The 72,089-nt window shown below is 36.7% G+C and overlaps 3 protein-coding genes and 1 long non-coding RNA gene across 6 annotated transcripts in view; 3 read left to right on the top strand and 1 right to left on the bottom strand.

Moving 5' to 3' along the window:
- LOC110739232 (probable E3 ubiquitin-protein ligase BAH1-like 1) overlaps nt 1–3,608 on the top strand; it is a 6,206-nt gene extending 2,598 nt beyond the window's left edge. The window contains exons 4-6 of one of the 2 annotated variants that reach the window (XM_021919688.1): nt 937–1,074; nt 1,471–1,529; nt 1,746–3,608. In XM_021919688.1, coding sequence (XP_021775380.1) covers nt 937–1,074; nt 1,471–1,529; nt 1,746–1,851 — 303 coding nt within the window. In that variant the 3' untranslated portion in view covers nt 1,852–3,608. The remainder of the gene's footprint in view (nt 1–936; nt 1,075–1,470; nt 1,530–1,745) is intronic. The other variant, XM_021919689.1, reaches the window with a different exon arrangement.
- Nucleotides 3,609–26,985: 23,377 nt separating this feature from the next.
- LOC110739230 (nucleolar protein 16-like) lies at nt 26,986–30,910 on the top strand. Its single transcript, XM_021919687.1, has 3 exons — nt 26,986–27,499; nt 30,386–30,507; nt 30,594–30,910. The coding sequence occupies exons 1-3, from the start codon at nt 27,151–27,153 to the stop codon at nt 30,714–30,716; spliced, it is 594 nt and encodes a 197-aa protein (XP_021775379.1). The 5' UTR covers nt 26,986–27,150; the 3' UTR covers nt 30,717–30,910.
- A 3,987-nt stretch (nt 30,911–34,897) lies between these two features.
- On the top strand, nt 34,898–47,775 carry LOC110739229. 2 transcript variants are annotated; one of them, XR_002514756.1, is made up of 4 exons: nt 34,898–35,333; nt 36,169–36,231; nt 46,519–46,581; nt 47,675–47,775. It is a non-coding gene; the product is annotated as an uncharacterized LOC110739229 (long non-coding RNA). The 2 variants fall into 2 exon arrangements; XR_002514757.1 differs by lacking the exons at nt 46,519–46,581; nt 47,675–47,775 and adding an exon at nt 37,947–38,726 and having other exon boundaries at nt 34,903–35,333.
- Nucleotides 47,776–52,207: 4,432 nt separating this feature from the next.
- LOC110739228 (uncharacterized WD repeat-containing protein C17D11.16-like) lies at nt 52,208–61,684 on the bottom strand. Its single transcript, XM_021919686.1, has 16 exons — nt 61,524–61,684; nt 61,054–61,182; nt 60,128–60,324; nt 59,871–59,950; nt 59,695–59,790; nt 59,239–59,359; nt 58,731–58,789; nt 58,568–58,642; nt 56,211–56,278; nt 56,012–56,108; nt 54,257–54,331; nt 53,271–53,369; nt 53,034–53,177; nt 52,860–52,952; nt 52,567–52,644; nt 52,208–52,472 (listed from the first exon to the last, which is right to left on the bottom strand). The coding sequence occupies exons 2-16, from the start codon at nt 61,170–61,172 to the stop codon at nt 52,404–52,406; spliced, it is 1,470 nt and encodes a 489-aa protein (XP_021775378.1). The 5' UTR covers nt 61,173–61,182; nt 61,524–61,684; the 3' UTR covers nt 52,208–52,403.
- Between the last annotated feature and the right edge of the window lie 10,405 nt (nt 61,685–72,089).

Raw genomic sequence — 72,089 nt, 5'->3', positions numbered from 1 at the left:
CTTTATACTCCCTTCATTCTCTTGTAATTGCTCCATTTGACTTTCATGTTTGCCAATACACAATTTTGATTGTTCACTGCATAATTACATATGAGTTGAAAAAAATCATTGAAGTTAATATTATACTTCGTATTATACTTCCTCTGATTGCAAAATTTGCAACACTTCTCATTTCACAATTGCCAATATATTAATTTATTTGCTAATATTTAAATTACAAATATGTAAAAATTATAAAAATGTGATATAATGAAAGTATAAATTGAGATGAGTCTAACAAGATCCCATGACTATATTTTTCCTTACTTATGAATCATCAAAGTTAGTCAAAGTGGAGTATATGAATAGCTTAAAAGTTAAAGCGTTGCAAGTAAAAAAACAGTAGAAGTGTGATTCAAAAAGCATAAAAAATAAAGCTCAAAAGACAGCTATTTTTTTTTTTCCTGAAAGACCCCCTTGTAGTAGGCTAGACCAAACAACAATATGGAGGATATTCATCAGCATTAGAGCTCATCAACAACTGTTATGGTTTTACTAAATAAGATATCGATTGATAAAAAAGTTCTGTGTTTGCTACTTTTATATCTATCGTATATGTTGTATGGTTTTTTTATTAATTGTTAAAGAAAGTAATTATTAAAAGATAATGTTAGCCAATTTTACTTCATATTAGTTACACCATTTTTAAGTTACCCATTTTAAATTAGTTATCTTTTTTTTTTTTTCTACATTAGGTTTACTTTATATCCTAAAACAAATTCATGTGAGGGTTAGTTTGTGTACGATTGTGGCTTGCGACTTTGATCAATATGATAATTCTATCTTGTGTGTATTATCATCAATATTATCTGTATGGGCTGGAACTTCTCGAATTGTTTAGTACATAGCTGATCTGGGAAATTGACATTGTGGTTTATCTCTTCTAATATTATACAGGATACAGTGTTTGACCCTGTTGCTCTTACCTGTGGCCATATATTCTGCTATATGTGTGCCTGCAATGCTGCATCTGTGACTATAGTTGATGGCCTGCAGGCCACATCTCCAAAGGAGAAGTGTCCATTGTGCCGAGAGGTAATCATGCCCTTACTGAATTATTTATGTTATCTCGTTCAATCTTTGCCTTAATCATGAATGCCCTTTACATGCTTGATAGACTGATGATTGTATTTTGACATTAATTTTTAAAAAAAGTAAAAAATTGGCATTGTGGAATAATAAAATAGAGGCTGTTTCCTTTTATCTACACATGCTAGACAATTCCTTTTTCAATGTCATTAGTTTATTGTCCCTTGAACTTTCAATATTATAATCTTTTGTTTCTATCAGACGGCCTCAGATCACCTTCAGACATATATTCATTAGCTGCTGTGAAATGGCAACGACATGTCATCATTTGTTCCCTGTGTATATTTATACATAGAACAACTCACCTGGATGTTTACTTAACTCATTTGCCATTAATTTCAGCCTGGGGTGTACGAGGGCGCTCTGCACTTGGAGGAGCTTAATATTTTATTGAGCCGAAGGTATTTTCCATTTATTAAATTTTTTGTAATTCCCCCCCCCCCCCCCACCTTCTTTTTATCTCTTTGAGGCTCCACTAATGCCAAGTGAGATGGGGGAAAATAATATGATGTCGAGTCCTTTTTTTTTTTTTTTTAATCACCCCCCCCCCCCTCCTTTTTTACTCATGTTGCAATTACTAACATATTGTGAGTCCTTTATCCATCACTTGTGTATAGGTGCCATGAGTACTGGGAAGAGAGACTTCAGTCAGAAAGGTTGGAGAGGATAAAGCAAGCAAAAGAACATTGGCAATTTCAGTGCCGAGCTTTCATGGGTGTTTGAACTTAATTGCAGGTGCTGATTCCATCAGCCTTGTTAGGTGATCGACCTTTTGGATTTAGCTTCTTGGATTTGCTTTAATTTGATTGTTGAAAGCCTTGGGCCTTTACCCTGGTGCATATTTTCCAGTTTTTGTGCAGTAATAGCTTTGTTGTCTGTAAAATAAAAACTTTTTAACCAATAAGGTACTTCGTTGAGTGGTCAGACAGAAATCTCTGGTTGGACTGTAGAGTGCTTTACCCTTTAGGTGTTCGGAAAAGAATCCATTTCTCTGGTTGGATTTTTTAGTGCTTTAGGAATGTTGAGTGGATCATAAGCGTGTAAACTTAAACCCGATAAAAATTAGCATGGGAATGGGACTATGAATGACTATTATTCTCTTTTATTCCTTTAAGTGAACTTGAATGTTAGTGGGAAATATTTGTCTACCAATTACCTCAGCAACCAGTAGCCTTAAACCAAGAATTTATTATAGGTGATAGCAAGTCTTCCTGGGAGGAGTTTACAGTAGTTTTGTTTGGTTGGCACAAATTTAGACTCAATCTCAAACTAAGTTCGAGCTTGTCAAGCTCATATATTATAGGTTTGGCTCAATTCATGTACCTTATGCTGAAGATAGACAAATCAGAACATGATGCCCAGTTTAGACCTTGTAATACTTCTTAGTCATTGAAGTACTTACTGGGGTAGTTTCTTTCAGTCACGGATGATTTGGTGAGCCAGTCATAAATGATTATTGTTTTTTGGCTCACGAAACGCCAAAGAAGAAGAAAGCTAGCATGGAGCTTTATAGATGATAATATGCCTTTTACTGAGACAGTTTCTTTCAGTCACGCATGGATGATTTGTGCTAGTCATAAATGATAATATGCCTTTTTAACCATGGAGTTTTATAAATGATAATTGTTTGGTGGCTCATGAAATGCTGAAGAAGAAGAAAGCTAGCATGTTATCAACAATCTTTGATGTAGACCTGAATAAAAGCCTATGAGCTTTGTTGAGAAAGTTCTCAAGAGCAGCGGGGTTTAAACATCCGGTTGCAGTTTTGCAGTTGGAAGGCTTTCTGTGGAACATGCTATGTTCGAGGAACTTAAAGAATACGAAAATGGCCATAAACTTCAAAGAAGCGTGAAGATACACTTCACTGTCAGCATATAATTAAATCTTTCTCTGTAAAGTATGCATGGGCTGAGCAATTGTGATAATAAGTAGAATGTGTCGTCAATGTAAAGGGGTTGAAGAAAAGAATAGAAATTGGTTGATCTAAGGTGACAGTGTATATACCCTAGGGCGAGAACCTAGGGTATATATGGTTCATTGGGAGGTAATTCAGATTGCAGGCCTAATCTCACCAAGTAGGACTTGGGATAGTTCAAAAGAACTGACGGACTTAAAGGAGAGAAACAAATGAGATACTCCGTATTAGCTGAAGAATATAGGACTGAAAGTTAAACGAGGTTGAAGAGGAAATGAAAGCTGCATGCTGTTGTATTTTATTGAAGGGTACTTGGAGGAAGCAAACGTAGTGGCAGACGAAACAGACAACATATATGCTACCTTGACACTTCAAGCAGAAGCATATGCGGTCAGCATGTTTGTACGATGATAGCACAGATGGAGGCGCCATGGGATGATAGCATTAAAGGAGGCAAATACTTGGCCATGGTTATATTCAAATGATGTCAAAAGTCTAGCAAACAAGGATATTTTAAGAAACTATTTTAATGTACTCCATTTCAAGACGTGCTTTATTTTTCGTCCCTTAATGTTTATTCAGTTTCTCCTTCCTCCACATCACTTTTTTCTCTGTTTTTTCTTTTCAAGATCCATCCAACTTTTGAGGAAAAATAAAATTTTCTCACCACTTCCTCTCATACATTTTGACATACATACGATGATACGAACATACCTACTTACCATATTTCTCTTTCTATTCACTTTTCCCCTTTCTCTTTTTATTGTCTCATTTAGAATCTTTAATTTTTATAATTTTTTTTTAATACTCATTTGGAACTTTAGGAAATTTAATATCCTCTCAATTAATTAAGGGAAAAAAAAATATCATCATGTTGGATTTTGTTTGATTCAATTTAATATATATATTTTTTAAAAATCAAATTTTAATATTTTTCTATAATACATATATGAGAATATCAATGTTTGGATGAGTGTAGTAAAAGGAAACATGTGATTTACAAGCTTATTGTTTCGGGGTTTTTGGAGTCCCTCGGGAGAGTTACAATTCCAAGAATGTGCGTCGACCGTCTGTACCTGCAAAATCACGGAAACTCCGGTTGGGTGGAGTTTCGCCTTCGACGATCAAATTAGAACGTGTCCGGATGTATAAAAATGCGGAATGTAAAGGTTTTTCTCTCGGATTCCTAGAGAATTCTGTAATTAATATTGCTCGAGTTTTGTGTGTATATTTATGAATGTGCAATAAATGAGGATTTTCCTCTATTTATAGTGAGAGGAGATCAGTTCTCCTTTCATAGGTTAGAGAGCCACGTGTCACCAGAGGGTTGGTTCTCTCATAACCTCTCTGATGATGACACGTGTCAGCACGTGATTGGGCCACGTGGACAGGGTATTTTTACCCTAAACATTTGCCCCTCACAGGTGTCATGCTCTAAGAAGGTGACGTTTCGCCTTTTTTTTTTTTTTTTTTTTTTTTTGAATTCAAATTTGAATTTGAATTGGGAAGGTGACAATTCGTCTCCTTCTGGGGTTCTCTATAAGTAGAGATCCCCCCCCCTCATTTTCAACACTTTGCCATTTTTTGAGAAATTTTCTTGAGAAAGAGAGAAAGCTCTGATACCGGCTGCTATTTCTTGCACAACCATCTTTCTTTTCTTCACTCAACCGGCTTCCGTCTGAGTGCTCTTTATTTAAAACTTATTAAAACCGCCTGAGGGTCTTTTGTCATCCTCCTAGCTTTCAATACACCCACAGTCGGTCAACCGTCCGGGGGTCTTTGGATTGGTTCCCTTTGCTTTCAATACACCCATAACCGGTCAACCGTCTGGGGTATCATCAAGCAACACTTCAGAGGAAGCAACAATTTTCAATTGCTCTTGAAGAGGGTACATCCGGGCAACCGTCTGGGTATTAGCAAGCAACACAGAGATTTCCGGCTGCTGATCCGGATAGCCTACTTCCTCCACACTCCAAGCATTTTCAAGGTACCGTCTCTACCCCTTGCAACTTTTTTGAGTTTTTCCGGTTGTATAGCTTGTAAAGAATAATGGACTCACCCAACACACACACGGCACGGCCTAGGACAGTTGTCAGCCGGTCACCGGATACGGCCGGGTCCAGGGTTGTGGATGCCGTCTAGGGGTGTTTGGACCACCCTTACTCTTCTGCGAATCCGACCGTCTCTGTTCATGTGCAGGACAGAATGGCTCGGACGAGACTGACGACTGTAGACCCCGAATACCAGTCAGACGGCTCAGCCGAAGCTCCGGCTGACATTGTACATTATGACCATCCGGGTGTACCTAGCACGCCCAGTGATAATATATTGGAAGAGTCCGAGGATATAGGCGGTGAAGTGACCGTCCAATAATCAGACTCTTCAGAGTCTACCATGGAACCGGATTCCCCCCAAGAGGATGTGGAGGCGTATAAATGGCCCTCCATCAATAATCCAACAGAGGCGCACATGACTGTCAGGGATGTAGTCACTCTAAACGCCACCTTACCCGGATTTTTACAGAAGCGCCCGGTTGGGCAAGGATGGGAAATTGTGGTGCCACCTGTAGAGGCAACGTTGTCTGGGATGACGACCTTGATCATGCCGACGACTATTTTGGCTGTTATGAGGCGGAATTCAAAGCCAGCCTCCGGTTCCCCCTCCGTAATACAATAAAAGCCATTCTAAGAGGCTACGATCTTGGCGTTTGGTAGTTAACACCCAATTCTTGGGTGAATATATTAGGATACATTGCCACCTGCGAGATGCAGGACATATGAACTACCTCAGCCGTGCCCCAGGCGGCTGGAATGCGTGGTATACATTGACCACGCATCCGGAATACATGATGACGCTTGATAAACCGTCAAAATGGAGCAGTTAGAAGAGCAAGTTTTACTTGGTTTCTTCCCCATCGTTGCGCCTAAACCACCGGCTGTGTTACTACAATAAGCACCCGACTCTCCTTGGAAAGAAATGCGCCCTTCCTAGAGTACCGGAGGAGGCTTGGGCGCAAATAATGGAGACGGGGCTCTTCAAGAAGACCTCCCTGTCTTTGGATGATGGGACTGAAGTCATTGTCCCCAAGAACTAGGTCCCTCATCCGGACTGGCTAAAGGACGAGGCGTTCCTTTCCGCTTGTGGCCATAGCACAATGTTTAGCAGACGTATGTTGACTGATAACCGACACTTTATGCCGTCTGTATCATTCTTGAATGGCATTTGACTTTTTGATTTTCTTCTTTACAGAGAAAGGATTAGAGATGGTGCCTCCAGAGAAGACGTCTGCTAAGTCTGCTGCTCAGATCCGGAAGGATCAATTAGAGAAGAAGAGAGCCCAACTGGCGGCCAAAGATGATGGGGTAAGCTCCGGCTGATATTACCGTCTGTATAGTTTGAAGTCAATTCTGATATTAACCGGCTGTTTTGTTTTCTTTTTTAGACGGGGAGCAAGAACGTTCCTCGCTCTCTAACAAAGATGTTAAAAAGACCGGGCGAGGAGCCCTCCCAGCCTGCTTCCAGATCCAGAAGGCTTCCGGCTGCCCTTCCCTCTTCTGGAAGGCCGCCTGTGCCTGACAGGCCCACATCAGCAGGCAAGAGCCTGAAGGACCTTGGCCTAACAACAGGACCGGATGAGGTTGAGACGAGGGAGCCTGAAACTCCCTCGAGCCAGCTGCTTGCTATAGCGACCGGTTCCAATGCGGCTGGGGGTGGGATGACCCCTCAGCCTGAAAATGAAGGTATGACACTCACCTTTGATCCCCCTTGGCCGCTTGGGCCTATGCGAGTCAAGTCCCAAGCTACCCAATCAGGGGATTCTTCAGGCAGTCAGCAGAATGTAGGTGCCGCCTATGCTCAATACTTAACAAATAAATCTGTTGATGTAGATGCCTCTTCTCGTTGGCCTGACCTCCAACAGTATGCTAAGAGGATGCTGAGGACCCTCACCCGGTCCGAAAAAGAGGCGGTGTCGGGTGTGCACCAGGTCAACATTGACCGCATCAACTCGCTACTTACTGAGGTAATTGGCCGGTTGGGGTGTTTTTGTACAATTTACTTTTTTTCCAGTTGTACCATTAATGAGACTAACCCTTTTTCCGGCTGACCTTGTAGGTGATGCTAAGGGTAGACGACCTCAAGGCTCCTTTGAGGAAGAAGCAAGAGGAGGTAAGAGACGCCAATAGTCGGGCGGCTGACCTTATTGATATATTACTCAATACAACACCCTAATGTATGAAATTCAAACTAAAAGCCGGGAGATGAAACAGGAGGAGAAAAACAAGGAGATCACGGCTGCTGCTGAAACGGCCAACAAGAAGGCGGCTGATTTCGAGCTGCAAGTGAACAACCTCAAGCTTATGTCAAAGCATTGGGGGAGGCCGATAAGGAGAACACCCAGCTGCGGGCAGACATCTCCCGGTTGAAGAACGAGTTGGCCCAGATGCAGGCGGATCACAAAGCTAAGCTGGAAGCTGAGCGGGACCGGCTCGTTGGTGAGAATGAGCGGGACTGCGAGGCCCGCATGAAAATGGCCTAGACCCTCATCCACCCGGACACCGAATGGGAGTTTTTCGAGCTGAGGTACAAGTACGCCACCGAGGTGTACGACGCTCAAACCCTTGGGCTTGAGAAGCCGGCTCCCTTCGAGGAATGGGCTGGGATTGTCGAGGAAGAAAAGGAGGAGCAGGCGGAAGAACAGGCGCCGAGTGAGGCTAATGAAGCTCAACCCCAGCAAACTCAAGATGCTCCTCCATCCGGCCAAGGCCAGACGTCTCAGCCTCGCCAGCAGCAGTGACTTGGTTTTCTTTTTCTATCTCCAGCCTGCGAGCCGAATATTTCATGTACTTCTTTTCCCCGGACGTAGTTTCGGCTGACAATGATTTGATTAATATAATTTTCCGACTGAGTCGGTTTTGCCTTTGATATAATTTGCTTCAATTGTGATTCAATTTTTTACACTTTCAAATATGCTCGTACAAATCTTTATCTTTTTGCGAAGTGACTCAGCACATGCGATATATCGGATGCCTTGGCTTTACCTGCCCCTGGACGGTTGCTTGCTTAATTAGCAGGCAGCCGTCCAATCAAGCATCCAGACGGATAGATAGACGGTCATTGACCATATTTAAAGAAGTTATTCTCTAAGTTGGATTAGCAGACGGGGCCAGCTAGGGCCAACCTAGATTATTCGTTTAACCGGGCGCGAGTTACCCTTTGGGTAACCTGCCATCGCCGTTTGTTAGGATGTAGGCGGCCATTGGCCGAGCGTATGCATCATAACCAGGTTATGAATTAACTGCCAAGGTTTTGACCTTGCTTAATTTGGGTTTTGTAACCGGCTGTAGTGCCTTTGGGCAAAGACCGGTTATATTTGACAAGGATATCAGTTACCGTTTTTGTTGCTTTGAAGCAAAGACCGGTTGTATCTAGGTTTCAATTGATTATTCAAACGACCGTGAGTTATCTTTAACCTAGACAGTCAGTTAAAGCCGCTTGAGTTATGATTTATAGAACAATGTACCACCCAAATGAGAGATGCTCTCTTCGACAAATTCACCCAAATGGGCGTCGCCAGTTGCCTGTTCATGTTGGAGTAGGCGGTTTTGAAAACTATCCGGCCATTGGCCTTATAAACAGCTTCTAAGTTTGATACTTAGCCTATATCTACTCAGTTTAGAGCAGAAGTTTGCCCGGTTGTGCATTGCACAGACGGGACTTTGTACAAGAGAACAATGAAAATAAAGCATTATTTCATTAATATACTCTATTTACAAAGATTTACAAGTCTTTATTTGTAGTACTTTTTCAAGTTATCTACATTCCAAGTTCTGGCTAGCTGCCTGCCGTCTGGAGTTTCCAGGCGGTAGGTGGCGCCTCTAACTTTTTCAAATGCTAGATGCATGGCCTCCAAATTAGCCTCTTCATCATAGAGCATGATTCGAAGTGTTGGCTCATAATGCTCAATAGGGAGGACGGCTTCAGTGCCATATGTCATGAGAAACGGGGTTTCACCGGTTGCCCCTTTTTCGGTTGTTCTGATGGCCCATAGGACATGAGGCAACTCATCTGCCCATAGACCGCCAGCTCTTTCAATTTTCTTTTTAATGCCGTCTGAGATGAGCTTGTTGAAGGCTTCAACTTGGCCGTTTACTTGGGGACGGCCGAATGATGCAAAACAATGTGAGATCCCTTGATCTCCCAACCAGCTCTTGAGGGTAGGCGTTTCAAACTGAGGGCCATTGTCAAAGACCATAGACATAGGTACTCCAAGCCGGGTGATGATGTTTCTCCAAATGAAGGAGATGTCATCCTTTGTCTTAATGCCCTTAACCGCCTCTACCTCAACCCATTTGGTGAAGTAATCTACAGCAACCAGGATGTACCTCCGTCCGCCTGTGGCAGGCGTATATGGACCCAGGATGTCCATGCCCCATTTTGCAAATGGAACCGGGCTGTAGATAGCCGTCAAATCAGTGGCCGAACGGTGTATGAGTTTGCCAAATCTTTGATACTTATCACACGTCTTCACCATTTTCATGGCGTCTGCCTCCAGAGTGGGCCAAAAGTAGCCTTGCCGCCTGGCCCTTTTTGCTAGAGTTCTGTCGCCTATATGTGATGCACAAAAGCCCGAGTGTAGATCCTCTAGAACTTCTTTCCCCTTTCAGGGATAACACATTTCAACAGCGGCTGGAGGTAACCCTTCCCGAAGAGTTCTCCATTATGGATCTCAAAGCTTGTGACTTGCTTCTTCAATGCAGCCGCTTCTGAAGGTGCATCCGGCAGAGTGTCGTCTGCTAGATAAGCCCGGATGGCATCCATCCAAGACGAGCTTCGGTCAAGAACTCCAATGGGATCATGTTCAATGCTTCTTTTTTCCATGACTTCCCAAAAGACTGACCTAGGCGTATCACAAGAGGCGGATGATGCCAACTTAGATAGTGCATCCGCCTGATTATTTTCTGACCTGGGAACCTGATTTAGATGAAATTCGTCAAGTATCCCGACCTCATCTTTGACCGCCTGCGGGTATTTGATCATAGCCAGATGGGTGGCCTCGTAGTCACCATGGTATTGGCTAACGAACAACTGAGAATCAGAGCAGGCGTCAACTTTCCTTGCCCCTGCCGCCTTACACATGCGGATACCGGCTAGCAGGGCCTCATACTCCGCCTCATTATTCGAGGCTAGAAACTTGAACCGTAGTGCGTATTCATATTGGTCCCCTTCTGGAGACTTGCAAATTACGCTTGCACTACAGCCGTTCATAGTAGAGCTCCCGTCTACATATAACTTCCAAACCTGATTAACATTTTCCGGCTGAGCCGGCCTTGTCATTTCGACAATGAAGTCAGCGAACGCCTGACCTTTCATTGCCTTTCTTGGCTCGAAAGCTATTTCCAGACTTTGCATTTCAATAGCCCATTTGAGCATTCTGCCGGATGACTCCAAAGTTGTCATTGGCCGCTTGAGGGGTTGGTCTGTGTAAACCACCACCAGATGTGCCAAGAACTATGGTTTCAATTTCTTGATTGCCATGAAAAGAGCAAGGCCAAAATTTTCAACCAAGGGATACCGTAGCTTAGCATTCCGAAGTACATGGCTAATGAAATAGACCGGGAGCTGTATGCCTTCTCTCTCAGCTAGGAGAACAGCATTGAGGGCATGATCTGAGATGGCCAAATACATATAGAGAACCTCTCTTTCTAGAGGGCTAACCAGCCGTGGCAATGAGTGGAGGTGCTCTTTCAATTTCTGGAATGTCGCCTCAGCATTTTCCCCCCATTCGAATCTAGTCTTCTTTTTGATTGCCTGGAAGAAGTAGAGACACTTGTCACCTGACCGGCTAAGGAATCTCCCCAATGCTGCTAGACAACCGGTAAGTTTTTGAACTTCCTTGACAGTGCGGGGTGACTTCATGTCAATTATCGCCTGTACCTTTTCTAGGTTGGCCTCTATCCCCCTTTGATCAATCAAAAATCCGATAAACTTCCCAGACTCAACTCCAAAGACACACTTCTTAGGATTAAGCATGACCTTGTGCCGCCTGAGGGTGGTGAAGGTTTCTCTGAGGTCAGCAAGGTGATCCGTCTGTAGCTTAGATTTGACTATCATGTCATCAATGTACGCCTACACATTCCTCCAAATTTGATTAATGAAGACTGTATTAATCATTCGTTGGAAGGTAGCAGGCACATTCTTCAGCCCAAACGGCATCCCCGTATAACAGAATAACCCCTGATCAGTGACGAATGTCGTCTTTGGATCCACAAGGGTATTTGGTGGAAACCTGAGTAGGCGTCCATAAAGCTCATCAAGGCATGACCGGTTGTAGAGTTGACCAGATTGTCGATCTTTGGAAGTGGATAGCTATCCTTTGGACATGCCATGTTCAGATCTGTGTAATTAACACACATCCGCTAGGTACCATTCGGCTTTTTAACAAGGACAACGTTTGCTACCCAATCCCAGTAGTAGCATTACCGAATGAACTAGGCATCCATCAGCTTCTTGACCTTGGCGGTTGCCGCCTGAGATCTTTCCTCGCCGTGATTCCTTTTCTTTTGCCTAACCGACTTTTGTTTTGGATCCACGGCGAGTTTGTGGACAGCAAGATCCAGGCTGACGCCTGGCATCTCTTCCACTTCAAAGGCAAAAATGTCTTTGGATTCTTTCAACAGTTGGCAAATCTGTGCCCAACTTAGCAAAAGTAACCGTCCCCACTTTAACGGTTCTTTCCTGACGGCTATCATCTAGAACAGTGTCAATATTTTCACCAGCCGGCTGGGGACGGAGATCATCTGACCGTTCCCCGATCAGTGATTGCTATTGCTTCTCTGATGGCCACCAGGTGGTCCGCCTTCCTCTTTTTGCGGCTTCTTTGGGAGCAGGTGCGGCTTCCTTGAAGTCATCAAGGTCAATAGGTTCCTCGCCTTGGCCGGCTGCGGCCACAGTAGGCTTGACGTCTGAGAGATAGAACTCCCTTGTCGTCTTCTGATCCCCATTCAGAGAACCCAATGACCCATCATCCCTCTCAAATTTGATCAGCATGAGGGATGGGATGATGACTGCCTTAGACTCGTTGAGGGTTGGACGACCCAAAATCAGATTATAGGCGGTTAATTCCTCGACCACCAAGAACTTGACGACCATGTGCCGTCCCTCCACCTTTTCTCCTAGTCGGATGGGTAGGTTAATCCTCCCTATCGGATGCATTACCCCTCCCCCAAAACCGGCTAAGGGGTGAGAGACTTTGTGCATGCTGCTAGGCTTGTACTTAAGCTTCGCCAAGCACCGATAGCTGATAAGGTCAGACGAGCTCCCGATATCAATGAGGATCCGGCCCACTCGTTGGTTAGCAACCTTGCACCTGATGACTATGGGGTCATCATGAGGCCGCCTGACCTTGCCCCGGTCCTTCTCAGAGATGATGACCTCAAGGAAGGTGTCTTTCGACGCCTGGCCCTCATCCACTAAGTTGACCTCCAGCTTTCTGATGTTGTCCTTGGTGCCCCGGATAGTAGGACCCCCTTCCGTGAAATCGCCTGCTATAGTAAAGATTTGCTCTTCATCAGTGTTAGAGCTTATATCAAGGTTGTCAGGCTTCTTGGGCGGCTGACCACTGTTTGTTCTGGGTTTACCCTTAGACTTCAGAATATAGGATTCAAAGCCCCCTCACCAGCAAGACGGTCCAGTAACCGCCTGAGGCTATAGCAGCCATTGGTGTCATGGCCTATATCCTCATGGAAATGACAGTACTTGCTCTTGTCCCGGCTTTTGATGGGACTTTTCATTGCAGCCGGTTTCTCAATGGTCAACCGGTCTTTTATCTCCATGAGGATGGAGGAGCTGTCCTTGTTGAACTCGTACTTGAGGACGTACGACTTCTTTCTTTTTCTTCTGGGACGGCTGACTAGAATTGTCCGCCACCCAGACTTCTTTTCTTTTCTTGCTCACTTCTTTTTTGGCCGGCTGAGCTAACCGACTCTCTTTTTTTTCGGACTTTTTAGGGTTCGACGACTGCTTGATGGCACAAAGCTCCGTCGCCTGTATATAGGCTTCGGCTTCCATCAGAGCTTTTTGGAGGGTAGCCACCCTCTTTCTGACTAAGTCAAATTTGAAAGTCAACCCGTCTTTCAGACCCTTGAAGAAGTCTGTGTAGGCTACTTCGTTAGATAGCCCCTGAATCTGAATTCTCATCAGATTGAACCGCCTGACATAGGACCTTAGCCCTTCTCTATCTCCCTGCTGAATAGCCCCCAAAACAAGATTTGTCTTTTTGGCTGGGATGTTCATAGAGAAGTTGGACGCGAACAAGTATGCAAGCATCTTAAAGTTATTGATGCAACCGGCTGGCAGATTGCCAAACCATCATTGGGCTATGCCCTTTAACGTCGCCGGGAAGCATCGACACCAGGCGGCGTCATCCAACTCCTGTAAGTACATGAGGTTGGTGTAAGCCATTAGGTGGTCTTCCGGGTTGGTGGTACCGTCATAGGTACCAACCAACACGTTCTTAACCTTGGCCGGCTGAGCCGCCTCGGTTATCTCCCTGGAGAACGCCGACGGCTGTTCCCCATGGTTTAGCAGCCGGAGCTGCCAGTCCATGGGCTGGACATTTTGTGCCGCCTGACCCCCAAAAAGGGTTGACTGCATGTATGGTGATCCATACGGCATGTATGGTTGTTGGGGCACATACGGAGCCGGCTGGATAATCTAAGGGCCAGTACGTGCGGACATGCCGCGTGACTAACTCTCTCGGTTTGTTTCCGAATACTTCAATGAAGTATTCTGGAAACTGTCTGGGTAAGTCGACGTTGAGACCGTACTCAGACAATTGCTGACTTCTCTTCTACTGGATTAATATCCGGGCATCTGAGTAAGTCCTTTTTGATCCATCCGGCTGAACTTGCCGGATGGCCTTCCTTTTTCCTGATTCAGGGAAACGAAGTTTTGAAAGGTCGATCACGGGCCCATCCGCCCCCTTTGGTTTAGGCCTTTAGGGTGAGGAGTAGGCACACGATCCTTAACGTGCTTCTTCCCTAAGGGAGAAGGTTTCTTGGCCGACTGACCCTTGTTGGTGCTAGTTGACTTGTTTATCAGGTCCTTGATCTCCCCTTTGAAACTCGTCACGAATTTCACGAGTTCGTTTCTAGTAACGGGAGCAGCACCCTCCGCCGCCTGGGGTAGCCCAGCCGGCTTGACGGTTGGGTTGCTAGGACCAGCTTTGTCTTCGCCCCGTTCCCTTGTTTCCTTGGAACGGGTGCGTCTTGTTCTGAATGACCCGTCTGGGGCCACATAGGTGTCGACCTCAAGGTCGTCACCACTGTCTTGGTCCGTGTGGACCTCAACTTCGGCCGTAGGCCGTTTGCCTTCAGCAGGCGGTACAGACTCTGATGTCATCTCAGAAGTACTCTCCCCACAGACAGCGCCAAATGTTTCGGGGTTTTTGGAGTCCCTCGGGAGAGTTACAATTCCAAGAATGCGTGTTGACCGTCTGTACTTGCAAAACCACGGAAACTACGGTTGGGTGGAGTTTCGCCTCCGACGATCAAGTTAGAACGTGTCCGGATGTATAAAAGTGCGGAATATAAAGGTTTTTCTCTCGGATTCCTAGAGAATTCTGCAATTAATATTGCTCGGGTTTTGTGTGTATATTTATGAATGTGCAATAAATGAGGATTTTCCTCTATTTATAGTAAGAGGAGATCAATTCTCCTTTTATGGGTTAGAGAGCCACGTGTCACCAGAGGGTTGGTTCTCTCAGAACCTCTATTATGATGACACGTGTCAGCACGTGATTGGGCCACGTGGACAGGGTATTTTTACCCTAAACACTTATATGTTGTCAAAATGAAGTTATTTACAACATCATTGTGATTTGGTGGCGCTTCCCAAGGCGATGATAAGACAACCCCAATGTATGATTGGGGTCATCCATCACCCCGTTAGGCAGACTACTAATGAAAGTGGACAACGCCATCTCCCTATTTCTGTACGTAATCCCATCCCAAGTTAATAAAAGTTTTACTCAAAAAGTCAACATCTGGAGCTGTCAGTTTCTGACCCGACCCCTTAAACTCAACTATTTCGAACCGATCTGAAAAGGAACTGAACCGTTAAAAACCCGTTTTTAGAAAACTGAAGACTGTTCCGACCTAATTTTTTCTAACTCGAAACTGAACCGAACCAAATTTGTGCGAACCATTACTAGCCCTACCCATTATCAAGCCAAACCGTTACAACCCGAAACTGAAAACAACCCGAATTGGTTACTCCCTCCGTGTTTTAATAAGTGTTATACTTACCAAATGCGGTCGTGTTAAATTAAATAAGTGTTACACTTCCTTTTTTGGCAAAAAGCTACATTTTAATATTATATCTCTCTCCTCTCATGGTCTCCACCTAAACCCACTACTACTTTTTTTTTTAATTCTTTTTCTCCTCTCACACTCATTACTTTTCAATAAATTATTAACCCCACTATCTTTCTTTACAATTTTTTAATACTCTAACTACCCAACTTACCTCTTATTTTATTTAAGTCAATTAAAGTGTCTAAAACTATGTGCCGGTCAAAGTGTAACACATATTAAAACAAGGAGGGAGCACGTCTGAACCCGATAGTAACCCGACCCATTTTATACCGAAAACCGTTTAAACCTGCCAAAAATCCGATAAACATGAACCAGTCCAACTCGTAACCCGTTGTGACCGAACCATTTATAACTCGTAACCCGTTATGACTGAACCGTTTCCAACCCGTAACCTGTTGAGACCGAACTATTTACGACCCGTAACCCGTTGAGACTGAATTGTTTACAACCGGTAACCCGTTATGACTGAGTCGTTTATGTTTATGATCTGATTCGTTTCAACCCATTACTCGATAAACCCAACTTATTTATGATTTAACTTGATTATAGCATGACCCGTTCCTACCCATTATCTGACTAATTCGACTCCATAATGATCCGACTCGATTTCAACCCAATATGATTTGGACTGAAACCCACTTCAAATTGGGTAAACCCATTTTCAAACCGACCAAGTTCAATCCAAACCGATTATGACCTGAGCCGATAATGACCGGACCCCCGATTTCACCCGATCTGTTTTGAACCAAAACCCATTTTCAAATCGACCCGGTTTAACCCAAACTAGTTATGACCCGAACCGATTATAACCCGACCCGATTAGAACCCGAACTGTTTTGAACCGAAACCCACTTTAAATTGGCTAAACCTGTTTTCAAACCGATCCGATTCAACCCAAACTAATTATGACCCGAACCAACTACAACCCGACCCAATTAGGACCCGACCCGAATAGAAACCGCAATAAAAAAAAAAAACCAAACCGAACTGACCCGGTGATTTTCAAAATTGACCCAAATCGACTCGATAATCATTTCAACCCGTTATAACCCAAAACTGATAAACTCAACCCAAATCCGAACTGTTTACCTAAATTGACACCCTTATCAACCTCCAATCATATAGTGTGTTTGAATGGACATGAACAATGACAAACAATCGTTATCCACAAAAGGGGAAGGGCTTCTCATACTAGAGGTTTTCATCACAAACTATTATGCACAATCTCAAACACATTATAAGATATCATCATTAGGGTATCATATTTGATCTCTTATATAGAAAATTAGGCAACATGAAAGAAGGCACAATAAAGGCACATATAAACATTGAGGCAACAAGAAAGAAGGGAAAACTGAGGCATCACATGAACATCTAGGCAACATAAAAGAAGGCAACATTGAGGCATGCACCATAAACATAGAGTCAACATGAAAAAATTGCACATATGAACATTGAGGCAACATGACCTTTGGGAAATTAAGGCAAAAATCAAAGTAGGCAACAACGGGGGAGCAATACAAATTAATCAACACCATCACAAAAAAAAAAAAAAAAAAAAAAAAAATTAGTTCAAGGGACAGTTTTGTATCACAATAATCACTTACATATCCTTCCACATCAACAACATCACCATCACGTTCTCAAGCATCAACACCAACACATTTGATGAATGTCTTTGAAATAATTTTTTTACATATTTGTCTACGACCTGTTTTGATTTACTAAAGTGAACTGATTGGAGCTGAATTGAAATAAAGTGAATTGTTTATAAGAGAAGGAAATTAGGAGTTGAACTGAATTGAAATTAAGCTGAAGAGAATAGGCTCTACATTATATTGGATTGATTAATGAATGGTTGAAGTTAGTAAATTTCTTAACTTTTTTCTATTTTATTTTTCCTATGTATCAAAGTTCTTTTTTTTAAGGCCAAATTAGAATATAACTCCCAAAAAAACCCCCGATTTTGATAATAACACCACAAAAAAAAAGTTTTATTATAACACCACCAAAAATCCTAAAATTTTGGTTTCACCACCCACTAACGGATTTTTGGATGGAAACCGTTAGTGGGATCCTTGTGGACACGTGTCAATTAGGTATTGGTTTAAAAAAAATTAAATAAAAAAAAAAAAGAAAACACCCTAACCCAGCCACTAGCCTTCCCGGCAGCCCAATCCTAGCCGCCGGACGCCAATCCTCAGCGGTCGGCACCCTTTGTCCCTCCAAAACCAGCGAAATCAGGCCAACCACCACCCTCATAACTGGCGACAACCATCCTAGTCCTATCAACCGCCGTGAAAACGAAATCCACCGCATAATTAGCCACCACTTTGGTTTCTGGGTACGAGTTTGGGTTTGGGTATGGGTGTGGGTTGGGGTTTCGGCGATTTGGCTACGGTTTTGAGTAGGGGAGAGGCGTTCGACGAAAGTGGTGGGTGTGATGTTGTTGTTTCGGCTGGCTTAGCTTGGGGTTACGGTGATTCGGCGACGGTGTGGGCTGGGGTTTCGACTGGTTTAGGTTGGGGTAACAGTGTTCGGCGAAGGTGTGGGCTGGGGTTTCGGCTGGTTTAGGTTTGGGTAACGGTGTTCGGCGAAGGTGTGGGTTGGGGTCACGGTGGTTCGGCGACAGTTTCGGAGCTTCGTCGACGATTTCAGGGGCTGGGTATGGGTGGGATCGGCACCGGTGGTGGAGGTGGCTGGCTGGGTTAGGGGGTAAGTTTTTTTTTTAAACCAATAAACAACTGACACGTGTACATGGCGGGCCCCACTAACGGTTTCCATCCAAAAATCCGTTAGTGGGTGGTGAAACCAAAATTTTGGGATTTTAGGTGGTGTTATAATAAAACTTTTCTTTTTTAGTGGTGTTATTATCAAAATTGGGGGTTTTTTTGGGTGTTATTTTCTAATTTGGCCTTTTTTAATTATATTTTGTTAAGTATTTTGTTGTTTTTTTTTTTTTGTTGGAATTTTCTTTTTTATGTTACTATTTTGATTATTAGAATGGATTTTTTTAACCTTATGGGTTGAATATTGATAGAAGTTCAACAGTGATTTATGTGATTATCATAATGGAATAATTTCCTACTTTTTCTTTATTAGTGTAACTGAATGTAACGTTTTCCTTTTAATTTTCAATTGTGATTTAAGTGAATAACATAATGGAATTCATTATTATTATTTTATTTTTATTTTTTTTCCTTATGGGTATTATTGATTTTAAACGATTTCCTTTTAAGTTGGCTCACATGGCAGCTAACGTGGCACGGTGAGAGGTAAGTATAAGCGGTTTGATTATCTCTTAGTAACTTACACTTTTAAATCATGATATAGATTAGTGTGTGGCTCAAATGATACGTTGGATTATTACTTTTGATAATATTTTTTGTCTAGTAAGAATTAATTAACATAATGCGTAACTGTATGATTTGAAAAAAGAAATTAAGAGTTGGTGAATGAAAGAAAAGCTTCAAATAATATAATTTCTACTTTAAATTAATTCCTACTAGGAATTGAATTCAAGTAGGAAATGTCTATAATGCTCTCTTGTTACTACCATAAAAATGTAGGAAGTTTAAATCTTTCAGACTTAATTATCAAATTATTTTATGATTAAATAATGGTGTTATAATGGATTGGTGGTTAAGCTCTCATCTTTCATTTCAAAATTCGTGTACTCAATACTTGCTGATGCCAGTTATTTTTAAATTAAGAGGATAATATAGAAATGGAACGTTTGGTTGTGAGTAGAGTGCCACACTGCCAAGTAGCACATAAGCGTGCTTTTTTGTTTTTGCTCTTTTTTCTGGATTTATTCCTCCCTTGGATCAAAAAAAAAAAAGTAGCACATAAGTGTTATTAGGAACACTTTTTAATATCTTAGTATAAATATGTTTTTATCCATTCTCAACGTGCTTCTTAAATTATCAATATCCCTACTATATATTACCAAAATTATACTTGTATAAAAAGTTACTTTAAACTAAAGATCTAGATGTTTCTAATTGGACTCCACACGACTTTGTGTTTTCTTGCACATTAATGGTAATTTGTGGTCAAGTTTTAAGCATGTTAACCGAATTCACAGTAAAAAGGTACATCTTTCATTAACATGGGTTATTTTAGAATTTTTGTGTGGAAAAAATAATAGAACAATTAATACACGTTAAGTTAGTAGGAGAGAAAATGGTAAAAATAAAACAAACAAATTAGCGCCGAGTGATTGAGCTAGGCTGATAGGCAAAATAATCTAAATGATCCGATTTAATATGGTCTGAATTTAGGATATCCTAATCGATTAAGCTTCTTAATGAAGCATAAAACTCTAAATCCTACATTTAAAAAAATAGGAAAAATATATGGCTTGTGTAAAAAAACACAAGCTAGTAATTGGTACTTTCTACTCCACAATTCCCTTCATTTTTAAATCCTTTAGTATCTTTTGTTGCGGAGTGCTTTCTAAGACTTGGTACTTTTTAGATTTGTTTATTGTAGAATGTAGATACATCTTGGAGTTCATCGGCTTACCGCTCACAAAGCATGAAAATGAGCCTTGGAGCAAAAAATTGGAAAAAATCATGAACAATTCCCACTTGCTATTTTTTACTCGTGATCAATGTTATGTAGTTTGGTTTATAATTCGTCTCTTAGAACAATATACTTCCAACAATGGCCGCCAACAATTAAGATTGTAGCTATGAGTTGCCACAATAATATCCCAAATTACATCAATTGTAAGCTACAATTCGCAACCTCCATAAACACAATGTAACTTTAGTATATACCACTTGTCAATCACCAATTTCTTCTTCTTCTGTTTTTTGTTTTTTTTTTTTTTTTTGCTACGCGATTGATGCCTGTTGTTGCTTAATAAATATAAATATTGCAAGCAAGTCCAAAAAGGAACAGGTGTGGGCCATGTGGTTGCTCGCCTGATCTGTACTTTTGTTATGATTAATATGAGAAGATATTATGTGAGATTGGACTCGCAAAATAGTGCAGTTTTTAACATTAAATACAATATCCACACTTTAAAATCTAATAGCAATATTTAAATATCTGATATATCAGATATAGAATCATTTAAATCAAATTTTAAAATATTTGTATTAGATTTTGGAGCATTTGTCACATATAAAAGTACTTGTATCAAATATTGCTTTGTATATCTTATATTTATATTCTTGGCCTAAGCAACACTCGGATATTCACTGAAAAAATATTTTTATAAATTACTCTAAGTTAGTATTTGTTAATAGGTTTTGTATACATTAAAATATCTCTATGCATTATCAAATTATTATAGATGAGACACATTAATGTAGAGTATCCCTTATTTTAGTTGAAAAATGAACAATTCATTTTATAGATTAAAGAATGAAGATTCAAGGGAATATCAAAGTTTTTTTTAATCTTAATATATAATTAAAACTTTTTTAGTTTGGTGATTTTCTATTTGCAATAACAAATTTCAGTTGAGTTGATTTAGAAATTTGAAGGGTTAAAAATAACTAATTTACTATGACTCTAAGTTGTTTGTTATTTTTAATCTTTTTTAACAGTTTCTCATTTTTCTTATTTATTTATAAAGCAAAGAAAAAAAAAATTTATTTATTCAAAATTGTTGGCATTGCCCGAGCATGCTCGGATGTGTATTCACAAATATTCTTTTTTTTACAAACTACTGTAGATTTGTATTTACTATTTTTTTTATCATGTTTTTGTAAGGAAAGGAAACTATTTAAAGAGAAAAAAAAAATTGGCGGGAAATTTTTTGTTGTGGGTGCGACAAGTGTACTTTTGGGATAATCCTGGGATTAATTTAGTATATACGAAGTAATATATATATATATATATATATATATATATATATATCCCTCCCTCCCCCCAGTGTAGTCAGCAACAAAGTTGCATAAAGAAGAACCCAATATTAAATTACTTGATGAAATTGACGCATTAAAAGCTCAAAAAATTACATTAAAGCTTGAATTTCTATCTTTCTTCCTAAATTCCATCTATGGAACAGGATTTTGTAGTGTCGAAATTGAAGAGAGAGAATGTTCGAATTGCAGAAAGATTATAGCTCTAAAACTCAATAACTCATTAATGGAAAACAACAAATTATCCAAACAATAGGAGCAATTGAAGAAGGATCATGGCGAATTCCTATTCACCAACAAATAAAATAATAATGGAGAATGATTGCTTAGCGTGTATTCATGGCTCTTGGCCGCAATATATATAAACATGTACAAGATAAATATGTTAAGAATATTAAGCTATTATCACAACTTAACTTAATTCTATCTTTTGCCAACTAATAATATCCTAAGCAAATCAAATCAAATCATCATCGTATATTAAATCTTCATCATATATCCGTAACACCCCCCCTCAAGTTGGAGCATGGTGAGGATCAAGAATGTCCAACTTGGACAATAGAAAATCAAACTGTCGTTTGCCAAGCGCCTTTGTAAAAATGTCAGCCAACTGTGAATCTGTAGGAACATAAGATGGAGCAATAATATCCTCCGTAATCGCATCGCGCACAAAATGACAGTCTACTTCAATGAGCTTAGTCCTTTCATGAAACACAGGATTTTTAGCAATATGTAGAGCGGACTGACTATCACAAAACAATGGAATAGCCTTTGGATGTTGTACACCCAAACTCAATAGCAAACCTTTTAACCATTTTAGCTCACAAGTTATGGCTGCCATAGAACGGTACTCTGCCTCTGCTGATGATGTCGAAACCGTAGGTTGCTTCTTTGTCTTCCAAGATACTGGAGATTGGCCTAAAAACACTAACCAACCTATCAATGATCTCCGAGTAATTGGACAAGCCGCCCAATCTGAATCACACCATCCTTGTAGCGTCAAATCACTATCTGCCCATAGCAAAATCCCTTGCCCGGGTGTACCTTTCAAGTATCGAACCACACATAAGGCAGCATCCTAATTCTCCGTCCGAGGTGCCTGCATGAACTGCGACAATATGTGCACCGAATAAGCTAGGTTCGTTCGTGTCATAGCAAGATAGACCAACCGACCAATAAGACGGCGATATGTTTCCGGATCTGCAAGTAAATCACCATTCGCATGACCTAATCTGTGATATTTCTCTATCGGAAAGCCATTAGGCTTTGCACCTATCAAGCCAACCTCAAAAATAATGTCTAGCGTATATTTGCGCTGACACAAAAATAATCTCCTCGTACTTCGTGCGACCTCAATGCCAAGAAAATATTTCAGGGGCCCTAGATCTTTCATTTTAAAACAATCACCCAAATAAGCTTTAAAAGCTAATAACGCAGCGGAATCATTGCTAGAAATAATCAAATAATCAACATAGACTAAAACATTAATCTGAACATGCCCCTTAGTGAATGTGAATAAAGAATAATCAGAGTAGGGTTGAAGAAACCCATACCCTTTTAGAGCAGTAATAAGCTTAGCAAACCAACAACGCGAAGCTTGCTTCAAACCATATAGTGACTTCCGCAATCTGCAAACCAATTTCGGATTGGATTTTTCAAACCCCGGGGGCAATTTCATGTACACTTCTTCTTGAAGATCACCATGTAAGAAAGCATTGTGCGCATCCATTTAATGAAGTTCCCAATTCTTCCAGGCAGCAATAACTAGGAAAGCTCGGATAGTTGTCATCTTTGTAACCGGAGCAAAAGTCTCATTGTAATCAATGCCCTCCGTTTGATGGTTGCCAAAGATCACCAATCTCGACTTTAATCGTTCTATATCACCATTTGACAAGTATTTGGTCTTATAGACCCATTGACTACCAAGAGCACGTTTCCCGGGTGGCAACTCCTCCATCCAAGTCCCATTATTTTCTAAGGCTTGGATTTCTTCTTGTATTGATTTTCTCCATCCTTCATGTCTCGTTGCCTCCTTAAAAGATTTCGGATCATCACCCGAAATTATAGCTGCCAAAAATTTACGGTAATTGACAGAAAAATTATCACATTTAATGTAGTGTGCTATAGGATACGGGGTACCTGAGGATCGCTTTGGAAAAAGAGTAGACATTGATGGAGATGGACTTTTTGCTATCAATGTATGAGTCACAGAATCTCGTAGTTTTACTGACGGGATTTTCTCGCGAAAACCACGACCCGATGGTTGTTAACTATGCTCACTGTGCTACTGACTGTGTTGCTGCTGACTGTGCTGTTGTTGCTGACTGTGCAGCTGCTGACTATGCTGCTGTTGTTGACTGTGATGCTGCTGACTGTGTTGCTGCTTACAATGCTGCTAGTCACGCTGCAAGTCAATGCACTCCGCACCCCCCCTACGGTCTGTTGTTGTGTGCCGCGGGGTGGTTGCGGAGCCCCCTACTTGGCTGTGGGCGAACTTCCCTTGAATGGTTTGCCCCGGCAGGGCAGTGGGTCTGCTGCTTGGCCTTGGGTGGGCTGGGCAGCGGTGTTTTCTCCCTCATTCACCTGCACACCCACCTCTTCTTCTTCATTGTTGCCCATAACCTTGTCTTCCTCATATTGATGCTCATAGTATTCATCAAAATCCGGATCAACCGAAACATCATCACCCATAGAAACAATATTTCTCGGGTCAATGTTCACCTCTTTCGTATCAACAAATGGAAAAACGCCCTCAAAAAATTCCACATCCCTAGAGACAAAGAATTCCTTTTTATCAAGATCGTACAATCTCCATCCTTTCTTTCCGAAAGGATACCCCAAAAATACACATTTCGACTTCGAATTTCAAATTTATCACCCTTAGTTTTCTGATTATGAGCAAAACACAAACAACCAAAAGTCTGAATAGCATTATATGATGGAGGATAGCCAAATAGAATCTCAAAAGGAGTTTTGTTATCTAACAAAGGAGTCAGAGTGCGATTTTGCTTGAAATCGCAAAGCCCTAGCAACATTTAAAATATGCTTATGCTTCCGTTCAACCCAACCATTTTGTTTAGGAGTCCCAACACAAGAAGTATAAAACAAAACTCCAGTAGTAGCAAAATAATCACGCAAGCAATTAAATTCAGTCCCATTATCACTTTGAACAATTTTAATAGTCTGAGAAAATTGACGATCAACTATTGCAATGAAATTCATAAACACACGGAAAACCTCCATTATATCATCCAACAAATAAATCCATACAGCACGGGAATAGTCATCTACTATAGTTAAAAAATAACGAGCTCCACAAGAAGAAGCATGTCTATATGAGCCCCACAAATCACAATGTATATTTTCAAATATGCGACTCGCTTTATTATCACTAGAAGGAAATTTTTCCCTGGGATGTTGAGCCCGAAAACAAACTTCATAATTTTTATCTAAGCTACCCGTGAGGCTATCAAGGGGAAGTAATTTCACTACCTTCTACTACCTTCTCCGAAGGATGACCAAGTCGTTTGTGCCATAACTCCAACTGTGACTTTACCCAATTCACCGAAACATGTTGCACAGAATCACCTCCGAAATAGAAAAGTCCATCTCGTTTAGCTCCCGTTCCAATTAGCGTCCCCTTTTGGTCCTGTATAGCACACATAGATGAATTAAATTTAACAATACAATGCAAATCATCATTTAATTGAGAAACTGAAATCAAATTACAACTCAATTTGGGAACATATAGGACATGTTTAAGCACAATTGAGTGCGATAAACGAACTGAACCCTCTTTTTCTGCAAGAACGGTCTCACCATTTGGTAGACCAACCGGACAATCAAATATAGGCGTTGTATCAAACAACCAAGTGTCGATACCTGTGACATGGTGCGTGGCACCCGTATCAACTATCCAAAAATTAGTATTGAATTTACCATTCATCCATTTAATTATCTGACACCGTAGTGTTACCAATCATAGGTGCAATAATCTTCGATTTATTTGCTATGAAAATTTGAGAAACAGGCGACGATGATGATGTGCCGCCTGTCATAGGTTAGGTTAAAAAAATAACCTGCTCCGATACCCTCATTTTTGAGAAACAGGCGACGATGATGATGTACTCTACAAGCGAATGATTGCTTAGCTTGTATTCATGGCTCTTGGCTGCAATATATATAAACATGTACAAGATAAATATGTCAAGAATATTAAGTTAATATCACAACTTAACTTAATTCTATCTTTTGCCAACTAATAATACCCTAAGCAAATCAAATCAAATCATCATCATATATTAAATCTTCATCATATATCTGTAACAGAAAATGAGCACCAAGCCCAGCCCCTAGGTAAAGGATCGAGTGTGAAGAGCTAGTTGAGAAACTAATTACGATAAATAAGAAAATTTAGAGGTTAAAGCTCAAATTTGAGATTTAAAAAGGGTTTTATCAAGCGAGGTTAAGGTTCTGAAAAAGCGAATCAAAAATGTGAGATTTAAGGATGAATAGGATGAGAATTGAAGACAAATTGGTTGATTGTAGGTTGCAATGATCTTCTTGTTAATGATGATGATGAGACGACAGAAAAAATACTGTGTGGGTTGACTCACCGTGAGTCCAACTCACACAATACTAGTAATTTTTCAATTAAGATTTGAGAGCCTTAAAAATATGAGATTCAAATTCAATACCAAAGTTATATATATCAAATGTTTTGTACGGAAGTTATTGCAACATTGTATCTTGTGGACCATTACATAACAATCTCTCCACAATGTACATACTTAGCTTATTCTTATGTATCGGAGATTTTTTCATCTCCTTTGTCCCATACATTTTCCAAAAATTTAAAATTTTACTTCATATACATTAATTAATCCATTAATTTCAATCAAATATCCAACAATATTAAGTTTTATCCAACAATATTAAGTTTCTAACAAAATATTAAGTACATGCTTGAAAATTTCTAACATTGGATATTTATTAAGGGAAAAAAAATAGTTTTTAGTTGGTTAAGTCTTGGGGTGATACCCATATTCCGAGATTGATTCTCATCTACATATTTGTGTAATTAGATTAAGAAAACGTAACAAATACTTCATAATACTTTAGTGTCAAGACATGCTCATGTGTCCACTTCCTCCGATATTTGCATCCCTTTAATTTATGCACTATTCACTTACTGTCTTTGACTTAATTTTCTTACTATTGTAAAATGAATATATGTAATTGTGTAATGTATCTCGGATTAGTTACATTTACAATGTCTATTTTCAAATTTTAAATTTTTACAACTTTTATTACGGGCCTTTTTAGTTGAGCCTTATTTGGATGGAAAAAAAAGGAAAGGAAATGAATTTAATCATATTCCCATGTTTGGTTGAATAAATGACATGAGAATCCAAAGGAAAGGATGGAAAGTGGGAGGAAAGTCCTTTTACAAATTTTTAGTTTTCCTTTCCTCCCAAAGTTGGAGGAATTCGACTGGAAAGAGAAAATTAAAAGTAATACATATAAATTTCCTTTTTCTTCCTTTTATTTCCTTCCTTCCTTTCCTTTCTAAAATCATCTTCCTTTTCCTTCTTTTTCTTTCTCTTTCCTTCCTTTCCTTTCTCTTCTTTACATTTACTAACCAAACAAAGCCGTACAAATAATAGTAATAAACAATTAAAATTACTAATGGTCTGTGTCAAAAAAAAAAAAAAAAAAAAAAAAAATCAAAGTTATATCTCGATAAATCCTTGATGTAATTTAGGTTTAGTTGCCCTATAACCCTCGCTTAAACCCTCAATCCCTCATCTCCCTTCATAGCAACACAACCTCCAAACCTCAAAGAACCACAAAAATGGGGGGATCAAGAAGAAAATACAAAAAATCAAGAATTCATAAGGTGAAAGTAGGACTTCCAAAGAAGAACCCTAAAATCGTTAAACCAGCCTTCAATCTCCCCCCTAAACTTCGTGCTTTGATCGATCCACTAGGCACTAAATGGGACGAAAAGGGCAGTGTTATCAGCAATTACAAGCAATTTGGGGTTGTTTCTAACCCTAATCTTCTCAGTGTTCGTTCTCGTACTTCACATATTATCGAGAGTGATTCTCTTCAGGTTCCTCCTCCTCGTCCTGATCATCCTGCTGATGCTAAAGTTGATGAATTTGAGCCTATTGATTCTGGAAGTGACCTTGAAGAAGACGGTTAGTTCTTTAATTTTTCTGGGTATTTTTTAATTTTTTGGGTTTGATTTTATTTATTTGTTCTAATTTTTGGCATAATTTTCAAAGCTCATTGTTGTGTTGTTGGTTGAAATTTAAGTGTTAATTGTTCAATGATTATTGGTTTCTGTTTGTTTGATTATAAGGTTAATTATAGTGTGTAGATTTGGTTGCTTCTCGTTGTTTGGTTTATTTGAGAAACAGGAATGAGGAATGATGAATGAGAAGAGTTTATGTATGAGGGGTTTGGCTCAAATTGTTAGTGTTATCATGTTATTCATGATTTGGCCTTTTCGGGCTTTTCGGCCGGTTTGTTATTTTAGGTCTTTCGGCAATTTCACGGCGAGTTCTAGCCTTAAGAAAAAAGTTCTGCTTATACAGTTTAGATGGTTGGAGGAGGAGGGGGGGTGTTTGTGGTGTAGTAAGTATGGATCCTCAGAATGCTTCTTGTTGAGCTTGAGGGAGGTCTTTGGTTAATTAGTTGGGTTTTTGTAGAGTTTCATTGTTGGAAACTTTGTTGATTGATTCAACTTGAGCCCCATTAAAGTATATTGAGGACGGTATTGACCGCTAAGATGCTTGTTGTTACAGAATCTGCATTCAGACAATTTTAGTGGCTAGTAATATGAGCAAGGGAAAGCAAGCTGATAAGACTTGATAATATTCCATTCCGTTTAATTGTCTACATTCTGTAACTGTTTTGTGAGTTTGTTTGAAGAGTTACATGAAGTTTGATGACTCAAGGATTGACTGGGGATTTCATTTAATCATCAGCTGTCTTGTTAGAGTGATTTAAGAGATCAAGGAGAGATGTGGGGGGGGGGGGGGGATGAGCTTTTATTTTGGCTGCTTTTGGTTTTCGACTTAGATAGAGGATTCTGTATGTCTTTTAAAAATATATGGAAATTCTAATTAAATGGTATTACACTTACTTGGACTAGCTTCTCATCCCTAAAGATGATTGAGAATTTGGATGTAAAGATGCTTCATCTACCAATTACCTGATGTTCTGTGTACTTGCCTCTTTTTGTACAATGTCTTTGAGAATCTGAGATGGTTGATCTACCTGATACAACAGAAGGCAATGGATACTAGTATTTTTTTTATACAATCTGAAGAATGATGAATTATTATGCTAGGGCCTGGGGGGTGGAAGGTACTTTGAAGGAGATTTATATGCATCTAAATATCCAAACGTTGTATGCTCTATACACTAGGAGAGACATAGGGATAAATTTGAGATATTGTCACGTAGAGAACTCAAACAGCTTTTAGCCGTGTAAGCTGCGACACTACAGTGTATATGGAAATATGGAATTGATTCTATATTTCTATGTCCTTTCCGTTACCATAAATATGATTCTTTTTGTTGCCCTTGAATTAAGGAGGCAGACACTTGTGAGTCAAAACACTTTTTTACTTCTTTTATTCAATAACATGTATCATGTATTGCTAAAATTTCTCGTGCATTCAACATAAGTTGCTGCAGCAAATGTAGACCATGTTATCCATTTTTAGTTTTTCTTAATTAGTCTTTTGCATATTATGATGTTTTCTGCTTTCCTAAGACAAGCTTTTATAATTCGTAAGCATCCTCAGATGCATAATTTGTTTGTTTCCAGTCCCCTCCACTAATGAAAGGTGGTAAAATTCTCTTTCTTAGGCCACAACTAATAGAGATTAGTCATTTGGCAATGACAAGCAAATTTGCTTAACTGTTTTCTACTGCACCAGATTCATATGTAATAGGGATTGAAGTGTTCAGTTGTAAATTTGACATCTGGCTGAATAGTCTCTCATGCACATTGGTTTTGATACTGTGTACATGATGTTGATATGTACGTAAAATTCTATGAGATAGTTAGCTGAGCTAATCATTTCTTGAAGACTGCTTGAGGCAGAAACATATACTGGAATCTTTATTTAGAAAATCAGTCACTGTTAAGAGCTTAGGGGCCTCATCTCTTGTTGAACTTTTATGCTACTATTTCTAATCCAAATGGCAGCAGTTTGGATGGCCATTTGTGGACTGTATCAGACTGTCATTAAAAAAAAAAAATAATAAATAAATAAAATAAAATAAAATAAAAAGAAAGAAAAAAAACCATGCATCCTTGACATCTAACAAAACATGCACTAGGGGCAGTTTATCACTATTGTAAGAATAGGCTTGGTTGGATTTCCCTGTTTATATTAGAATGAGTCGCAGCAGCTTTAGAGGTGTTCGCCTATTGAATGCATACCTTTACACTAATCCAATAACATTTTACCTAATAACATATGTTTCCACTATAGTATTAATAACTAGTAATGTAAAAGTCAATGTATAAAATATAAAGGAAACAGAGGAGTATATCATTAAGTTTAAGAGGAATAGATTGGTAGGTTTAAGGCAAGGTTGGGTCTTGCTAGATTTACAATTGCTTGTAGCCTTTGGGATGCTAAATGATGAGGACACCCTGTTTCAGGCGCTTTCAGCTCTGAAATGATTGTTCTAAATCTTATCCTTTTGAGGCAACTGTACCTGCATGATGCATAGGCACTGCGGTATTTTTAATTTTTTGCTGATATGCCTGGTTCTTATGGCATTATAGTATTATGTTTGTAATTACGAGAAGCCTCCCCTACAAATCTACTACCTCCTTCCCTCCTGTTGACTGATAATGAGTAACTGGATTTAACTTTGTTTCCCTCAATAATCCTGATGGGTTGTCCTTTAATACTAGCTTCCATAGAATGCAAGTCTGCTAAACACTGGGCAAGCATGTTATTTTGCAGCATGTATTCTATTTGCAGTATTATTGATTTGTGGTTGAGAAAATCACTCACCATCAGCACATAATGTAGTACAATCTTTTTTGTATATAGATTTGAAATCAGCGCTTGGGAAGAAAAGAAGGGATGGTAAAAAAGTACCATCACAGCCATTGACGACTATGCAGCGTGCTCATCTTCTTCCTTTAATTGAGAAGTATGGAGATGATTATGAGGTATGCATGTGTGCTTGCTTTTGTACCATTTCTAATGCCTGCCATCCATTCTTCTCTGTTCTCACAAACTTGTTTTTCTTTGACAGAGGATGTTTAGGGATACAAAGCTGAATAACATGCAGCATTCAATTGCCACACTGAGGAACTTGTGCCAAAGATATTATCAGTGGAAAGACACAAATCCATTGATAACGGGCAAGCTTGCTTGAAATATGTTAGGTAGATGGAAGCACCCTAAGCCCCTGACTCAGCTCCAACTTCATGCATTGTATGATGAGATGATATTAGAGGATTAAATGTTTTTATTTTTTTTTTATTTTTACCCTTTACAATTATACTTACTCTGTTTTTCTTTACTTGCAATACTTATCTTTTCACGCTTGTCGATGCATTATTTTAATTGTTAATATCTTTAATTACCATAATTTAAAAATTATAAACATTGGATATCAATATAGTAGAAATCGAGACGAATATAATAAGATCCCACGTGAATATTTTTTTACTTAAATTTAAATCATCAAAGCTAGTCAAAGTGAAGAAGTGAATAGTGTAAAAGTCAAACTGTTGAAAGTATAAAAAAAAAACGAAAGAAGTATTAATTTTAATGACCGCAAAGAAATTGTCCTAATGTTACGTGTGATATGTGGCATTTTTTAGTCTTGGTGGATGCTGGTTAGGGATGTTAATGGGGCGAGTCAGGGTGGATGTTGGCTTTTCCATTCCCACCTAAAATTTTCATCCCCATCCCCGCGGCGGGTCCAAAATTCATCTCCGCCCCACCCCTACTTGGATATCAACCTCCACCTAATCCCCACCCAATACCCACATAATCCCCGCTTCACATATACACAATCCTATATAATTAATAGCATACATATTTATTTTTTTTTAAAAAAAAAATCAATGTCAATATTACACATCTTTTTGTTTTAATATTAGTGTATTACAAAGTATTATATTATATATTTTACAGAATTTTTTTTTTTATAAAATAGTATAAAAGTATATAATTTTGTTTTTAAAATTATATAGATGTGGGTATGGGGTGGGGATGAGGCGCCGAGGCAGGTACGAAGTGGGGTGGTTGGGGCGGGGCGGGTATGAAGTGGGACGGGGCGGGGATGGGGCGGGTACAACCTAAAATCCACCCCCGCCCTATCACCCATGACGGGTATGGTTTTCATCCCCATCCCTGCCCCACCACCCACCAAAGCGATGGGGTGGGATGAGACGGGTCTCCTACTTGATCCTCTCCACTGACATCTCTATTATTGGTTTTGTCATCATGTTTGATGCAAACCATGTCATTTGGCTACCATTCTTGGTTCCCAGCTCTTGGTCTATATTTTGAGATTTCATGTGTTGTACTTGAATCAGTTTTACGGGTTTCATGGAAACATTGGAGACTTTTATAAGTCTATCTCATGTTGAATTTCTAGGATATGAAGTATGAGTTCATTATTTTTAGTAATGCATAGAAACAAGTTTGCGACTATATACCCACACCGACTTGTCTTTTTATTTTATTTTATTTTTGTCGCAGCACTTGTGTATTAAAAACCAAAACAATTGCCCTAGTAATTGTGATTTTCAACCCAAACCATATAGACCTCTTATTTATTGGTTAACACAAACTATTGGGTGCGGCAATCCGCACCCTATAGTTCGTGCGGTGGCGACAGCGACTCTTAACTGGTGGTTCTGGGAAGCGGCGGCGGCGATCCTAGTATTAAACCTCAACATTAAAATACGCATACTTAACCCTAACATCAAGTAAACAAACCTACGCAACTTACAATCAACCAATTCAAACGCCAACAAAAACAAAAAAAAAAAAACCGAAAAAAATTGCAAGCAAATAAGAGTTTAATACCATTGCGAAGACCGATGCTAGCTTTGTTGTAGGTGGTTGTTGTGGGGATGCGGGTTTTGGTGGCTGGAAATTCAGGGGCTACTCTGCTTGTGGTTGGTGGCGATTGGTGATTGTAGTAGGGATGCGGGTTTCGGGTTGTGGTTGGAGATGTGGCTTACTGTTGGTTCTAGGCGGATAATTGCGATGGTGGTGGGTTCGGTGGGTGGGTTCGGTGGTTGGTGGGATCGGTGGGGTGGCGTGGGATTTGTGGCTGATTTGAGAAAGAAAGAGAAGAAGCTACGGTGGGTGGGTTCGGTGGTTGGTGGGTGCGGTGGGGTGGGGTGGCGTGGGATTTGTGATTGATTTGAGAAGTTGGAGAAGAAAGGAGGTGATCTGAGCAAATCAAATGAACCGAAACAAGAGAAAGAAAGAGAGGAAGAGAGGGAAAGAGGAGAGAGAGAAGGAAATGAAAGTATGTTGTATGTTGTTAATCATATTAGCCAATAAAGGATGCATATCAGCCATTAAAATGAACATATCAGTCAATTGATGTCTGATATCAGTCAACATTAGGGATACTAATAAAAACGTATCAGCCAACAAAAGGAATATATTAGCCAACAATAGATACATATTAGCCAACAAGAGAAATAGATCAGCCAACAAAAGGTACTTATCAGCTAACAGAAGGAACATATCAGCCAACAAAAGGATGAAATCAGCAAACAAAAACAACAGGTAAGCCAACAAAATAAACATATCAGCCAACAAAATGAAACATATAAGCCAACAATTAAAATATACATATCAGCCAACAAAATAAATATATCAGCCAACTAAACAAACATATCAGCCAAATGATGTCTGATAACAACCAATAAAAGAAACATATCAAAAATTATAAAAAAAAAATAAAAAAAAATAAAAAAAAAAAACATATCAGCCAACAAAAGGAATATATTAGCCAACACAAAAATCATATCAGCCAACAAATAAAATATATCAGCCAACAAGTGAAATAATATCAGCCAAGTCTGCCGCACGCAAATTTTCGTGCAGCAGTCCGCACCCAATACTTTCTCATTGGTTAAATATTCTAGTGTTCTAGTTTCAACTCCTTAATGCCTCAAGGCGGGTTTCATTCATTCATCAAGGTGCAATATTAGAGTTTTGCATTCAACCATTAATGATGCATATAAAAACTAAATGGATTTCCTTACACGGTATTGTATAAATTTGTGTATTTATGGTAAAAAAATATGAATTGATTGGTATTATAAATGTTTATTTATTATTCGTATTTAAATTTTTAGTTTCTCATGTTTAATGTTTTCCATGAATATTGTCCTAAGTTCCTAACCATCTATGACCCCACAAGAACAAGGTTGAGGTATTTCTTACCAGAATTCTACATCAGCAAGGCTGCAAGGGAAAAGCTACCATGAGTGAAAAAAACTTTTTATTCCTATTTTCGAAGTATAAATGTTTTTTTTTTTTTTTTTTTGCCTGCTTCCTTGAGTGTAGATGTTTGGCCATTCTCTATTTTGGAGAGACTCCCTATGGTGGCCATTGGTTGTAAATATAGTTGTTTGTTCTCTCCAAGGGTCATTGTGTATCAAGTGCATAAAAAGGCTCTCAAGTTTTGCCTTAAAATTGGTTAGTTCGTACAGATTTGTTTGGGATTGTAATGGTTAACAAAATTTTAAATGGGTTCAAATGAATCACATGGAATTCATCCTTGTGAATACTGAGTACAAATATACTAGATTGTTTTTTTAAAAAATATATGATAAAATAGCACAAAAATGAACAATGGATCTAGGCGTGTACGAAGAACACTTTCCTAAAAACGTTATTTGCCCCTCCGTGCTATCAAGGCTTTGAATATGTTTTTGGGATACAAAAAATCCTACCCTCAAGAGTGTTTAGCACTAACGATCTTGAGTCACTAATGTTATGGAGATGTGTACAGAATAAGATGAAAAGGGGGAGAAGAAAACTGATATATATATATATATGTTCCACAAATATTGTAACAAGGATGAAATTACGCATCCCAAAACACATTTTTTATGCTAAATATCTATAATTATATAAGAGTAAAAATTATAAAAAGTTGATATTGTGAAAGTATTTTACGAGACGAATCTAACAAAACCCCACATGATTATATTTTATTTTACGTATAAATCATAATATGTGGTCAAACAAGCATGATGAATAGTATAAAAGTCCAGTTGTTGCAATATTACTAGAACGGAGAAAATATATATATATATATATATATATATATATATATATATATATATATATATATATATATATATATATATATATATATAACTTAGCCCACTTACACAAAACGACACTTAGGCCCATCTCATAACTCTACTAAAATGTTTGTAATATAAACAACTCACAACCTTCTTATGCTTTCTATAATCCCCCATATTTTTGAGTAAATTATAATTATATTTATTTATTACGTATACGAATATTTTATTTCGATTTTATTATATAAATTATTTTATAGGAAATTAATTTGAACATTATTAAATTAATAAGCACTATTTTAATTAAAAATTCTCTTCTTACCTACTAACCATATTTTGACAATGGTGTTATAATAATAGTAGCCCAATTTCAAGTGATCTAAGCCTAGCACTTTTTAATCATCCAATTGTGGCCCAAATAGATGTCTTAATTCCATTAGGATTAAGAACCCTTTTAGCCCATTGTTATTTAAAAAGCCTTGTACCTTATTTCCCCTTCTTTTACTCACGCATAAACCTTTCTCCTCCCAAAATATTGCTGCTACTACTCCCCTGTTTCACGCACTCAACCAGAAAAAAAAAATAAAAAAAAATAAGAAAAAAAAATCTCTTCGTTGCTATGCTGCTACCGCCGACGACAGGCCACCACCGGCGCCCACCGCTGCTCCAGCGACCACCGCAGTTCCCCACGACCACCAGTTCGCCCCCCTCTCTCTCCTTTATTTCTTTTTATCTCTTTTGTTAATTTAATTCAAGTTTTAATCTTTATTAAATTTGGTTTTAAATTGTTATTATTATGATTTGTTTATGCATATGAGTTGCAAAAGATTATAAATTTTTGAATTTTACCATGTTTGATTTGATGACAAAAATTTCAGATTTAGTTTAATTGAGAATTAACGGTTTAAAATTTTGATTTTTCATGGTTTTAGGGTTTAAAACGTGTTAATTAAGTTATCTAATTATATTATGTGTAAATTATGTTTAAATTCGATTATCTTGATTATAAATTAATTTTCAGATTTGAATTATGTTTATTTTAGGGTTTAAGTTGTGAAATTTGAAGGTTTGATTAAGTTTTTATGAAACTAATTGAATTCTAATTATATATTTCAAGTTTAGATTGTTGTATTCATACATTCTATTATTAAATTAAATTTTCAGATTTTTAGTCTTGGTTTTAAGGGTTTTAAATCATGGTTTTACGATGGATTTTTAGGTTTTTAACAGACTAACCTACTACATAGTGATTATTTCAAGTAGAGATGTCTATGAGGTTTTTTAATTTTATAATCTTAAACTAAATTTTCAGATTATATTCCTTACTTTAAAGTTGCTGGAATTTCATGTTATAAGCTATATTTTCATGATTTTAACATATAAATTTATAGTTGAACTATTAAAGTATTAATTTTGACTATTGTACATAATTTAAAGGCATTATTTCAATGGTTTAAGGGATTTTAAAGTAGTTTGGTATTGTTGTAAATTATATAGCTTGTGTATTGATTGAATTATTGTTGTTTACTTTAGGAGAGGACTTCGTAGAGGGCGATTTCTAGTTCCTAAAGTGGCCAACCAACTCGTTTACTCAAGGTACATACAAGGATACGAAAAACCTTGACTTTAGGAGCATGTTTAAGGACTTGGAAAATTTAGAATCATGTTAGGAAACTTGTGGATCGGATTGGTTGAAATTGTATGGTAGTGAGTTTGATTGGTGATTAATGTATGATTGGTTTTGATTCATGTATGAGAAATGCGTATTGATTTATCTTGTAAGTATTATTTATGCATTAACTTGCAAGATGAGCTAAGAGGCAAAGGTACATAAATATGTGGAATGAATTATCTTATTACTCGTTCATGTTTATGAAATGGAATGAGTAAAGGTAGAATTAAAGTCTTGTAAGACGAGTTTGAGGAATTGAGGTGCCTTATGCACTTAAGGTATTTTTACACCGAGGTAGTTAAAGGATTCAATAATAAAATTTGCTGTCACTAATAAATCGAGAATTGAATTGGAAATTTGAATTGCTTGAATGATTAATGTTTGATTGGTTGTATTGTTTTGCATTTGAGACATCACCAAGTTTAAACATGTAAATCACATAAAGTGCAAGATGGATGAGCAATAAAACTCTGCATCTGTGCACATCTAGAGTAATGACAAACAGGGGTTGGGGTACACGGGGTATTTATCCATGCACTTTTCTAGAGGTCGTCTGATCTACGAGTCTCTTGTTTTCAAACACTTTTTAAAACTATAAGGAGTCAGATGAGATCTCTTACTAGCTAGGGGTTTTTCTTTCATTGATGTTCCGAATTGGAGCATAGGGAGACAATCTTGTCTATTGCTTAATCCAATAAAAAAAATGACATGAAATAATCAGAGCTAATTAGAGAAGTCTTAATAATATTAACAGTTGAGTCATGTGCTTGAGTCAATTATTAAATTGTTGTGTGTTGATTTTCATTAGTAGGATATTAGGAATTCTTTGTTATTCTTCGTAGCTTGTATGTACTCAGCGTTGCTGATTGCGTGCTTTTGTGTGTCTTTGCTTGGTCATGGCCTTCGCCTTTCAATGACCCTGTAATGATCCAATTTTTACACTTGTAATATTGGGGAGCAGATTAATCACAGGTGTTTACATAGTCTAGACTTGCATCAAGGTGGTGGGATTTTGAGTGGAGTGTTGGTTATTGTTCATAGTTTATTTCATTTCATAAGTTTGAATTTATTTCAACTCTAGTTTGATTTATTTACTACTTTTTTTGGGTTTTGAATAAGGGCCTTAATGGTTCCAACTTGTAAGACTTAATTTGGTTTTGTTCATTGGTTTTGAAACTTAATTATAACTGAGTTGGTTTTTCCGCTGCTAAATTCTAAATTAGCCTTAACGTTTGAACATGTGGCGGTAGCACGTCAGTAATTCTCTTGGATTTTATTAAAGATATTTATAGGTTTAAAGAGAGAATTATTAGGGTGTTACAAAATGGTATCTGGGAGCTTAGGTTAGATTTAATTACCACTAAAGCCAATTGGTATGTCTTAGGTGCCTAACTAATTGATTAAGGATTATTTCGAATTCAAAAGTTGAAAATGATTTCTAAAACTTACGGTGTTTGAAATAATCGTTTTAAATGTTTATAAAATAACTTTGAAGTTTGAATTATTTGGTGAGATTTGGGTAGAATTAGAAAGGGCATGCATGCATACTAAATAAGTTGTATGATTGTGTTCTGACTGAATTTCTTTACGATGTGCTTGTGCCAATTCTTTAAATGTTTGTTATGCTGGGATCGCGTAGAGAGATGGACAAAAATCCAGTGAAGGTGACTAAACATAATCAGAAAATAGAAAACGATGACAGCGACTCTTGGGATGAGTGGACTTTACATCCAAATCAAAATGATGAAAGTGAGAAAACATACCAGGACTAGTACGAAGATAGAACAGCTAAGAAAAAGGACAAAAAGAAGACCTTTCGGAGAATTCTTAACCATATATCAGATGACAAGGAGGACGTAGAACCGCCAAAACCACAAGTTGGGAAGAGGATTACTAGAAATCCAAACCCATTCTACAAGGCTGTTATTGTAGATTTTGAAGATGATAATGACTCTAACTTTGACATTATTACTTATGAAGAGGAGAAAGACAATAACTTAAATGTCGTCCCTTGAAGTTTATGCTTACTACCATAGAAATAGCATTAGTAGTTTCTTATTCGTTAATAGTGATTATTAGGATTTTTATGGAATAAGTTATTTATTTTAATAAGTGGCTGAGAGCTACAAACTATCATGTGGGATTAGTACTTTCATTTGAATTATAATAAGAGTTGTTATTTTATTTTAAGGATTCTGTTTCTGATTATATTTTTGAATCAAGATCAATATAAGTTTTTGTGGCTACTTATAATTTTGAGTCAAACTCCCTTGTTTATGCTTAAGCTGAGTAAGAGTGGCCAGGATGGGAATTATTTTCTTAACTTTATTTAATCCTGCGTGTAGATTGTGCTTTTAATCGTTTGATTTTGCTTGGGACAAGGGGGTGCAAAGACTAAAGTACCCTTTTGAACCAATTTAAGTGATAAAATGTAGCATTGTGATTGAATGAGTATATGTGAATGGTATTTGAATTTTGTTTAAACTGGAGTGCATGTCTATTTCCTTTTCAGGCGTAGAACTAGAATGACAAACAATGCTGCCTTAGCTGAAGCCATCCGTATGTTGGCTGAGAACCTGAATCAGAATCGGGGAGACCAACCCGATCCCCAAGCTGAAATGTACAAGAAGTTAGCTCAAGTTAGGCCACCAGTTTTCAAGGGAGGTGTTGATCCTACTTTCTCATAAAACTGGATTAGAGAGTCCGATAAGCTGTTTGTGGCACTGAATTGTCCTGAGGGTATGAAAGTTGACCAAGCTGCTATGTACCTTAAGGATGAGGCTGACCTCTGGTGGAGAGATAATGTTGAAGCTGTTAGAGTCAAACCAAATTTTGGGTGGGAAATGTTTAAGACTGCATTGAGAGACAAGTTTTACCCCCCATTTCTGAAAAGCAGAAGGCTCAGGAGTTTATAAACTTAGAGATGGGCCGAATGTCAATTTCAAAGTACTACAATAAGTTTATGACCCGTGCTAGGTTTGCTCTTGAGGTTGTCATGACTGAAGAACTGAAGGCTCAGAGGTTTGAACAGGGATTGACCAAACACTTACAGAAAGACCTAGCTGGGAAAGTTTTTAAGACCCTAGATAAGGTATATGAGAGAGCTGCACACACGTACCATCTGAACTCTAGGGATGTGGGTGAGAGTGCTAAGGCTAGGGAGAAAAGAAAGGACTTTGAGAATTCTGAAAACCAAGGTAACTTTAAGAGGTTTAGGAATGGGAACTCATTTGAGAAGGTGTAGGCGTCATTCGAAGCGCGCCTACGTAAGCATGTTGTGAATATATTTGGCACCTCATAGGAAGTGGGGGGACAAGGAAAGTAGGGAGCCGCCAACAAGTTTTTAAGGAACTTGTAAACCGATCACGGATCATTTAAGGCCAACCGCGAATAAAGAACAACGATAGGCAACAACGATTGACCCGTGAAGGTTACACCCCTTTCATAATCCATGAGATTACTAACTCCATATGGTTCGGAACCACGAAAGGAGGATCGGGGATGATGGTACGAAGTGAGTCATGGAGTCACGTTCGCCCGTATTGGCCTCTACTCGATTCTTATTGTGAAAAGTGATTCCTATGATTTCAAAGGCATGCAAACAAAGATTCAATTTGCTCCAAACTATTATTAGGCTAAATTGGTTGAATGTTAATGCAACATATAATTCTAAAATATTAGTAATCACTTGATTAAACAACAAGATTAAAAAGGAACCTAAACCGGTCGTCCAAATTATCTTATTAGGCGTTATATTCAATTACATGTTCCCTTTAACATGCAATATGGTGATCATCAAATATAATAAAATTAACATCAACATTGGAAGCAATTTAACCATAAATCCAACAATTAATATATGACAAACAAAATAAAAAACGTTAGAAAAATAATAGGAACAAAAGGAACATAATTCCTTACTTTGATTGCGTTTGCTTGCAACTATAAAACAATAAACGCGTTAGTAACTTCAAGGAAAATTAATAAACAATAATGGAGATTAAATTAAATTAAACTAGAATTGATTTGGGGCCAAACCCTCAAACAATTCTACCTTTCACGCCTTGGTTTAAGTGTGGAACTACGGGTAAATTACGGACTCCTTGGAGTGCTTGGGGAAGGAATGGTGTAATTAGGAGAATAGGGAAGACTAGTGTTTAGGCTAGAGAATAAGAGTGAGAAGAGAGAATGATTTTTGGTGCCTTAGAGAGGAAGAGAGAATTATTTGATGCCCCGAAACTGAGAAATCAGCTTCGTATTTATAGAGAAAATATGAGAGGTGAGGTACGGAACCCTAGAATTGAAGCGCCGCATAGAAATAAACCCTAAAAATTGCCGTGACGCGGCGACTTTTTCGTGTCGCAGCTTTTGTGTTTTCTAGAATTCCGTCCAGATCCATTTTTATATTTTACTTAAGCATTAAGTACGGGATAATTATGCGCCGTTTCAGCTATTCCAAGTTTAATTAGGTTTAGGGTTTTATTATTTATTAATCAGGCTTAATTAATAAATAAAACGAAATGAATTATAAAGGATTTGGGCTAACATGTGGATTGGAATGAGCTTGACTAAATATTTTGATTGATTTGTGGACTAAATATGTAAGTTGTGTTTGACTGAATATGGGTTTTAAGCACTCCCGAGGTTAAATACTCGACTCGACCAATAATGGCGGTGAAAGGTTGTTCATCATCGGGTTTGGTTTTAGGGAGACATTTTTAGGTGTCTACAGAAGGGTAACCAAAATGTTAGCAATTCTTCTAATGCTAACAATGGGGAGAGGAAGTTCCATTGCAAAAGGTGTAGGAGGAACCACCCTAGGAGAGACTGTGATGGGAATTTAGGGCTTGTCGGTTCTGTAATAAGAAAGGGCATAGGGAATATGAGTGTTACACCAAGCTGAACCAACAGGGAAATGGTGGGAATGGTGGGAATACACAACAAAGGCCTAACAATTCCACAACCAGGGAGGTAAGGGCAATGGTTAGAATGGAAATTTCGGGAATGGTGACAGCAATAGCAATAACAGATCTGCAATAGCAACAACAACTCAGGCAACGACAACAATGGTCACAAAGGAAGAAGTAACACTCCCGGGCGCTTTTCTGTAATGAGCAAGGGAGAGGCTGAAAGGTCCTCAGATGTAGTCACTGATACCTTTTCTATTCATTCTGTCTCTGTCAAAACCTTGTTTGATTGTGGAGCAGCTTACTCGTTCATTTCTACTTCCGTTGTGCACAAACTAAACTTAACTGAGTCGAGTCATGTCGATGTGTTAGTCAGTCTACCTACGGGCAAAATTGTTCATTGTAATAGATTATTTAAAGGCTTGCCTTTTGAAAATAGGAGAAGCTATCTTTCCATCGAATCTTATAGAGTTTAATCTGGGGGACTTAGATGTTATTCTGGGGATGAATTGGCTAAGTTTATACAAGGCCAAGATAGACTGTGAGATACAGAGAGTGCACCTGAGTGATCCTTTGAGTAAGACGGTGTCCTATAGACGTTTTGGAAAGCCTAAGGGTTTTGGGATCATTTCTGCTTTGAAGGTTAAGAAGTTGGTAAATAAAGGGTGTCCATTGTACTTTTGTTGTGTCCAAGATTTGAGTATGAGTGAGAGTAGACGGATTGAGGATGTTCCCATTGTGAATAAGTTTTAAGATGTCTTTTCGGAAGAGATCTCGAGAATGCCACCTAAAAGGGAAGTTGAGTTTACCATTGACTTAGTTCCAAGAGCTGCACCTATTTCTAAAGCACCTTATAGAATGGCACCAGCTGAGATGAGTGAGCTGAAGGTCCAATTGTAGAAGTTACTGGATAAGGGGTTCATTAGGCCTAGTGCATCACCTTGGGAAGCACCAGTCTTGTTTGTGAGAAAGAAGGATGGAAGTTTGAGGCTATACATTGACTATAGAGAGTTGAATAATGTGACTGTGAAGAATAAGTACCCCTTACCTAGGATAGTAGACTTGTTTGACCAGCTGAAAGGGGCAAGTGTGTTTTCAAAGATTAATTGAGGTCAGGGTATTATCAGTTGAAGGTTGCAGACAAAGACATTCCAAAAACAGCCTTTAGAACTCGTTATGGGCACTATGAGTTTATAGTCATGCCTTTTGGGTTAACCAATGCACTTGCCATATTCATGGACCTGATGAACCGAGTGTTTCATGAGTACTTAGATAAGTTCGTGGTTGTGTTCATTGATGACATACTGGTGTATTCGAGGAATGAGAAAGAACATGCTCAGCATTTGAGAACAATTTTGGAAACTCTTAGAAGTAACAAGCTGCATGCCAAGTTTTCAAAGTGTGAGTTTTGGTTGGAAAAGGTTGCATTTCTGGGGTATTACATTTCTAAGGAGTGTGTATCAGTGGATCCTGCGAAGATCAAGGCGGTTAGTGAGTGGCCTACTCCTAAGAATGTGACTGATGTTCATAGTTTCTTGGGATTAGCTGGGTATTATAGAAGGTTTGTCAAAGACTTTTCAAAGATAGCCAGACCCATGACTACCCTTATGAAGAAGCAGACTAAGTTCGAGTGGAATGAGAATTGTGAATTAGCTTTTCAAACCTTCAAAGAGCAACTGACCACCGCACCAGAGTTAGTGTTGCCCGATGGGAGAGACGGATTCGAGGTGTACAGTGATGCCTCAAAGCATGGCTTGGGGTGTGTACTACAGCAGAATGGGAGGGTGATCGCGTATGCATCGAGACAGTTGAAGCCACATGAGGTTAACTATCCTACTCACGACTTGGAGCTTGCTGCTACTGTGTTCGCTTTGACGGTTTGGAGACATTACCTCTACGGTGTCACCTGTAAGATCTTTACAGATCATAAGAGTCTGAAATACATCTTTACCCAGCAACATTTAAATATGCATCCGTAGATGGCTAGAGTTTCTCACAGACTACAACGTTCATATCCAGTATCATGAGGGAAAGGCGAATGTTGTTACAAATGCCCTTAGTAGGAAGTCGAGTCATAATGTCAATGCTTTGATTGTGGCCAATGAATTGTGTGAAGAAATGAGGAGATTAAACCTTGAGGTTGTTAATCAAGGGGAGTTAGAAGGATTACTGAGTGCCTTGACAATTCAACCATCCATATTCTAGGAGATTAAAGAAAAACAGGTGGAGGATGAGTCATTTCAGAAGATTAGGGATAGAGTGACTAGTGGTGCGGAGACCGAATTCAAGATTCATGAAGATGGGAGTCTGAGATCAAGGAGAGATGGTGCATACTGCAGAAGTGTGAGGATATAAAAAGAAGAATTGTGGAGGAGTGCCATAACACGCCTTATTCAGTTCACCCTGGGGGAGATAAGCTGTATAAGGATTTGAAGGAGTTGTATTGGTGGCCGAATATGAAGAGGCAAGTTGCTGAGTTCGTGTCTAATTGCTTGACATGCCAGAAGGTGAAGATAGATCACAAGAGACCCATGGGGAAGGTGCAACCATTGGAAGTATCGGGATGGAAATGGGATTCTATATCCATGGACTTTGTGACAGGGTTACCAAAGACTCGCAATGGGAATGACACGATTTTGGTGATTGTGGATAGACTCACTAAGTCGGCGATGTTCATTCCAATCAAGGAGACTTGGAAGAAAAAGTAGTTGGCAAATACTTATGTGAAGAATGTGGTTCGTTTACATGGGAGTTCCCAAGGACATAGTGTCAGATAGAGATTCGAGGTTTCTGTTTAAGTTTTTGCAAAAAGTGCAAAAGAACCTTGGGACTGCTCTAAAGATGAGCACAACCTTTCACCCTGCAACAGATGGCCAGACTGAGAGAACAAACCAAACCATGGAGGATATGTTGTGAGCTTGTGCCTTAGATTTCCAAGGGAATTGGGAGGATCACTTACCTTTGATTGAATTCTCCTACAATAACAGTCATCATGCGAGTATCAAGATGGCACCTTTCGAAGCATTGTATGGAAGGAAATGTAGAAGCCTTGTGTGCTTAAATGATTACAGTGTCGTGTTACTTTGGGAAAAAATTTCATTGAGGATACGGTGAGCAAGGTGAGATTGATTCAGTCACGAATTAAGGCAGCACAAGATAGGAAAAAGAGCTACGCTAACCTGAAGAGAAGAGATGATGAGTTTAATGTTGGAGACAAAGTTTTTCTAAAGGTTTCACAGGCGTGATGTGATTTGGCAAAAAAGGAAAGCTTAGTGCTAAGTATGTGGGGCCGTACGAGATTCTACAACGTGTTGGAAAAGTGGCTTATAAGTTGGCTTTGCCAATGGAGTTCGAGAAAATGCATGATGTGTTCCACATTTCTCAATTGAAGAAGTACATGCCTAGTGAAACCCATGTGTTGCAACCAGAGACGATTCAACTAGATGAGTCTCTAACTTATGAAGAAAGACTAGTCAAAATCCTAGATCACAAGGTGCGAAGTACTAGGAACAAAGATGTGAAGATAGTGAAGATCCTTTGGTCTAACCAAGAGTACGAAGAGGCTACTTGGGAGGCCGAGGAAGAGATAAGAAATAAATATCCCGAATTATTTGATGAGGTGAGTTACGAGGGCGTAACTCTTTTCCTTTAAGAGGGGTAGAATGCGATGTAATTTTGCGCTTTTTACCTCATTTATGCTATTTATTGCTTAAGTATGCATGATTTTGCTTATTATTGAACAATATTGTTGTGTTTGCATGCTATTAAATTATGTAAACTTTGGCCAAGTACGAATGTACGAATTTATCAAGTATAAGTTTAGCTTGTTGAGTATACATGTTGAGAAGCAAGCAATTTACAGCAATACAAAACACAAAAGTTTGAATAATTTTGAGAAATTAGGATTTTGGGTAAAGTTCCGAAGACAAAACTTCTTTTAAGAGGGGTAGATTGTAATCTCAGTTATTTTTGAGTAAATTATAATTATATTTATTTATTACGTATACGAATATTTTATTTCGATTTTATTATATAAATTATTTTATAGAAAATTAATTTTAACTTTATTAAATTAATAAGCACTATTTTAATTAAAAATTCTCTTCTTACCTACTAACCATATTTTGACAATGGTGTTATAATAATAGTAGCCCAATTTCAAGTGATCTAAGCCTACCTCTTTTTAACCATCCAATTGTGGCGCAAATAGATGTCTTAATTTCATTAGGATTAAGACCCTTTTAGCCCATTGTTATTTAAAAAGTCTTGCACCTTATTTCCCCTTCTTTTACTCACTCATAAGCCTTTCTCCTCCAAAAATATTGCTGCTACTACCCTATTTCACACACTCAACCAGAAGGAAGGAAAAAAAAAAAATTCTCTTCACTGTTGTGCTGCTGTTGCCGATGACAGCCCACCGCTGCTCCGGCAACCACCGCTGTTCCGGCGACCACCGCAACTCACCCACGACCACCAATTCCCCCCCTTCTCTCTCCTTTCTTTCTTTTTCTCTCTTTTGTTAATTTAATTCAAGTTTTAATTTTTATTAAAGTTTGTTTTTAAATTGTTATTATTATGATTTGTTTATGCATATGAGTTGCAAAAGATTATAAATTTTTGAATTTTACCATGTTTAATTTGATGACAAAAATTTCAGATTTAGTTTAACTGAGAATTAAGGGTTTAAATGTTGATTTTCATGGTTTTAGGGTTTAAAACGTGTTAATTAAGTTATCTAATTTTATTATGTGTATTTATGTTTTAATTCGATTATCTTTATTATAAATTAATTTTCAGATTTGAATTATGTTTATTTTAGGGTTTAAGTTGTGAAATTTGAAGGTTTGATTAAGTTTTTATGAATCTAATTGAATTCTAATTATATATTTCAAGTTTAGATTGTTGTATTCATACATTCTATTATTAAATTAAATTTTCAGATTTTTAGTCTTGGTTTTAAGGGTTTTAAATCATGGTTTTACGATGGATTTTTAAGTTTTTAACATACTAACCTGCTATATAGTGATTATTTCAAGTAGACATGTCTATGTGGTTGTTTTATAATCTTAAACTAAATTTTCAGATTATATTCCTTACTTTAAAGTTGCTGGAATTTCATGTTATAAGCTATATTTTCATAATTTTAACATATAAACTTATAGTTGAACTATTAAACTATTAATTTTGACTATTGTGAATAATTTAATGGCATTATTTCAATGGTTTAAGGGGTTCTAAAGTAGTTTGGTATTGCTGTAAATTATATTGCTTGGGTATTGATTGAATTATTGTTGTTTGGTTTAGGAGAGGACTGCGTAGAGGGCGATTTCTATTTCTTAAAGTGGTCAACCAACTCGTTTACTAAAGGTACGTACAAGGATACGAAAAACCTTGACTTTAGGAGCATGTTTAAGGACTTGGAAAATTTAGAATCATATTAGGAAACTTGTGGATTGGTTGAAATTGTATGATAGTGAGTTTGATTGGTGATTAATGTGATGATTGGTTTTGATTCATGTATGAGAAATGCGTATTGATTTATCTTGTAAGTATTATTTATGCATTAACTTGCAAGATGAGCTAAGAGGCAAAGGTACATAAATATGTGGAATGAATTATCTTATTACTCGTTCATGTTTATGAAATGGAATGAGTAAAGGGAGAATTAAAGCCTTATAAGACGAGTTTGAGGATTTTAGATGTCTTATGCACTTAAGGTGTTTATACACCAAAGTAGTTAAAGGAATCAATAATAAAATTTGTTGTCACTAATAAATCAAGAATTGAATTGGAAATTTGAATTGCTTGAATGATTAATGTTTGATTGATTGTATTGTTTTGCATTTGAGACATCACCAAGTTTAAACATGTAAATCACGTAAAGTGCAAGATGGATGAACAATAAACCTCTGGATCTGTGTACATCTAGAGTAATGACAAACAGGGGTTGTGGTACACGGGGTATTAGCCATGCACTTTTCTAGAGGTCGTCTGATCTATGAGTATCTTGTTTTCAAATACTTTTTAAAACTATAAGGAGTTAGATGAGATCTCTTACTAACTATGGCCACAGAGTCACGCACGTCTGCCATTGGATGTTTATTGATGTTTTCGAAAGGAGGCATGGGGTTTTTCTTTCATTGATATTCCGAATTGGAGCATAGGGAGACAACCTTGTCTATTGCTTAATCCAATAAAAAAAATGACATGAAATAATCAGAGCTAATTAGAGAAGTCTTAATAATATTAACAGTTGAGTCATGTGCTTGAGTCAATTATTAAATTGTTGTGTGTTAATTTTCATTAGTAGGATATTAGGAATTCTTTGTTATTCTTCGTAGCTTGTATGTACTCAGCGTTGCTGATTGCGTGCTTTTGTGTGTCTTTGCTTGGTCATGGCCTTCGCCTTTCAATGACCCTGTAATGATCCAATTTTTACACTTGTAATATTGGGGAGCAGATTAATCACAGGTGTTTACATAGTCTAGACTTGCATCAAGGTGGTGGGATTTTGAGTGGAGTGTTGGTTGTTGTTCACAGTTTATTTCATTTCATAAGTTTGAATTTATTTCAACTCTGGTTTGATTTATTTACTACTTTTGTTGGGTTTTGAATAAGGGCCTTAATGGTTCCAACTTGTAAGACTTAATTTGGTTTTGTTAATTGGTTTTGAAACTTAATTATAACTGAGTTGGTTTTTCCGCTGCTAAATTCTGAATTAGCCTTAACGTTTGAACACGTGGCGGTAGCACGTTAGTAATTCTCTTGGATTTTATTAAAAGTATTTACAGGTTTAAAGAAAGAATTATTGGGGTGTTACACTTTCCATGTGGGATAAACTACATACATAAATTTAATGTTGGAAATATTTCCAACAATGTTGTATCTTCCATCGATATGTTAAAAAAATATAATACAATGCAAGATGTATTCGATGGTTGAAATTTTGATTAAAGAAACCTTTCTTTGATTAAGTTTTCTATGCATATGTTAATTTTAATTTATTTTTATTTTATTTTTTTTAAAAAAAATAATCTTATATGACTATTTATTAGAGTAGAATTCGATTTTCTTTCAAAGAAAAAACCTACAACACTTACTTTTTTGTAAGTTTTCTAACAACTTGGGCTTATGGAACTTGGGCTACACTTAACCCAACATAGTGTATGATCAAACTCTCCTTTAGCACAAAGCTATGGTGTCGGTATGTGGAAAGTTTTACTAGTATTTTTTAGGCATTGCTTTTAAAATTAGATAAATAAATCTTGTTCATGTGATTGAGATTTGGACCTAGTTGATGTAGGTTTTATTATAAAAACTACAAAGTTTTTTTTTATAAGAAATATACTTCCTACATTCCATTTTACTTGTAATAATTTCACTTTTATATGTTTGACGATAGTTTCAACCATTAATATCTTTAATTATTATTTAAAATTATAAATAATTGACATTATGATAATATATTTAAAGATCGATTTATGAGCAAGGTCAATAACTAAGATTGCGGGATACTCACCATGTGAACTTTTTGAAAAAAAATATATATTATTGTTGGTTGCATTATCAGTTCGTGCTATTCTAGTATTTACAAAATTAACAGTTTATGTCACCAAATAATTCACAAATTACAGTGTTCGATGTTTTTGAGGGGGTTTTTTTTTTTCGTTTTTAACGTTCTTATGTCTGAAATTATTTTTCGGCCATTACTGAAGTCCCTTGAATCTCCTATATTTATCAATTAAGATAATATGTCATCCATTACTTATATCTCTTGAATTTCTTAAATTTAATAATAGTTTTTTTTAAGATTTTATATTTCAATCCTCTGAAAAATAAAAAAGAACATCGATGTGTAAATCCTAAATCTCAATTAGATGGAAATGTTGATTTTATTGTCATTATTTTGCGGCATTTGACAATACTACTCCCTCTGTTCCATAATACATGAGACGTTGGACTTACTATTCATGTATTAGGTTTGACCATAATTTTTTTACTAACATAATAAAAATATATTTTATCAGAAAATATGTTGTTAGATAGGTTTTAATATAAAGTTTCATAATATAATTTTTAAAATAGTTTTCATTAATATTTAATTATATGAAAATAAAGTCAAACTAATGCATTGGCATGTGTGCAGTGTTTGACTGTGTCATGTATTATGAGACAGAGGGAGTATTGCATAGAATCATTGGATAAAATCTTGGATGCAACCACTTGTAGGCAATTTGGATGGTAAAGCAGCTAAAGATTAAAAAATTGTGGTTAGCCTTTTCATTACAAAATCTAAAGAAGTTTTATATAATAGTGGTTAAAAGAAATTCAAAATCAACTTGAATTTTAATGGAGGATAAGAATACGGGATGAAGAAGAAGACCGATATTTTAGAAAATAAGAATAAAACACCAAAATAAGCTTCAATGTAGGACACGAAAATTGGGGGAAGAATAAAAATACACAAGTTCTTTACCCCATTAATCTGTTTTTTTGGAATAATAAAATTTGGAAAAAATAAAAATCAGTAACTTAGGAATTAAAAAAAAATAAAATAAAACAAAACAAAGTGTAATGAAAGACTAGACAAAATTGACATGGAGAATGAGTTGAGTATTTGCAAAAAAAATAAAAATTCTGAATAAAAAAACCCCAAATCCACCTTCAAAAGTTCTTCAAGGGAGAATGATGAACAGCAAAATAAAAATGAGAAAGATGAACAAGTTTTTTTTTTTTTTTTTTTTTTTTTTTGTAAAAAAAATTTATGATATAAATGTGCATGGAGAATGACAATTAGATTTAAACTAGTTTAAGTCCCGTGTAAGCACGATTGTTATTAAATTTTATAAAGAGTTATTTTTGAATTTTTAAAATAATTATACTATACCCGTAATACTATTCAAAAATAAACATAACTTGAATTTATACCTATACCAATGTCAAGATTATTGACACTTAAACTTGATTTAAAAAAAAAAAGGGTCTATGAGATTTTATTTTAGAAAAAATAAAATTTAGGATATTTTTTATTTTAGCACCTGACAAAAACCCGAAAAAGTTTTTAACACCCCAAAAAAAAAACTTTTATTTTAACACCAAACAAAAACTATAAAAATGGTTTTTACCACCACTTAACGGTTTTGTCCAAAACTTCCGTTAAGTGGGGTCCACAGTGACACGTGTCACCATTTTACTTGTTTTCAAAAAATAAAAAATAAAAATAAAACAAAAAGAAAAAAAAGAATTTTTTATTTAAAAAACTCAAACAACCAGAAGGCAGCCACCAACGGTGGCCCTTCTCCCCGGCCAACTCCCGAACGACCCTCTCCCAGCCCCCCGCCACCAGGTTTCGCCATCGAACTTGACTGAACCTGCCCTACACCGGAAATCAGCGTACCCTCGCTTCCCGCAGCCCAAAAATCGGGAACCGCCACCGAAAATCGTGCCCAGAAAACGGCGACGAATTTCAGGGGTGGTGGTTTTGGGGCTGAGCTACCTTCCTTCCCCAAAAACGGCGACGAATTTGGCCATTAACGGCTGAAATCGACCGGTTTTGGGGCTGAGTGGCCTTAACCGACCGATTTCGGCCATCAATGGCCGAATTCGTGGCCGAATCAACAGCCATAAATTCGTGGCTGGTGATGGCGGTGGTCGAGCTAGGGTGGTTTAGGGCTGCGAGAAAAGGGTGGAGATGGGTTTAGATCGGCCGGTGAGGGAGGGGGAGGTGGTGCGCCGGTGGTTGCGTCGGCGGCTGTGGGTCAAGGTGAAGAAGAAGGTGGCAGTGGTGGGGCGGTGGTGGGGCTATGGTGGCTGGGTAGTTTTAGGTTTTTTTTTTTTTTTTTCTTTTTTGGCTAATAATAAAGCGACACGTGGCTCATGACCCCACTTAACGGATTCCTAAATGGAATTAGTTAAGTAGTGGTAAAAACCATTTTTATAGTTTTTGTCTGGTGTTAAATAAAAGTTTTTTTTTGGGAGTGTTAAAAACCATATTCGGGTTTTTGTCACGTGTTAAAATCAAAAATATCCTAAAATTTATGACTTTTAAGATTAGAAAATAAAGTATATATATGTGTGTTTTAACAAAATGATTTCATTTTTAATTGAATTAAACACTATTGCAAATATAACAAAATTGGAAAAAAAAAACGGAGGAAGTATAAAAATACTACATATATGTAATAATATATTAGTTGAGTTTATATGGAGAATTATTATTGTTAAGAATTGAAAGATATTTTGGATTATTATAAAATAATTTCCTGATTTCACCTGTATTATATAGTTATGGATTTAAAGTTTAAAATTTTCAATTGAAATTTGAAATTTAAATGAAAATTGAATTTTGGTGGAAAATAAGCCCCTTTATTTTGTCCTATCACATGACTGCCAAGTCATGTTGTATGTAGGCCTCACATACAACTATTGTATGTGTAACCTTTTCCCCATTTTATAGCTTCTGAACAACTCTTTATTTCTATAATGCTCATGAATGGTCCAAAATATGACAAAACTTTTCATCTGTGGATTGTTAGGGACAAGGTTACTTCATTGGTTTGTAGTTTCCTTTTTAGCTTAGTAGTGGTTTGTTTCATTACTTTAAAATTTGAGAAATCAATAACCAAAGACGCTTCCCAAATGAAAATCTTGAGGTTCATAGCATTGTCAACTAGAGTTTCTTCCATTAGAAAGAACAAATACCAGGCTGAGTTACAGTTTACCCTTTTAAACCATGACGATCCACTGATTCCACAACTTCCTTCTCGCCACTCAGCGCTGTGTAATAGCACCGTCCTATCCTTCCATTCAGCAGTTGTAATAGCTCCGAACTCCTATCCTCCATTTCTAGGAAATAAAATATCCACTAGAAATACAGATTGTTATGTTCTCAGGTTGTATGCCCAAAGGTAGTGTTCATGCAGCCACAACCTTTTAAAATTTATGTTTCATTTATTTTTTTTCCTTGTTTTTTAAGATCAAGTGAAGATCATTGTAATAGTAGTGAACTTTACTCTTATATTTATTATCATTGATTAAACATATGTCCAAAAAAAGGAAGGTAAAAAAAAAAGGCAATCTGAATGTAAGGAGAATTGATAAAATCAAAAGAAAACCAAAATTTTTTTAGATCAGCAATCCTGGAAAAATGCGCTCTATCCTTCAATTGCTGATCTTTCTAAATCATCAAACTATGACTTCTTATCAATGTTTTTGCTATACTTCTTAGCAACTCCGGCCTCAGAAGATGTATCCCATACCTGCCAAGGATTTTTGCTCTAGGTTAGTAAGATCAATTCCACGGTTTTAAATTATTATATTACATGCCAGAAAAGAAGTGTAATGAACTCTCACATCTAATATTCCCTTAGAACCTCCGATAGCAAGCCATAAAGGATTTTCCTGTGAGAAGGAAACTGAAAAAACAGCTCCCTGTAGGATAAGATAAGAAAACATAAAAAAATCTTTAGAAGCTGAGACAAAGATCTGCATGTAAAAATAATAGTGACCACAAAAAAAAAAAAAAAAACAATTACTACAGAAAGCCTAGCCTCGTACTCTACGCTTTAAGTCTATGACTTTATTAGCAAAATTTTAATAAGAATATTCTTCTTCCATTTCTCTTTTGGTGAGAATCATATACTTACAGCTTTAGGATTTCGGGAAGAAATACAGGACGGCTGGTTATTTGACAAATCCCATAGTTTAACCATTTTATCAATTGAGCCACTAGCAAGGAGCTGCAGAAAGCAATTCCAGAATGAGGAAAAGAAAAAAGGCTAGCAAAGCAAGCGCACAAATCCTGTAGAAAGAGAATTTACATTTGGTATGGAGGGATTATATGAGATAGTGCTGGCAGGTTTGTCATGTGCATGAATGGTGAAACTAGGCTTCAATTCTGCATCTGAACTGGAACTTGCAGCTCGAATGTCAAAACCCTGAATCATTCCATTCTCAAGGCTTACCTGGAATTGCAAAAATTTAAAACAGTTGAACAATTCACGCTTTCCACATCATGAAAGACGATATAGAAACAATCAGAGTTAATTAGCACTAACAACAAAAGAGTGTTCTGTATGAGGATCCCATGCCAGGCTCTCAACATCAGCTACAACAGACCACCTGTATCCAGAGTGTGAAGGCTTCCTTCCATCCTTCTGCAATAATGAATAAATACCATGAGGGTTTTACGGCAAATGAAAAGGACAACTAAACCCAGAACATGCTCTCCCTTGATGAGTACAGTCCACAACATGTCTCAATATAAAAGTAATTGATGAGAATAGCAAAAGCAGACGAGCAGGAGTTATATCATGTCGATCTCATTGATATAAATTTCTTGCCCACTAATCTATGCTATCATCTTGATTACGTAAATGCGGCCACCCTTAAGTGTGAATAAAAAGCCTTTTATTAGCATGTAACGAGTGAGCTATATATTTCTAGCAAAATAACAGAAGATAAGGTTAAAAAAGGACTCACTGCTCAAATTTTCATCAGTCAAACATTATAACAAAATTAATCACGATAACCAATCTAAAAAATTCAGATTGAAGCAGGAAGCACAAAAAATTACTCTGATGGAGAAAGAAATTAGAAAGGCAAAAATCCAAGGAACTATTGAAAGAAAGCACAACCCAATGCTTTAACAAGGATCATTAATCATATTTTACATTTTAAATATTACTAATGCAGTCTGCCATCATAATTAAATCTATCAGAATAATAACCCAACTGAAATCATAGAAGGGTGAGCGCAAATCTAATCTCTCCAATTTACAAATTTTGTCTTAGTTGGCTTTACAAAAAAAATTAAGAACAATGTAGAAACAACAATAATATCAACTATTGATGCAGTGCATAAAAAATATAGAAAGATAATGGATGATTACCGCAGTCACGTCGAAATAAAAGGAACAATAACTATTACATAAAGGGAATTGTTAATGGCCAAAAAAAAAAAAAAAAAAAAAAAAAGCATAAATGATGGCAATGCCCATATCAAGATTATTAAACAAATACCAATTATAGCTAAGTTTATTACCATAACAATTGAATGATCGAAAGATCCACTTAAAAGAATTTGTGGTACATGATGACTGAACGCAACTGCTTGAACCTGCAAGAAAGGCGAATATGAAATAGCTATCGAAGTAGCAGCAACTGGCACAAGCAGTCCTAGAATAAAATGTTGACATATACTCCTAACTTGCAACACTTTGACTTTTACTCTATTCACATACTCCACTTTGACCGGCTTTAGTGATTTATAGTTAAGGAAAAGCATAGTCTTGTGGGATTGTTAGATTTGTCTCAGTTTATGCTTTTACAATACAAACTTTTATTATTTTAACTTATTGATAATTAAAGATATTTATGACTGAAATAATGTATTGGCAAACGTGAAATGAGAAGTGTTACAAGTAAAAAGAAACAAAGGAAGTATTTGTTCTGAATATAAAGGTACGGGAAAAAAAGGAAATGAGGAGTCCTTCCTCAAGATAGTACCCTTGCCTCCCCGTTATGAGTATTTACATACCATGGCATTTTGGTAAAAAAATGTCATCTATTAGTTTTCATTAATGATTTTGGTTTATGTGCAAAATATCAATAAGCTAGTAAAAAATACTCTCCGTCCCGGTTTATAGTTCTTGTTTGTGTTTTTTCACAGTATTTAAGAAATGAGAGGAGAAAGTGGATGAAGTACATTAAAAAAGTGAAAAGTACAATTATAGACAAAAGTTAGAGAGAGAAAGTTGAAAAAAGTACAAGGCAAGTGGAAAATTTAAGGGTAATTTAGGAAGTACAATAAATAAAGTTAAAAAAATGAGGGTATAATGGTCTTTACATACTATCCAAAAATAGAAACAACATTTTGGATCTCCAAAATAGGAAAACAAAAACTTTAATGTGAGACGGAGGGAGTACCACTAGATGGTCTATTAGTATACTAATATAAGTAAAACCTTTGTCGGTAATATAATACTTTTTTTTCTCTCTCTTCTTTTTTTTTTTTTTTCTTTTTTTGTATTGTCACTTTTTTTTCTCTTTCCTTAGCAAAGTGTTCGTCAATCAGTCATTTCTTCCTATATCTCTCTAGAGCATTTTTATTTTTCTAGCCTTTTTTCATTAAACCTATTAGACCCCACCCCCACCAACTACTATGGGTTTTTTTTTTTTTTTTTTTTTTTTTTTGGAATTTTATAAAATGTCAAAAATGGTCTGGTATGTGCCAAATAACCCCCACGCAGGGAGCCCCCTAGATCATCCTTCCTCTTGAGGAAAAATTTACACATTGGGTGACAAGATTCTTGGCATTATCTAACATGTACAATTGCCTTGTAAATTGGGAAGCTGATTCCAACTGTCCTTAATGTATCAGAATGCCAAAACTACAGGATTTCTAACTTAAAAAGCCATAGTGCAGACTTGGATCATCTAACCACCCTCTTTACAAAATATTTCAGCAGAATCCACCAGAAGTTCTATACAAATTCTTTAAGAAACAGCTCTTTAGTGCTCCGTCATGTGACCTTGTCATTTAACAACAGTTTAGACACCCTATTTTAATGACTCAAGGTGATGGACAAAAATGACTTTCTAATTAGTAGAAGTGTTGCAACCAACTTTAATGTCTTTGATGATTGAAATGTGTGTTTCATTTACAATTCAAAATTTAATATCTTTTTTATTTAAAAAAAAAAATTTTAAAAAAAAAAAAACACATTCTGTGATAGACTAAATAAGCCACAATATCTTCTAGCCAATGGTAAAATAATGAATAAGGTTTGATTCTTGCCTTGTCAGAGTGGTGCTCCATGGTAATACTACACTTTCCAGTAGCCACGTCCCATATCTTAACTTTTTTGTCTGCACTAGCACTAGCAAGTATATTCCTGATTCATACAGAACAAAGCAGCAAGACACATATATTTAAAAATTCGGCTGGAAAAGGGTTTTAATATAAAAAAGGGCATAGAAGGGAAGAAAAGCTCAACCTGAACTCCTTGTTCCAAGCAAGGCCAAGCACTGCGTCGGTGTGGCTGTCCTCTTTGAACTTAGGTTTCTAAATGAAGTATTCAGCAAAAGAAACAAAAATCAGCTAGAAATTGGGAACAAATAAGAGAACTGAAAATCAAATATAGGCCTGATTAAACCCAAGAGTCTCATAGTAAGCATATATAAAGGTTTCTGGACCAGACTATAAGATCTAACTGCAGCCCAGTGATAAATTTGGCATAAAAAGTTACAAATCACAAAAAAGTATACAGCATAACATATACTAATATTCATTTCATCTATTCTTTTGACATCCAAAAAGGACCAAATATAATATCTACTCAACAAAGCATTAGTGTTCACAATGCGTTTATATTTAGTCCCAGATGTTCTCAGGTCAAGCGCTTGGGAATCTGACTGCTAATTTTTTATTTGTATAAAGAATTCTGCAAAGACACTAATCTTCATTAATTAAAGTCATCTCACATCTGCAATTGACAATCAACAACAAAGAAAACAAACTTAACAAAGCCAAACTATAATCAACCATGAAAGGGCTAAAAATCCAAATTCACATATACAACACTTGAGCATATTCTCAATTCGTTGTCTCATGCACCTTTACGTGTTGATCCGTCACTTCGTAATTTTAAGAGAAAATATTTCTTGTAATAACTTCGTAACTTGTATCATCAACATCAATCGTAGTCCTACATAACTTGAGACTATTCCAAAAGAAGAAAACACCAACACACAAGTCATCTGAAAATCTGAGATCTTGAGATTCCCACAAAAGGAGAGAAAACCCTTCACAAATGGGACCAAATCTTATCAACTAGAGGGAGAAACATAGGTAATTTGTGATGACTCAGCAACCGTTGGCTGTGTACACCAGGAAGAGGCATCGTAACCCACATTCAGCAGCAGCAGATGAAGGCAAGACAATGGAGACAGACCTCCAGCCAAGCAAAAAGCAAAACGCCAATTCGGAGATAGAGGACAAAGCTACTTAAGGAAATCTCAGGAGTCAACAGAGAGAGTCAACCTAAACATGTTGGAGTAAGAAAAGAAAAGCAGAAAAGCAAAAGAATTAGAAGACAAACACCATTAAGAGATTACTTGTAATCTGATTTGTATATATAAAGAATAGGGTAGGAAGGGAAGGGAAGGGTGTCTTTTGAATATTGAAATTGTGAAACTGAGATTGAGAACCTCAAGTTGTTAGAGAGTGATAACCTCAAGTTATCTTGGCTAGAGAATGATAGGCTAAAGCTATCAAGTTATCTTGTTCCCTTGAAATTAAGCCTTTAATGCAAAATTAATCTCTTGCTTGCTGCTATTTTTGTGAGTGTTGTGTTTGGGGATTAAGTCAGTCTATAACATAATTTATTAGAAGAAACTGAAAACTAAAAAGGAGAAAGAGAATGGGGCTCACCATCACCAACAATGGTGGATAGCAGCCCCTTGAAGAAAGCTGATATGGTTTGCTGAAGGGTTAAGGGTTGGGGGGGGGGGGGGGGGGAAGAGGTGTTTGGGAGGGAGAAATTGTGTTTCTGACTGCTAATTATCCTTCATAACATCTTATTTTGTCCTAATTCCTGTTATTCAGTACATATATATCTGTGAAAATAACATCAACATACTATTGCCAATTGCCAGTAAACACAGGTCATCATGTGCTGTGGTGTTACAGAAGCTCAAATTAAGTCCTGGCATTTGAACATTAGCATAGTTCAGCACAAGAATCTAAACCCACGGTAATACCCCATTTATAGTTGCTGATAAAAGCTAACCAGATAAATAATAGGTTGATGACAAGTGCAATAAATGGGTAAAAACATTGTTCAAAGGCATAAAACACAATATATAAACAAATAAATATAAGAAAAATGCTTCAATTGCATAAGTTAATACGTCTGTTTCTTTTTTAGTTGACATGTATTCCTATTTTGGATTTTTTATAGTTGACATGTTTCCTTTACATTTCCATTTATACATTTCTTTACCCACTTGCTTTTACCTACCCTGTCCTCTTCTTGCTTTACAAGTTTACATATACTATTATATGATTGCTTTTGCCTTCTCTCTTGTCTCCACGAATTGTGTGCCCAATTCTAATATATCAACTAAAAAGAAACGGAGGAACTATAATAGTGCAGAATTGCGCATCAAGTTTTTTAGAATCACATTGAAAATCCAATTTTTGTGATCACATACAACAAACATTATGATCATACAGACAGCACTTAATTATTAACCATATTATCCGTCATTTAACTACAAGACATGGAAAATCATAAAAGTGAAAGCAAATTGCAAACAAAATGAGGAAACTGTGTAAGTTCAATAGTTTTACCTTCTTTCTTTTTTTCTTCTTCTCAAGACACTCATCAATACCACCTAATACAAGTGATGGTTCAACTTCATCAATCTGTCACAATAAGAAGAGAGTAAAGCTCAAAATTAGCTTTATTATTATCATTATATTCCAAATATAATGTATACTATCGAGTACTTACAATATCAAGATCCCATATTTCAATTGAAGGTTCCATTGAGCCCACAGCAATAAAGTTTCCTGCCAAAAAAGGAAATTGTAGTAAATGAATTAAAATATGTTTTGGGGTAATAGCACAATAAACATCAGCAGGACCCTAAAGCAAAAGGAAAAGCAGCAGCAATCAGCAAACTAACGAAGCCAGCTTACCATGAAATTGCAATTCACATATTCACTCTTTTTCTTAATACTAGAGAACAGCCTAGTATTAACTCCCATCAAGGAAAGATATGGACTTTAAATGTAAACATGAATATATTAATTAAAATCACCAAAGCAAAAAGTATCACTTTTTAATACAGAATAGTTGGAAGACTTGGAACCATTCTGTTTTCAAAACTTAGAAATAAATCCTATGAAACTAGGATATAATTCTACAACTTCAAATAAACACTAACCAAAAAGAAATATTCTGAATGATATATTTAAAGTCCAAAACTTCAAAACCATATGAAGTATTAGTATCAAACCTCTTTCTCCGCCCTTTAGTGGGCAGTCAAGCCACGCAGTGCATAAGGGAAATGCTGATATAATGATATCATGGTGAACATACAAGTTTGGACCATCTTCTGTATCCTCTAAGATATAAACCTGAAAGTTATTATATTTATCAATAGTAAATACTGAACCAATCAATACATGCATGCACAAATAAACCCTCCCCTAGCTGAAAGGAGATTGAGTTAACAATGAAAACAAAATGTTAAAAAGCAGCAGAAGCCCATAACAGAGAGAGATAACTCTAGGATACAAAATTAAATTTTAACAAGTAAAGCATAACTTAAGGGATGCTACTACGCATTCATAGATATTTATATATAAACTTGCCCAATACCTGGGCCGCCATGAGCAACTGAAACAAATACGCACACCACATGCACATCAAAAATAAAAAGAAAAAATTGTACACCGTATGTTCAGAATACCTCAAGTTGACTGATTTCTTCTTCATTACGTGCACAAACAATAATAGAATCTTCTGCTCTTATGATCATATCCTCTTCCTCTTCTGAATCATTATCCTAAAAAATAAACAATATAACAATTTCAGAAATAATTGAACAAATTAATCCAGAGGGTAAATTTGAAGTGTCCTACTTACATCCTTATCCTTTAGGTACGGGTCCAATTCGCTGCTGGGATAATAAGCATCACCAAGCCCTTTACTAAATACATCAATGCCTATTATTAAAAATAAATAAATACATCAATGCCTATCTTCAGATGAAGTATTATCACACACAGTAAGAAAGATCCAAGAAGCCTATCTTAAGAACTAACAATGAGGCTAAGATAACATTTGAAGTCACTTGCTAAACAAAAAACCACAACATGATACTGGCAATAAGTCTGATGTACCATCATCGTCTTCTTCATCATAATTTTCCATGTCAAGTTCCCTGAAGGCATCAGCTATATCACCAGAACCCTTGCCAAGTGCCTCTGCCGCGACAGATGCAAGTGCAACTTCATCAACCTCCTTGGTGCTCTCTGCATCCATGTCCTTGTCTTCATCATCATCATCATCATCATCATCATCATCATGCTCAACATCACTGTAATGTTAAAAAAGCATCAATAAACCACATAAAGAATCAACTTAAAATGTTACACACACACCCCACCTGACAAAGTTTCCAACTATCAAAACTAGAATAATCTCTATACACTTGTAGAAACCAGAAAAAACAAAATCTCATAAACATGTTGGTATACAAGACTACATGTGCACCTAAAGCAGTGGCATGGAAATACACTATAATCCCATCTCCCAAAACTTCTAATCTAATGATTAAACCACACTTAAAACATTAGCCTTTAAATGACAAAATAGACAAAATATTTCAATGTTGTGCCACAAATTTCCAAACCACATCTAACCTTACAACTAACACATAAAGCCTATATTGACAATTAAATCCCCATTATTAATCCCTCTCAAGCAACTAGGAAAGCACATAACATATTAAAGACACAAAGTCCATAAACAAGGGGAAAAATATGACTCTTATAAAACCCAAAATCACAAATAACCCAAAACCAATATTTCAACACCTTACAAAACCCAAAATCACAAATAACCCTTTTGCTCTCTTTTTTTTGTTCTGTAGCCGACCCCAGTTATGAGATTAAGGCTTTGATTGATTGATTGAAGAATGAGTGAATAAGTAATCACATTAATAACTTCCAAAACTAAAGCAATTCCATTCATCATCAACAAAAAAAAACTTAAAAGAAAATATTGAAAAGCCTACAACATAATACAATTAAATTAAATTAATTACGCTGTATCAAGAAGACCACTTTGGAGCAACTTATCAATTTCTTCTTTAGATGGAAGTTCAGCTACTTCTGGTAATGATTTTGCTACTCCCTTGGGCACCCATGAAATCGCCGCAATCATCGTTTATCACCTGAATAAATATTTGACAACAGCTATATAATATAACAGCAGCCAGGCCCGTCCCTGAGGCACGGCAGGAAGGAAAAGAGCTCAAATATCATAGTTTAATCCTAACATTAAAGTGTTGTGCAAAGTAACCAAATTTGATTCAATTATCTCAATTTTAGGGATATTGATTCAATTATCTCATAATTTTAGGGATATTTGATTCAATAATCAAATTAGGCTCATAATTTTCTTTTCTTTTGGTTATCTTAGAATTTAGAACCAATAATTCAGATTTTCGAACCGTACACTAGATTAAATTAGATTGTGAAATTGAAATGATGATAACAAATACAAACAACTTACCTCAGAAGCTGCTTCAATGAGGAATACAAGAACTAGATACAATGGAGAACGTCGACTGCGCTTCAATGGAGAACGTTGAGTGCGCTTCAATGGAGGGAGTTCTGAGAGAGAGCAATTCAATGGATTGGACGCTTGGAGCCCTATTAAAACCCATGACCCGCCACAGTTATTAATGGGTTAGATCCGTCTAATAAATAAATGGGTTGGGTCTTATACGATCGTTCAATTATGGGGCAGGGTGGGCCTTATAAGGGTTTAAAGTAAACCTGTTTTAAAAAGTACGGAGTATTAGTTTATCTTTACACTTCTATTTCTCAAATACTATGTTCACGCACCAAAGCTTGTATAAATTGTTTATAATTTTTTTTTTTAATTTTGAAAACAGCTAAAATTTCATTAATTAAACTGAGTTTACATAGAGCTATCAAAAGTTGTCTCGACCCGAAATATCGACCCGAACCCGATTATTAACCGACCCGTTTGAACCCGAAAAAATGGTGACCCGAACCCGATATGACCCGACTTGAAACCAACCCTAGACCCGAATTAACCTGAAATTTTGAGACCCAAACCCAAACATGAACCGACCTGGAGATGACCCGACCCGTAAATTATTGACCTAAACCGAACTCGACTTGAACCGAGATCGACCCAAACCCGTTTTAACTCGTCAAAACCCAAATTTAACTCGACTTGTTACTAACCCGACCCGAATTCAACCCAACATGTTACTAACCCGACCCGAATTTAACCCAACCTGTTATTAAACCGACCCGAATTTTACCCGACCTATTACTAACCCGACCAGAAAATCAACCCGATCTGTTACTAATCCGACCCGAAATCAACACGACTTGTTATTGACCTGACCTAAATTCAACCCAAATTGTTCCTGACTCGATTTCAAATCACCTTAAATTCAATTTAGACCACCTTATTAATATTGATCAAAGTATAATTATATAGTTACGTTGTCGCTTGTGTAGTTGTGTGCTTGTGCAAACGAGTTACTATGATAAGTTCAATAGTCAATAGTTTAAAACATACGACTCCTTACATAGAGTAATTATAGCAATTTGCTCATTTCTAATTGTTAGAATATATTTAGTATATATACAATAATTAGAGAATATATTCTAAGCTACTCGTAAAGTCGTAAATTCGAACCTGAAAATTGGACCGATTACTTACTCCTTGACTACTTGTTTAAGATAGAATATGGCAATGAGAAATTGAGATTGAGGGTGGGATTGTGTGAATCTAGGAGAGGGCGAGCAGTGGTGAATTATAGCCATGGGTGGATCTCTGAATTTTATATTAGGAAAGCTAGACTTTAATGGCGGCAATGGTGAGATTGGCGACATTACAATGAATCACTGATTATATGATTTTGAGATTTTCCAATAATGCTCCCCTTATTACTTTTTCTTTTTTTTTTTTTTTTTTTTTTTTTGGTACGCTAAATTAAGTCATAAAGTATTATATTTTTCTCCAAATAGCTAGCAATCCAGGATTACTTATTTACGTCATATAATTTATTTTCATTTTATTAATTTTCATTTTTTTTTTCCCTCCTAATTCTATGAGTTATTTTCCTATTTAAGCTTATTCAAATATTTTCAATAAAATTCTCTATTATCAAACGTATTACAATTTATATGTCAAAAAAAAAAAAACCTAAAAAATTTATGAATACTACTACTTTTTGGATGCATGTGCATTCTTTATTTAAATTTAGTAATTACGATTTACGAATACTACTACTTTTTAGGTGCAAGTTCATTCTATATTTCAATTAAGCAATTACGGTTACGAATACTACTACTTTGTAGGTGCATGTGCATTCTAAATGTAGTCAATTACGGTTTACGAATACTACTTGACCTTAGGCTTGTTTGTTTTATCTTATATTTTATAAATAAAAATTATAATATCAGGAAAAAAAATTAAAAAAAAATAATAATTTCGGATAAAATTGAATTGAACGTGATAATGATTGAATGCGAGCATGCGTATATGACAATGACCTGATGATAATCTGACCCGAATAATTTACCTGACTCCGATCACGACTTGACTTGTTTGGTCACGAGAAAGTGGTGACCCGAACTAGAGCTGTTAAAAGGCTTTTATTGGTCTTTTATTTTTCTAATTTTATTATTCATTTGCCTTTTTAATCTTATTTAAACGTTTTAAATAATGCCATTCAAATGTTCAAAAAAAAATGCCATTAAAAAAAACGTGAACTCGGATATGAACTTATAAAAAATAAACAAGTTTGGATAATTTCAAATAAGTTTAGAAAAAAAAAAAATTGTATTTTAACTTATCTAAACTAAACCTATTTTAACCGAATTTATATGAACTTATTGTATTTATCTAAAGTAATTTGAACATGTCATCTCAAATATGAAGTTATCTGAAATTGTTATCCCTAAAATGAGTGGAATCAATGTGAATAGATTAGAATAGGGTTTGAACTTATCTTCTAAAAATCTAAACTAAACCTATCTTACTGGAATTAATATGAACTTATTACGTAGATCTTATCTAAACTTATTAGAACTTGTTAGCTCGAATTTAAACTTATTTGAAATTATTTCTCTTACAATAAATGAAGTAATTGATAATGATTAAACGTGAACTTCATTACATGAACGGTTAACAAACCGACCCAAAAAATGTACCCGAACCCAATATGACCAGACCTGAAATCAACACGAAACCCATATTAACCCAATATTTGAGACCCGAACCCGAACATGACCCGACTTAGAAATGACCCGACCTGATTATAACCCGCAAATTATTGACTTGAACCAAATTCGACTTGAACCCGAACATGACCCGACTTGAAAATGACCCGACCTGATTGTAACCCGCAAATTATTCACTTGAATCGAACCCCACTTGAACCCAAGAATGACCCGACCTGTTTATAACCCGCAAATTACTGACTTGAACCGAACCCGACTCAGACCTGAGAATGACCCGACCCGATTATAACCCGTAAATTATTGACTTAAACTGAACCCGACTCGAACCCAAGAATGACCCCAACCCGTTTTAACCCGTGAAAATCCGAATTAAACCCGACCTATTATTCACCTAACCTGAATGTAACCCGACCAGTTATTAACCCGACCTAAACCCGACCCAAACCCAATAAGATGTATGATTCGACGTGACCCGACTCAAGCATGACCCAACCCGAACCCGACTTGCATAGGTTACGACATTAACCCTAATTGACCAGACCCGAGTTGACCCGACCCAAACCCGACCCGTTTACCCGAATTGACAGCTTTAAGTTTATGACAAACAAAAAGAAAGTATGGTAACATAAGTCAATTACAAGTTATTATGTATTAAATGTGGTTAGGATGAGTTTTCCTAAAAAAAAAAGGTGGTTAAGATGACTTTTTTGTCGTGGCCTTTATGGCAAATTAATTGTGCCCTGTGAACTATACAATTGTATAGATGATGTTACTTCTACGGTTTTAACATCAACAGACGGTCACCTATAATTTATTTTGAATGCAGTTGCAGACTAACAAGTGTAGAATTGTATGAGTTGGTTAGTGATCTATGTAAAACAGTAAATTATTAGTGAATAACTTTGGAAGTGACAGCTTTAATACTTTTTTTTTTTTTGAAAAAACCCATCAAGGGCTATTAAATTACTAGATCAATCGAAGAAATTTCCAAGATGCGAGGCAGGATTACATCACTCCACACCTGTTGGCCAAACTCCCAAGGTTAAAAATGAGCCAATTCGTGTGCTACATGATACGAGTCGTTTACCGTATAAAATTAAATATTTATTTTCCTAACTTAACCTTCAAAAATATTAACAACTAGTAAAAGAGTAAGCAAGGGCCGATCCCACGAGGACACTTTTAACTCTTAAATCAACGTTTAACTAAATTACAAAATATTACGGAAACTTACATACTATACATTTATTCACATATGTACATAAATTTTTTTGGGGGGGGTTGTTTAAGATAGTACTAAACTAATAAAACTAATACGAACTAAACTACTATTGACGACACAACTAGCCATTCCATTATATAACTCTTACTTGATTTAGTTATTAGCAACGACATACAGTTGACCTTGACTACCACCGATTATAATTATTTGACTAAGTGTAGAGCCTAAAATAACAAAGACTCCCTATAATCCCTTAATTTTATTCAATTACGAACTAAGCCAAATTGACTCTAAACCATTCTAACTTATACAAATATGATCGCAACTCATATAATTTAGAAATGGAAGCATTATAAACTAGGAGACATCATTAGTCCTAATTAATCTAATCACATAAATGTTTAGAATAATTAGATTGAAAATACTCCTAACTCATATTATAACCATAATCGCAAATTTAACATGAGAAGGGGCTACTTCATTATACGATGTAAACTAAACTAAACCGTATAACTAGCAAGCATTCACAATCACACACAATGAAAGATAACAATCAACCATGTAATTGTAAAATTTATCACTAATAACAAGCATGTTCAATAAATAATTAAATCGGAAAAATCACTCAAAGTATATTTAACAATACTAACCAAAATACTATGCTAATAATCAAATCAAAATAAGTCAATAAGAGTAGTGAAGGAATTAACAAGGTATGTAATTAAAACAATTGAGTAAGAAGAAGAACTTATAAAGTTGTACTCAAAAACACTCGTACGAGACTCGGCTTCGACCCCGCAATTCACCGTCGTTCTTGTTCGACCTTGAATTTGAGACTAAGCTTCCTTCAATGGTTGTCTTCTCTTCCAATTGCGCCAATTCAGGGACCCGATTGAAACCTTCACTCTCAATTTCTCAGATTTTTGGTTGTAGTTGTGCGTGCTCCGTATGGGATAATTGGGGGGTTTTATACCCAAAAACGACCTCAAAATTTTGTATATGGGAAGATAAATTCTTGAAATTGGATAAAATTTCATCTTCTCCTTGAATTTCGGAGGAAAGAGGTTGAAGATTAACATATGGAATATGGTGGTTTTGAGCTTTGGTTTTCATGCAAAACCAGTTCTTATCTTCTTCTTTTCTTTGCTTTTCTTTTGTTTTCTTTTTATTTGATGATAAAGGCACGTGATGCTTTTGTTGCTTGAAGTAGTAAAATGGGCTAAGTTCTCTTTATTTGATCAAATCCACTTTCTTTTCCTCTAGCTTTCCTATCAAAAACACATAACAAAATATTAAGTACCAATTATTATAAAAATAGCTATAAAATAAAATACTAACATAAACTAAGAACTAAAATTATTAAAGTGGATAATTTCGTAAAATAACTAATATAAAGCGGTCATTGGACTAATATTAGGGACTAAGAATAGAGTATATTATGCACTTATCACTACATTATTACCCCTCGCTTTACAAAAGACCATGAAGCACTAGTAAAATTAAAAAAAAAAAAATCTAGAATATCCTCTATAATCAGATGAAAGGAAATGAACCCATACGATCGCTTCCTCATTGCCTCAATCATCACCAGATTATCACTCTCGATCTCAATGCAGCTCTTACCCTTGTGTCTCGCAATCTTCATGCCCCAAAATATCGCTTTCGCCTCTACAATCTTACTCTCCCATTTCTCACTCCACTGAACCGTAGCTCCCCAAAGCACCACCGCCTCACTATTCCTACATACTGCACCCATCCCCGTGTAAGCGGCGTCGCACAAAGTGCGCCTACGTGGTGCATAGGTGAGAAGGGACATGCATTAATCATAGAAAGTTGGATTTAACATATAACGATAGGGACAAAAAAGTAGGGAGCCACCAACAAGTTTTTAAGGAACTTGTAAAATGTTCATGAATCATTAAAGACAACCACCAAAAGGGACAAGTCGAAAGGCAACAACGATTTGATCCATGAAGGTTACACCCCATTCATAATGCATGAGATTACTAACTCCGTAATGGTCCTGGACCATAACTAGATATTCGGGTTGATGGTACGGATTGATTCATGAACCCAATTCCGCCCGTATTGGCCTCTACTCGATTCTTATAGTGACATGTATTATTTGCAACCCAAAAGACATACAAACAATATTCAATTTGCTCCAAAATAATTAATCTAACATAAATCTAATTATTGTGACCACTTGAATTAAACAACAAGATTACTGGGAACCTAAACCAGTTGTCCAAATTATCTTATTAGGCGCGATTTTCAATTGCATATTCCCAATCAAAAATGCAATATATATGGGTGATCAAAGCAAATAGGACAAATCAAATAAATTAAATAAGCATGCATAAAAATATTGGAAGCAACACAGTACAATAATAATTAGAGAAACGAATTAAAAGTATTCTAAACATGGTACTAAACAATTATTAATAAAATCCTAAGCATGATACTAACAAGATTAATATAATGCCTAATCATGATACGAATAACAACATGATGCTAGCAAGAGTAAAAATTGTAGAATTAATTAAACGAAAATAATAACTAAATCTACTTACTTCGATTGCGAAACCTTGCAACTATATCACGAATTAACGATTTGTAAAATTCAATAAAATATATAAAGTAAATAAACTATATTAAATTAAAGAAAACAAATTAAATTGAGTTTAGATTGAAAACCTCAGGGTTTATGATCAACCTTTCACGTCATGGACCGCCGATAGAGGTTCGGGTGAAGTATTGATCATGTCGAGTAAAACTCGAAGGAAGAATTTTGAAATATTTTGTGTGAGAGATTGAGAGATTTAGAGTATAAGAGTATATGCGAGCAGAGAACAGTATCCGTAACCCACGATATGCCACAGTATTTATAGAAAAATAACCGGATAAAGATAAAAATCAAATCGTCCAAATCAGAAAACATATCGCGCCAGCTGAGAATCATCGTGTGACGATGCAAGTCGTCGTGACGCGACGAAACCTGGCGCGACGCGCTGAATTTCGAGTTTTACTAAAATTAGTCTTTGCACGTCCCAGTTATAAAATTTCATCTATTTTAAAATGATTTTGAATGCGTATAGACAATTAGAAGTTTATTTCAAACTCAAATTACTTTATGATTTAGATAACTTTTAGAAAATTGAGTTGGAAAAATAAGAATAAGAATAAAAATTAAAACAAATGGATTGGGCTCAAGATTAAAATAATTATGGGCTAGAAAAGTTAAATTAAATGGATTTAAAATAAAATTAAGTACTCCTTTATTCCAATGCTAAACCCGAACCAAATGGCAATGAAAAGTTTCCCTTATCATCGATTTTTGGTCGGGGAGACATTTTTAGGTGTCTACAGAAGCCCCCACTTTGACTGAGTTTTAGAGACGTAAGTCTCGAAAGCGAAAGTCAAAGTAGGCGATAGGGACGGAGAATGATTTAAAACGTTCTGCGATTTTAAACCACTATGTATACGCCGATACCTGCAGAAAAGCATTAGTTCCACTAATAAAATAGTAAAGGGATAGAAGTGCGTATCTGATACCAGTGTGTCGGCACCAAATACGTTGGTAGCTTTCTACGCCTCAAGAAATCTACCGTGAGCTCTGGCGCCTCGAGAAACTCACTAAATGCGGAAAAGATGAATGATGAAAAGTGACGGACGGTTCGCTATGCTCGTAGAACACCGTCGGATGAATGATTGACAACTCACTACGCCCGTAGGACGTTGTTGAAAGATGATTGGTAACTCGTTACGCCCGTAAGACGTTGCTGAAGAGATGTTGACGACTCACTACGCCCGTAGGACGTCGCCAGATGAATGGATGATAAGTCTTCGCGCCTCGGGAAACGTGTCGTAGACTCTTGCGCCTCAAGTAGTCTATTGAATGCGATTGGTAGTCTTCCGCGCCTCGGGAAGAATACTAGATAATGAGTTGGAAGTCTTCCGAGCCTCAAGAATATTCCGGATGATGAATGATAGTCTTCCACGCCTCGGGAATCCTATCGTGAACTCCTACGCCTCAAGTAGCTCACAAAATGAAAAGTGAAATTCCGCGCCTCGGGAATTACACAATAAGGGGTGTCCGCTATTGTAGGGAAGTTTTCAAACTCAACCCATTGAGCCCCACTGTGTTCATGATTTTAGGCATGGCGGCGCTCCAAGGGAAGGAATCTAGAGGTAGAAGAGTCGCCAACAAGTTTAAGGAACTTTTAAACCGTTCAAGGGTGCGAAGGTTACACCCCATTCACGATCACGAAGATAGCTAACTCCATAGTGGTCCGGAACCATGACTGGATATTCAGGGATGATGGTACGAATCCAACCTAAAAGAGATTGAACCCTCCCTAAATCGGCCTCTACTTAATTCTTATGATATTCATGTGCGCTTTTCGATCAACATATATACATCAAGTTAATCCTAAACCTATTTAATCTACGTTAGTTGATTATTAATGCACAATCAAATCTATTATTGGTGATCACTTGAATTAAATCATATTAGCCTAAAATCAAATTATTAATTATCTTATTAGGTGTGATTTCAAGTAAGAATTCCTTTTAAACTTGTAAAAAGGGGCGTGATCAAGCAATAACAATAAATCATGAATAATCAAGCAACATATAATTGACACAACAATCATCATCATAATCAAAATATCATCAAAATATGATTAGTAATTAAGATCCTATGCATAATACCAAATGGATTAATAACAAAACCTAGCATGTCACTAATAACAAAAATCATAATCAAAGCGTTAACCTAAACATGATATTAGAAATCATAATCAACATCCTAAGCATGATACTAGAAAATCATAAAAACATCCTAACATGATACTAGGAATTAAAATAACATCCTAACATGATACTAGGAATTAAAATAATTTTCTAAACATGATTTCCACTCCAAAATCAAGGATTAAGTAATTGAATCACTTATGTTGATGTTCCTCCCTTCTTGCTATTAAAACAATAAACACGTTAGTAAATTCAAGGAATATTAAATCAACAAAGTAAATAAATCAAATATGAATTGAAATATAGATTTGAGACCAAACCCTCAAAACTATCAACCTTTCATGGCAAGATTGAAGGCAACGTCGAGGATGGTTTGGAGTATTCAAATTTCGTTAATGAGGAATGATGGATGGTTTGGATGAATATCAAGGATGTGTTTAGGATAAGCCAAGAACATGAAGAATCAAGAGAGAGAGAGTATTATAAAGGGTACTAATGATGATTGTTGGTGATTGAAAACGGGATGATACGACCTCTATTTATAGGAAAAAAGCGAGTCGAAGCAATCAGAAAAGATCCGAATTCGAAACGGAATAAAATACTCCGTAGGTTCCATCGCGGCGCGATAGGAGCATTGCGACACGATGGGGTCCATCGCGGCACGATGGTGCTGTCGCGGTGCGATGGTCCTATAGTTTTGCGAATATTGTTTTTATCATAACTTTTGATCCAGAAATCGGAATAAGATAAATAATATATCGTTGGAAAGCTCCAAAAGTCTACTTTCCAATGCAATTAGAATCAAATTAATATCTTTTGTATAATTTATGATATGATTGAAATAGTGGAACAATGTTAGTTTTGGATAGAGTTTGGTATTTGAATCATATCCTTTTTCGTTTCTAATCAGAATTGGGATTATGATATATCATTTGAAAGATAATTTCAAGGGATATCCAACAATCTAGTATTTAAAAATTATGAGGCACAAAATTCAGTTTTGACCGGGATTAGTATTATAAACAAAGAGATGTTTTATTCAATATCAAATTCCTTAATCTTTATTTTTCGGGTAAAGATAAATTAGAACCTTCTAGAGGATTGGGATTAAGGTATTTGGACCCTCCACATGGTCATTGGGTCGTAGGTAAGGTGGACCTAAGTCCGGTTTGGGTTTGGTTTAGTATTTTGGCCATAACTTATTCGTTATAAGTCGGATTTGGGCTTATAATATATCGTTGGAAAGCTCCTTTCAATCCCCATCCAACTAAGCAATAATTAGACTAGTATTATGGACCAAAATAGAATGGTTTGAAAGTTTTATGCATCAATTTTACTCTACACCCCAGCGTAGAGTGTTCTACCTACACCCCCCCAAAGCTACGTCGTTTTGTAGCTTGTGTGGGTAGTACTCACGAGCTGCTTTGATTCCTTCCTTTTTTTTCCTCTTTTTTTTTCCATTTTTTAATTCTTTCCTTTCTTAACATTCAAGCTATGTATATATATGATTTTAAACCCTATATTTTTCTCTCCTCAATTAATCAACTTCAATTGATTTTACTACCTACATTCTCTCTACTCAATTCATCTTCTTCATTTGATTTTTATACTAATTTTCCAGTTTATTTATTACGATTTTGATAAATGTAGTTGATCATCAATGGCTAATTCTTCCTCTGCCGATTTCGATCATGATTGCGAAAGTGTGTATCCATCTGGAGTTTGATTGATTGATTCGTTTGTTCAATAATGTGAGTAATTATGATCATAATTTTGTAATTTTTGATTATCAATACTCTGTTATGTCAATGCTCTGTTTATTTCTACGTAATTTTGTTACTCGATTTTGTTGCTTCTATTGTTGTATTATAT

This window comes from Chenopodium quinoa, unplaced genomic scaffold (genome assembly GCF_001683475.1).
Source record: "Chenopodium quinoa cultivar QQ74 unplaced genomic scaffold, ASM168347v1, whole genome shotgun sequence".
Classification (NCBI taxonomy): domain Eukaryota; kingdom Viridiplantae; phylum Streptophyta; class Magnoliopsida; order Caryophyllales; family Amaranthaceae; genus Chenopodium; species Chenopodium quinoa.
This window is presented reverse-complemented; position numbering and strand designations above follow the sequence as displayed.

What these genes read in the sequence shown, in the direction of transcription:
- LOC110739228 (XM_021919686.1), bottom strand. Translation starts at nt 61,172, where the DNA reads ATGATTGCGGCGATTTCATGGGTGCCCAAGGGAGTAGCAAAATCATTA. An exon ending in CGTACCTAAAGGATAAGGAT is followed by an intron (nt 59,791 to 59,870) that starts GTAAGTAGGACA and finishes TTTATTTTTTAG; the next exon opens with GATAATGATTCAGAAGAGGA. An exon ending in ATACAGAACACTCTTTTGTT is followed by an intron (nt 53,178 to 53,270) that starts GTTAGTGCTAAT and finishes TTGCAATTCCAG; the next exon opens with GTAAGCCTTGAGAATGGAAT.
- LOC110739230 (XM_021919687.1), top strand. Translation starts at nt 27,151, where the DNA reads ATGGGGGGATCAAGAAGAAAATACAAAAAATCAAGAATTCATAAGGTG. An exon ending in AAGTGACCTTGAAGAAGACG is followed by an intron (nt 27,500 to 30,385) that starts GTTAGTTCTTTA and finishes TTTTGTATATAG; the next exon opens with ATTTGAAATCAGCGCTTGGG. An exon ending in AGTATGGAGATGATTATGAG is followed by an intron (nt 30,508 to 30,593) that starts GTATGCATGTGT and finishes TTTCTTTGACAG; the next exon opens with AGGATGTTTAGGGATACAAA.